The 60,948-nt window shown below is 36.7% G+C and overlaps 1 long non-coding RNA gene across 1 annotated transcript; it reads left to right on the top strand.

Moving 5' to 3' along the window:
• The first annotated feature begins 4,393 nt into the window (after positions 1 to 4,393).
• On the top strand, positions 4,394 to 50,782 carry LOC114475890 (uncharacterized). The gene is made up of 6 exons (XR_003675515.1): positions 4,394 to 4,551; positions 29,348 to 29,423; positions 33,436 to 33,524; positions 34,108 to 34,241; positions 50,315 to 50,378; positions 50,685 to 50,782. It is a non-coding gene; the product is annotated as an uncharacterized LOC114475890 (long non-coding RNA).
• The last annotated feature ends 10,166 nt before the right edge of the window (positions 50,783 to 60,948 follow it).

Below are 60,948 nucleotides of genomic sequence, written 5' to 3'. Positions count from 1 at the left end.
GGGTTGTGTGGCCGAGCCATGCTAAGTCAGAGCAACGCCCACAGACCCCACATGGTGTTGCTCAAACCAACACCCCACGCTGCACTTACTGCAACACACAGCGCTGCTTTCCCCAACCAGTTTCACAGAACACAGAACACAGAGATGCACATTAGGGGCAGATTCACTAAGATCTGAAATAAAGGGTGGTTAACCCTTTGATGGAGCTGTTTCCTCACCCACTTTGGGGAATTTACTAACATTGCAGCACTAATTGGTGCGCGTGTAGACGTGGTTGAGATTTAAATGACATTTTGCTCGTTCAACGTGGAGAGGTGAGTACACAGTAGCACAAAATTACATTTGAAGAAGGGAAAATGAAAGCAGGTGGACTTCTCTGTCTGCTGCACAAACATTCAATAATGTAGAAAACTAAATAAACAGATAAAAGTTCTGTTTAATAAACTTTAAAACCTAATGCATTTTAATGCTCTGTCAGTTCCTGTAACTTTGCTCTCATCAGTCCATGGAAAACATCATCCAGCAGGTCTGAGCTCCTGAGTAGAGCTGTGTCACCGCACGTGATGTGATGCAACTAATCAGCTGATTCTGGCCCGACACTCCTTGCCATCAACGCGACATGAGAGTTTCAAAACATGGAGTTGAAGGCAGGAGCTCACTGGAGCAGCGTGTCCAAAGCAACATCCATGTAGCTCCGCGCACAGTGATTCTCTGCACCGCAGCGGACACGCACACCGGCCTCCACATGCTCTGCCTGAGGGTTCAGCTATTTCTCTCCCTCACACACACTTTACTCTGCATTTTCTCATTCAGTTGATGTTAATATTGCCTATCGTTTTATTTGAATTATTGTCTTATACTAGAAAGGTTAACTGGAGCTTTTTTTCCATCTCTGTTGTGTTTTGTGTCAACATTCAGTGCTGCCAGGATCTCTGTGTGTGAGTTTGCACCTTCCTATGAGTCATACTTTTTTCAGCGCAAACAGTTCCAGATTGGATGAATTGCATTGCGCCCACTGCATTAATTTATTCGCATTTTCCCCTTCCATTTTTTGTGCCCCTTGTGAGATATGTCTACATATTCATCAGAGGGAAAAGCTCTAAATGGATTGAGGGCGCATTGTGACACACTGAACCCGTGCAGTCCTGATTCCCAATAGTTTGTACCCCTTATTAGCGCGTGGAGTGAAGTTAGTGAATCCGCCCCAAGTACCCAACTTAGACGCATGGTACACAGAGCTAGTACGTAAAGCCAGGGCTCGGGTCGCAGGCTGTCACAGCCTGCCAATATCGGGTGCTTTTCCAACTCTCCTCTCTTACTGTCGCCCATCTCTGGTTTAGTTCTTCAAAAATGTCCCTGATGTATGAAGTGTACTGGTACTGGTAGTTTTATGTGAAGATGGTATGATGATGCTGTTTGACGATGTGATGGCGTATTCTGTGAAGCAGGTACAACTTCCGTTACACACAATATAATCATCTGAGAGCCTGAAACAATGTCAGCGTGTTCTCTTGGGGGGCTATTGTGGTTGTACGTGTCAGGCCTACGTGTTTATTTTCTAAATTACTAGAGGATGTGGTGAGCCACAAGCACCATGAGCCGTGTTTCTGAGAGAGGCAATACACACAGAGATTCACAACACATGCTCACACTGCTATTACTAGTGCACAGAGAGGTGAATTAGATGTTATTTGTAATTTATTGCATGTTTAATAATATACAGTGAGAACTGTCCTCTGTTGTGTCTCTGTCTCTTTTTCTCTTAAAATGTAAATGACTTGGAAACAATGGAAAAGCAGAGAAGTGATGTCCAACCTTTTGCATCTTGAACTTAATTTATGTGTGACATCTTGTTTACCCCCTTATACTGTATCATAAGTGCATCACTTACTACCATAGATAAGTGATGCAATTAGTATAACTCCTAGGAGTCACTATAATTCCTTGGAGTCACTATAATTCCTTGGAGTCACTATAACCTCTCAGAGTCACTATAGTCACTTGGAGTCACTATAACCCCTAGAAGTCACTATAACCCCTCAAAATCACTATAACCCCTCGGAGTCACTATAACCCCTCAGAATTACTATAATCCCTCAGAGCTGGTTTAACCCTCAGTATAACCTCTCACAGTCAGTATAACCCCTTAGAGTCGCTATAATCCCATAGAGTCACTATAACCCCTCAGAATCACTATAATCCCTCAGAGTCACTATAACCCCTTAGAGTCACTATAACCCCTCAGAATCTCTATAATCCCTCAGAGTCGGTTTAACCCTCAGTATAACCTCTCACAGTCAGTATAACCCCTTAGAGTCACTATAATCCCATAGAGTCACTATAACCCCTCAGAATCACTATAATCCCTCAGAGTCACTATAACCCCTTAGAGTCACTATAACCCCTCAGAATCTCTATAATCCCTCAGAGTCGGTTTAACCCTCAGTATAACCTCTCACAGTCAGTATAACCCCTCAGAGTCACTATAACCCCACAGAATCACTATAATCCCTTAGAGTTGGTTTAACCCTCAGTATAACCCCTTAGAGTCACTATAACCCCTCAGAGTCACTATAACCCCTTAGAGTCACTATAACCCCACAGAATCACTATAATCCCTCAGAGTTGGTTTAACCCTCAGTATATAATCCCTTAGAGTCACTATAACCCCTTAGAGTCACTATAATCCCTTAGAGTCACTATAACCCTTAGAGTCACTATAACCCATCAGAATCACTATAATCCCTCAGAGTCGGTTAAACCCTCACTATAACCCCTTAGAGTCACTATAATCCCTTAGAGTCGCTATAAACCATCAGAATCACTATAATCCCTCAGAGTCGGTTTAACCCTCAGTATAACCCCTTAGAGTCACTATAACCCCTCAGAGTCACTATTTGGTAAATGGTAAATGGACTTGATTTTATATAGTGCTCTATCACCACACTGAAACAGTCTCAAAGCACTTTACATATCAGCTCATTCACCCAATCACTCTCACATTCACACACCAGTGGGACAGGACTGCCATGCAAGGCGCTAGTCAACCACTGGGAGCAATTTCGGGTTCAGTGTCTTGCCCAAGGACACTTCGACACAGTCAGGTACTGGGATCGAACCCCCAAACTCTTGATCAGAAGACGACCCACTACCACCTGAGCCACGGTCGCCCTCTATAACCCCTCAGAATCACTATAACCCCTTAGAGTTACTATAATCCCTCTGAGTCCTTATAACCCCTCAGAGTCACTATAACCCTTTGGAATCACTAAAACTGCTCGGAGTCAGTATAACCCCTACAAATGTCTGAGCAACAGAAAACTTTTAAAATCTTTGGAAATATCTGTTACTTTTCTGACTTTGTGATCATTGATCGGGATTCTTCTGCAAAAACCTGATAATAAACTAAAGTTAATCTCATGTTATAATTGTTCATGCACTCAAACCTAAATTTGTGATTGTTGTAGTCATATTGTGCCACTTACTGCCACCTACTGGCATGAAGGAGTTTTACTTTGGCTTATTCAAGGTCTTGAAGGCAAAATTCTCAGCAATCAGTTATATTTAGGACCATTTAGGTGAAACTGAACCTATTTAGAGTAGACCTATGAAATGTATCTGTATGAGTTCAGAAATGTATTGCATTTACTGAAGCAAAGAATTGAGAACTTTGAGTTATAAATTATGTTTCAGGAAAGAAAAACATTGCCTTAAAAAGAAAATCCTGTCATTTTTCTGTCGCTTATACAAACCAAATGACAAGTTTTTATTATTATTATTTTTACGTGCCTTGTGGCCCCAGATCCTACAGCTCTTGTTTTTTTTACAAGCTGTAGTAATGTGAGCCTCACTGTTGCTATGAATATATGGAGTTACCCTCAACAATCTCTGGCCCTGCACTTCCCAGCAAAATGACAGGGATTGTTTTGCTGGGTTTCCTTGGAAGTGAAATTCTGGTTACAGGCCCCCACCTTTTACTCCTCAGTCCCCCTTCCTTCTTCCCATAAATTACATTCTCTGCTCTCTTCCTGAAAACAACCTGCCTGAACTGCTCTGAGGAAAGGTGTAAACAGAGAGATAATGTGGTAGATCGAGCTGAGAAAGTGAAAGAGAGAGAGAGAGAAGGGTGTTTGTGTAAGAGGTTGGCTGCCTTTTAAAAAAGAAGAAGAATAGAGTGATAATGAACACTCCTTATTCCCTCTGGCTCTGTCCTTTAAACTCTTCTGCTTTGGTTTTCACTTGCCCTCATTCACCCTTTAACCAACCCTGTGTTTTCTACACTTCACTCCCATACCTCCCCTCCCTCTATTTCTGTGCCTCCCTTCTTCTTCTTCTTCCTCTTCTTCTTCACACCCTCCACCCCCTTGTTTTGCTCACACTGAGAGTGTGTGCATGTGCATGTGTCTGTGCCATGTGGTTGGCCGTCCCTCTCCCTGGCCTCTGCAGTATGTGCTGCTGCTGCTGTGTACATGGAGAAGATGCTGCTGTGGTGGTGGTGGTGGTGGTGGACATCCTTTCATCTGTGTGAGGTTCCTGCCTCACCTGGTACTGGTAAGTCCATGTCCATGTCCTGTGCATCTATTCCTGATCCTGACACTTTCACTGCACTTGTTGGTGCTTGTTTATCAGGGTTCTCCCTTATAAATAAGCACCAACTGAGTAATGCAGGGATGCAATTCCTAAGGCTTTTAGTGATGTGGTTGTCAGATGGTTAATTATTGGTGTATGTTTCTGGTGCATTTGCATGCCTCTGTGGTTCTGATGGTTGTGTTGCAGACTGTGATGGCTGCACTGTTTTGACAGTCAGTGCAGGAACAATCGCACTCAGTGACCCCTCTGACGAAGTGCACACGAGGATAAAAACAGTCTCCCTCCCTCCCTCACTCAAAGATCTCTCCTGTTACCCACTCCCCTCACTCCTTCTCTCCTTCCCTTCATCTCTGATGACTTTCATTTTGTCTATTTCATTTGGTTGCTCTTGCTGGTTCATGCTTTGCCCAGTGAAGGGAAACCAGTACCTGTGCAGGGCATGTCCTCTGATCAAAGCCACATACTTAGACATGTGTATTTGAGAGTGATTTTCAGTGGTGCATCTTCTTATTCTTTCTTTTTGGAGATATGTCGCCCCCTAGCGAGTGCAGCTGACACTGCAGGTGGTGGTGTCACTGGGTTCATGACAGAACCTGGTGCTCTTTGCTGGAGTTGCTGTTGTGCTTTTTTTTTTTTTTTGAAGGGTTTGACTTGTGTTTTCTTTTGAAGGCAGTGGTGGGCGGTCAGGGTCAGCAAGGGCCTTCTCTGCTGGCCTAAATACATTTAGAATAACTAAACTACAATTTTGAGCTAGATTTTAATATTTGTTTCATTAAACTGTTGATTCCCAATTATTTATTCCGCAGGGGCCATATTGGCCCTTCAGAGCATCCGATTCGGCCCCCAGGAGTGGAAATGACAGAGAAAACATGAATCATTGTGTAAATGAGCAAATAATTCATTCAGTTGTAAGTTGTTGTTGAAAGAACTCGAAAAATTTCCAAAATCCTGCAATTTTTTTCCAATTCTTCCACAAAATCTCCCCAAATTTAATAAAAATTGGTCAAAAAATAAATAAATCGAAGGACATTTAACTATCTGTCACTTATTGCTTAGATATTGTTGTTGGCTTCCATACTTTATGTCTAATTTATAACTGGAAGTCATATACAACGTGTAACATATACAATAATGCAAAAATGATTGGTAACATCATTGTTAATGTTGACTAAAAATGAAGAAATCAGGCCAGCGGCTGCTTTCTGTTTCATTTTTTCTGCAGTACTATACATGAACTGCTGGGTGCAGTGTCTCTTCACCATTTACATTGTGAAGAAGAATAAGCCTTTTCACACTCTGGAATTGCGCTTGTGCGGCCCTGGGGGGTCACAGGTTGCACTTTTAAAAACCGATGGGAGCAGCTCAGCAGCAGTATGGAAGCAAGGGCAGTCTCCTCGCTTCCACACAGGTGACCCCTGGTGCACAAAAACACTGACTACCTGGGTCTCCAGCGAGCGAAATTCGGACTCTAGCCGGGAATAATGCACATATCCCCTTCCACACTCTTTCTCCCAAGCTTTTAACTTATAATTGTTGTGTATTTTTTTGTCTTTACCTTTATTATTGTTAGTTGTTTTTTTTTTTTTTTTTACTTGTGTAGTTGTTTTAACTGTAAAGTGATGGAACAAGCAAGATTTCTGAGAGTGAAAAGGACTATGAGTTCTTACTTTACGAGGTCCACCATACACTAACCAGGTCCATGATTATTTTTTATTAAGCTATTATTTCAATTCAATTTACAAATTTGAAGGATGGACACTAAACAGATCACTAATTGAAACTGCACTGATCAGCTGATTGGTCACTGTTTAAAAAGCCAGGATTTCCCTGCATTTTCAGCTTGTGTGCAGCATTAGCTTTAGCAGCTAACTCGGCATTTCTACCTTGGAGACCGATACCACGTTTCCGCAAAAAATCTGTCACGGAATCAATGCTCTAACAGTAAAAATAATCTAATTCTCTGTCAGACTTGTCAGTCAAGGCGAGTTTATCCCTGTTGACCATTGAACTCGTGCGAGAACTGAACGAGAGCATTTCCGAGAGGGTGAAAAGGCTTATTGCGCAACAGAAGAAAAACCAACCTAAAGTCTCAAAGGTTTAGGACCATTTCACTTAACACTTATACAAGTTTGCATTTATTATTATTATTATTATTATTATTATTATTATTATCATTAAAAATATAAAGAAGCAATAGTGTTTGCGTGTGATCTTTATTTTATTGATGTAAATCTAAACAGCAAAAACAGTCGAAAAGGAAGTGACATCAATTTATTTAGCGCGTATGTTTGAAATGATCTACCGACCAGCGTATATTTCACCTAACAGACTACTGCAAGCCGAAAATATGGACTTGTACACAGCTAGTGAACATTACATCAAACTGTATGAAGACACTGCGCACATAAAAAGGCTTTGACGCCAGAGATGACCTAGTTCAGGCACAGCTCTGCCGTAAATAGGCTTATACTCACCCAACCGGTGGAAAAAAGGTACTACAGGTTGGCCGGACCGGCAATATTTAATAATGTATATAAAACTGTGTAATCTAAAAAAAAATGATATATGGCATGACAGCTAAGTACATGTTTCTTAACACTCAAATTTTGTTTTTAGGTATTTCAGACATATTTAAAAGTTGAAAATTCACAATAATTCTACATATGGCCCCTTTAAACGGTCTTTTTCTGTATTTTGTTTCCATGTCTGTCACCGCTAGACAGTAGTCTTACAGAAGCCAATCTGTAATTTGTGGCAATGCATGGAGGCTCCTGACTTTTTTTCACGTACCCCCTATGACAATTTGCGTACCCCACTTTGGGAAGTTAGGCACTACATACATCTGAATGTTAGGGTTATGTCCGATCAGGGCAGGTTTACCCTAGACTCTTATTAAAATTGGAACTGTTCCTTCAGCCAACCAGAGCTTACGTTTGCCTGCAATGACGTCACCATTTTCTAGTTCTCTGGTTTGATGGTCAATGCAAAACATTTTACGGGACAATCAGTATAGCGTAATATCACAATGATAAGTCCTGGTGCAAATTTTATTTGTGCCCCTACTCCTGATGTTGCTGTGGCAAGCTGCCGATAACCAGTGTTCATTTTGTCAACTAAAACTTTTTGTCACAGTTTTAGCCAATTACAGTTTTTTTTTAAGTGACAATAACACTAGACTATGACAATTTGAAAAAGAAAAAAAAAAACATGTTTACAAAAACTTTATTAAAATATATTTATATTTTTGGTCAACTAATAAAAACTTAACTATGATTGCGTCACATGGGACAAAATTCAATCAACTCGGGATTACATAAAATCTGTCTGTGTATTTACAAACATTATTACAATAGCAAATCCGGTTGATAAATAGCAATTGAATCTTTAAAATGTATAAACTCTTCTGCTTTATATTTTTTAATGTCATTTAGTTGATTAAATCTATAACTGAGTTCCGTAGACGAAATTTTGACTGAAACTAAGTTGCATTTTAGAATTTTTTTAAAAAAAAGTCCAAATTTGCTATCAAAGTTAACACTGCCGCTAACCACCAACGGGACGCTCGCTAGCTTTTACCTGTTTGATTAAAAAAATGTGTTTGTTTTCGTCATTTTAGCTTTTCCATGCTTTTTTGTTCGGGCTTGCTAAACCAGTGATACTCCTCGTCATTCGTCAACCAGTGTTGCCAACTCCGCAGCAAGGAAAGTAGCTATTGGCTGTCTCAAAAGCTATTCGCTAAATGACGTCATTGCCTAATTTGCATACCTAATTGACATAAACACGTTAGCTGAGAGGAGAATCGTCGTGGGAACGATATCAAGTGAGTTTGAAAAAAATAAAAACGGTAAAGATAATTAGAACTACAATTTAACTTCAATCTGTTGGGTATCGGTTTAGTTTCTTTAAATTTAATTACATTTTGTTCTGTTTTGTACGGAGCCCCAGACATGAAGAAAACAAATAGTCGCCACGAAATACTAATACGTGGCCACAAATTATTATTATAAATTTTAACATGTCATGTCTGGGCCTCCGTATTGTTATATGTCAAGTAGAGTATCAAATTTGTTCCTGAGACTGTTCTGTAGGTTTGCAACTATTATATTGATCTCACTGTCAAAGCAGAGAGATATGGTGCCACCTTGTGGAATGTTTACAATTAATTCAGACCAGCCATTAAAGTCTAGTAGTCCACACATGCCAAATGAAGTTATTATCAATATTTCAGAATAATTCAAACTTAGATATCCCACCAATAAAATATACACATATTGGGTGGGATATCTGAATTTGAATTATACTGATTTAAATATTACACTATCGTTCCTCCCAGTGATTCCCGTATACAATGAGTTACCCAGGTTGGCTTCATAAAAATAATCAAATATGAAAAATGATCTCCAAGATTTGACTCCTTTCAAAGAGGCATTAATCTCTAACATCCAACCCTTCTCTTTTACTTGGACTTGGGACTGACAAAGTGACTCAAAAGAGACTTTGTAGTTACTCATTTATTTATTTTTTATTAATTTTTTTTTAGTATTTAGTTTAATTATTTTTTTATTAATTACAATTTAATTTAATTGTTCATTTAATTTCAATTTATTTACATATATTGTAATTTATTTATTTCAAATAAAAACAATTTTATTTGAGTTATTTTTTTATTTTATGTGTTTCTTTATACATTTTAATGTTAAATTAATTAATTCTTTTTTTGGGGGGGGCGGGGGGTATTTTTAAAAAATTGGGGGAGATTTCTTTGTCATTTTCTTAAGTTTCTAACCTTAAGCCTATAATAAGTCATAGTGTAACATGAAATTGTTTTTTGATAACATTATGGTAACTTGCTCCAGTTGTTGCTGGTTTTTTTTTTTTTTTTCTTTTTTTTTTTTTCCAGATGCTCCTCCACAGTTGTCCGTGCTTGCTCACAGACAAAGTAGGTCATCCTCACCATGGTCAAGGCTTTCTGTGGCAGGTTCAGTAACTGAGGGAACTGCCTTATATTAGCAATCAGCTGATGTGCCAAAAAGCTGCAGCACATTATCAGCAGCTTGTGCTCATAGCTTCAGCTTTAGATCATATCAGACATACAGGATAGAGTTTAGTGTCAGCGAGGACATTGGATTTCTCAGCTTGCTTTTTAATGGTCTCTGGACTTCACCATTGGATTGTGGCAAGGACAACACAGACATAGCAGCCATGGCAAGTTCCTGAAATGTGTCGAGATCAGCTGCACTCCTGAGCTTCCAAACCTCACTCCTGAAGCAGAATGTTTTTGGTTTCACTCCACCTTCTAAGATGGATGACACGCCATTGGTCGACAATCTTGTTCTTCTCTGAAGTAGAGGAACCAAGGAGCTTGGCTATTTATTCCATTTCTTCCATGGCTCTTACTGTGTTATAGTGTTTCATCGACACTGAAACCCGACATACTGCAATGGCTCAATGTAGGGCTGGGTGATATGGACCAAAACTCAAATCTCAATATTTTTCCTCTAAATGGCAATATATAATATAAATCTTGATTTGTTTAACTCAATAAAGTCTTTCCAGAAAGACAGTTCTGTGTTGAATTAGCTGATGCAAAATGCCACACAGGCACATTTATTAACAAACAGCTGCACAATATGTGCCACTTTTGGTGTTTTCTTCTATAAGGGACAGCACGTGTGAGTGAGTTCTGTAGTGTGGCTTGTTTAGGGGAAGGTCTGGTTTTGGACACACTCAGAAATCCATCTAACTGTGCTTTTCATGCTGCTCTGAGAAGCAGTAAAAACAGCAACTCCTAAAATGAGTATTTGAAAACAAAATAAACTAAAATACAATATATTGCTAAAGGCAATATTGTAATTTTATTTATCGCCAAAATAGAAATCTCGATATATCTTGAATCTCAATTTATCTCTCAAGGTATGCTTCAACATTGTCTGCTTTATTGGTGCATTGGTTCCCATATGTAGACTGTAGTTATACACTTTTTTAATGATGTGACATTAATTTATTTTCTAAAATTATTTAATGGACCCCCAAACTACAGCTCTTGGACCCCAGTTTGAGAACCACTCTAGAGAATCTATATGTTTTTTTTTTTTTTGACGGTGGGAGAAACTGGAGCACCCAGAGAAAACCCAAGCAAGCACCTGGAGAACATGCAACCTGCATACAGGCTCAGTGTCCACCCCGAGGCTGGAACTCAAGACCATCTGAATGAATGAAAACAGAGGAAACAAGCTGCTCTGAACTTCTTAAACAAACAAACAAATAAATAAGTAAATAATCAAATGTGCTTGTTTTAATATAATTCAGTTCAATTAGTGTTCCTGTTGTGTCCATTCTGAGTCACACTGTGTTGAAATGGAGGTGCTTTGTTTAATTTATGAGCAATTGTGACATTTACCACTTGATTCCATTCACTCCATTTCAGGAGTGAATGGTTTTTCTTCCAGAATGATTGGCTCGGTGTGTCTGGGTTGCTGTCACGTTGTTCCTATTTTTCTGTGTGGGTATAATCAGACGTGGATGCTGAGATGGACTGAGGAGGAACCTCTGCACAGATACTGGGGGAGGTGTTGGTGATGGTGTTCTGATGCAGCTTCTCCAGCTCATTCTGAAGGTAAACTCCAGCTTTCCCTGGTCCGTGATGTCGGCTACTTTCAGTTCCTTCTAATCCTTGTGAAGGCCCTTCTTTTTCTTCTCCTGGCTCCTTGCTTTGCCTCCTTTTCCTTCTTTAGCAACACTTCTTTCAAGGATTATTTTATCGTACAAGCCCTTCTTTCGTTTGCTTATGCAAAAACTTTCCCATTCATTTCTTTTCAGACTTCAGTTTAACTTCGTTTTTGAACTTCAGCTGTTTCACCATTCTTTAACCAATTCAAATAATTTCACTTTAAAATGTTGACATAGTCAAGTTCTTTTTAGCCAATACCTTTAGGTTATTACTATCGTCAATTGTTCCTGACCTGTGTTCTTTCAAATACAGTGAGTTTTCAGTATTTCTCAGATTTGAGAAGCTTGGTTAAGCCATAATGGAGCAAGTTCAGTTTTCACCTTAAAACCTTTGCCAACAAGTCATCAGTACTCTCAAAATATTCAACGCAGAGTCACAATTTTCTCAAAAGTATTTGGTAACTTTGTCCAGTCGCTGACAATACCACTTTTTAGGCCAATGGTTATGGCCAACAAATGAGTGTGGGGCTTGAGACTGTGACCAAATTTTTTGCATATGCGAGTGTTTTTTCAGTGTTTGAGTGAAAATGTAATCTGGTTGCATCTTTGCGAGTGCGTAGGGTGACTTTATTTTGAAAATCCAAACGGGGCAGAGTGCGCTGAGGTGCAAAATTACTGACAAATACACAAAACAACAACAAAAAAATTAATAATACAAAATATCAAGAACAATAGCTAAAAAACTACTAAATGACTTCATAAACACACAAAACAACCACAATAATACACAAAATTACCCCCAAAATACATAAAACAACCACAAAAATGCATAAAACAATCATAAAAATATATAAAAGAACCAGAAAAATACACAAAATGACCCCAGAAACACACTAAACAACCACAAGAATACAGAAAATGACTCAAAAAGTACATAAAATAACCTAAAAAACACATATTTACTCCAAAAATACATAAAAGAAAGTACAAAAATTACTAAAAACACTCAAATCAACAATGAAAATGCACTAAATGGCTCCAAAAAAAACAAAACATTTACAGAAATACATAAAACAACCACAATAGTACATAGTACCACCACATAAATACACAAAATGACTAAAAACACGAAAGAAAATTGACTAGGATATATAAAGAAACACACAGAGCCTTTCTTCTTTCCTGCATTAATGCATGTATGCTGACATGAATGTTGATAATATGACCCTCGGATCTGACAATCTTATTTTTGTGGTCCCTGCTGTGACAATACGGTATTTGCTGTCGAAATGCATGAGGAGTCCATGGTAAGCATTTAGTTGGTTTAATGACAACGTGGCTGTATCTGTGGAATTACTTGCAAGGAATAATAAACAGACAGGCAGAGCATGTGCACTGATAACAAGTACGGCAACCGATAGGACACATATTAATCATTATGACAGAATGAGCTACATTCACTCCTTTTAGTTTGAGCCTTCCGTAATGAAAATAAACTTAGCAGTCAGCATAAAACAAAACAATATCAATTACACAGCTATCTTGATAAAATATTGTTCCTGCAGTAAACAACGCAAACTAGAAAGTGACGTTAACCCAGTATAAAATTTCCTAAATAGATGTATCATGTAATTTACCTTCTGAACATGACCAATATGCAATATACTGTAATATGTATATTAACTTTAGATACACTTTGAATATGGATGCAGCACTGAAAAATATACTTTGTCACATTTCCTTTTTTTTTTTTTTTCACATTAGTATATATATATATATATATATATATATATATATATATAAATTCAGTTCAGTGATAGTACATTGGATTTGGAAATCTGACCTGAGCGTGTCACATAAGGAGTAACAACTTGGGACTCATTGGTGGCAAAATGAGCTCTTGGCTCATTGGTGGATTGCTGAGCATTCGGAAGAGAAAAACAAGGCACCTGCCGGATCTGCGGGGAGAGAGAGACAGGGTCTGGTGTTACTTCGTCTGCAAGGTCGACGTGTTGAGGTGGTGGCAACATGAAGAATGTGGCTGCGATTTCTTCGGTAGACACCTCCATTCGATTCGATGATGTAGGAGCGAAACTCTTTACACAGCTGCTTCACCATGCCGATGCGGTTGTGTCCTCTTGTAGTTTGCAACCTGACAACTTGACCTTCTGCGAGTGGCATTTTTTTTTGGATGAGTGTTTTCTTTTGGAGTTGTGTTGTGTAATGCACTAAGCTCTTTGGTGCAGGGGCCAGCAGTTTGGTGTTGACTGGAAAGGTTGAACGTGTTTGACGTGACATAAGACGTTCTGCAGGTGAGCCCAGTGTAATGTCACAAGGAATGTTTGTCATGTTTAGCAGGTTGAAAAACACGTCAGATCCAATTTGGTGAGACTTTTCTATCAGCTGTTTGGCGCTGTGGACTGCACGTTCAGCCAGTCCGTTTGACTGTGGATATTCAGGACTACTGGTGACGTGAATAGTCCCACTGTTCCGCAAAGTCTTTGACATGTTGGCTTGTGTATTGTCTTGCGTTGTCAGAGATTAGGGTGTGAGGTGCTCGGTGCACAGAAAAATGTCTCTTTAGCTTTTTGATTACAGTGGCTGAAGTCGTATCACGGAGAAGGTCTATTTCAAACCAACCTGAATATGTAGCAATACTCCACTACGGAGTATTGCTGACCATGCCATTGAAATAGATTGGTTGCGACTGTGGACCATGGCAGGGTAGGACCTGGATGTGGTTGTAAAGGTTCCTTTTGTTGGTGTGGGCGAGTAGCATTACACACCGCCCAAGACTGAAGTTCCTTTGTAATGTCTATGTTCATGGTGGGTCAAAACACAGTGCTTCTGGCTATGCACTTTGTGGAGTCAAGGCTGGGGTGACCTCTGTGCATGATTTGGATGAATTCATGCTGCAGTGAGTCTGGAATAACTGGTCTGTGGCCTTTGATGACGATGCCTTTCTCCATCACCAACTAATTTCTGTAAGGAAAAAATGGTTGAACAGGGGGAGTTACCTGGCGTTCTTTGTTTGGCCATCCGTTCTGAATCACGGCCCTTAGAGTTTGGAGTAGTTGGTCTCTCACTGTGTGTGCTCTGAGTTCTACGAGTCTGAAAATGACTGACATAACTTCAAATGTGTTACTTGTACTCTGTTTGAGATACAGTCTTTGTTGGAGCTCTTGGCAGGGTATTGGTTAGATACATGCATTTACCCTTTTTGTAGACAAGAGTGATGTCAAAAGCTTGTAACTGAAAACATCCTCTGCAAACGAGCAGGACCTGTGTGGATTGGCTTCTTCAGGATGGTGACCAGGGGTTGGTGGTCTGTTTCAATGACTGTGTATTTTCCATTGATGTAGTCTTTAAACTTTGAGCAAGCAAAGACAACGCAAGCAGTTCTTTTTCTATCTGTGCATAGCAAGTTTTCGTGTCTGAGAGAGTACGAGATGCATATGCAACAGGCTTTTTATGCTGCAAACAAGCTGCACCTAGTCCATAACGTGATGCATCGCAGGTTAACGTCACTGGTTTGTTAACGTCATAGTACGACAAGGCTGGTGAGCTGGATAAGCATGACTTCAGATATTCAAATGGTTGTTGGTGTTGTGGAAGCCAAGACCAGGCAGTGTCTTTATGAGTTAGCTGCCTGAATGGTGCAGCGATACTTAAGTTGGCATTGTGTTCTGTAGCATCACGACCTCCCATGATTATATCATCGACTATGATAGCACATGGGTAACCAGGAAACAGTTGTTCCATTGAGCGCTGGAAAACTTCACTTTCTGAGGTTATACCAAATGGCATGTGGAGAAACCTGTAGCGTCTGAAAGGTGAAAATGGATGACTTTTGATCCAGTTTTATTTGACAAAATTAGCTTTTAGTTTTAAGCGCAGAAAACAGAGTTGCGCCTGGCAACTTCCTCCACACTACGCATTGGGTAGTGGGGCCTTTTAAGAGCAGTGTTCAAGTCTTTAGGATTAATGCACATCCTTATTTCTCCGTTGTCACTATCACGCAGCAATGCTTTTCTGATGCTGTCATTATTTATGCCACACACAATTCTATCGCAGATCAGTTCATCCATTAGCTCACCAAAGTGGCAACTTTTGGATTTAATTTTTAGCTCACTAATGAATGATTCAATATTCTCACCTTGTTTTTGATTTTGTGTGTGAAACTTGTGTCTTTCCATTGTTTTATTGTGTTGTGGATTTCACACTTCCCGGAATTTGTATTTGAGACACTCAGTGTTTTCTCTGGACTCAGCCAGGACGAGGACAGCCCCATTGTCACCTGGCGCCTTAACTTCTGCGGCATAGAGTAGATGAACGAACGTTCCCGTTCAATGGCTTTTGCTCCACCGAGATTGAGTAGGATATAAGCTTTGGTCTTTGCAGGTTTGTCTGAGTGTGCTGCCTCAATAAAGATGTCATATTCCCTTTTAAAAACATGGCAGTTCTTGGCGAGGTCTCCTTCAAAAACGAGCAGGTTGGGTCTGCAAAATCCCTCCGCCATTACGTTAGCTAGCTGTAACACTTTTTTTTTTAATCTTCTGGAATTGCACAAAATGGCTTAAAAACTCACCGGCGATAGGCTCAATACTTCTTCTGACACCATGTCAAAATAATTGAGGAGTTCATGGTAAGGATTTAGTTGGGATGCTTGTGATGACAAGTTTAACAACGTCGCTGTATCTGTGGAATTACTTGCAAGAAATAAAAACAGACTGGCGCAGCATGTGCATTGAAAACAAGTACAGCAACCGATAGGATACATATTAATCATTATGACAGAATGATCTACAGTTGCTCATCACTGCTCTATACTTCCAAAATAATGCAGTTTTGCCATTAGAGGGCGGTACAGCACCAGTAACCCTCCCAGTCATTCTGCTCCTGACATGAGCAACAGTCACTGGTCCTCGTCTCCTCTCTGTCTGCTTCCTGCTGGGAGTCAATGAGGCTTCTTTAACAGAGGAAGCTAAACCGCTTTTTAAATCAGGCGTAGCAAAATAAAAAGACACACACCAGGTGTGTTTTCATCACATTTCAGCAGGGCCTAGGAAGGAAAGGATGAATACACAGACTTTAGACAAAAGTGGTGCACCTGTGAAAGGATCTGTTATTATGACACCAGCATCAGTGACTGAGCAGCATTTGTTTAATCTTCCAACTTAGAGACGCTTCGAGATAAGAGTGACTCTGGGAAGATTGGCAATGTTGTAAATATTTGAAGTTAGTCACAGCATGAGTCATCCACCATTATATTACTGTCAGTAATCATAGGTAAATGGTTTACTTCATGCTTAAAAGATAAGCTTAGTTGAGCTTGTTTCTATTTACAGTTGCTCAGAGATAGGTAACTTTTATCAAAGCGATGGCCACAAAAATGTGTTTGTCACATTATCAATATTTTAGTATTTAGAATTATCCCCAATCTGAGCATTTATACAGCAAATAACAGTGTTTAGGTTTAGTTTTTTGTACATTTTTTATGCTTTGTGTATTTTTTGTGTCATTTTTGGTATTTTTGTGAGTTTTTAGTGTCATTTTGTAAATGTTTTTTTGTGCATTATAAGTAATTTTGAGTATTTTGTTGTATATTTTTCTTTTTTTTTTTAAATACACTTGTGGATGTTATGTGTATTTCTGGAGAAGTTTTTTATTCTATCTTTTATGTTTTTTGTTGTCCTTTTGTGTATTTCTCTGAAACTGTATGTTTTTATGGTTATTCTGTGTATTTTTGCTTTTGTTTTGTGTTTTTTTCTTTTGTTTTGTGTTTTTTTCTGTGTGTTTTGTATTCTTGGAGTCATTGTGTGTGGTAATTTTGGGGGCCACACAAAATTAAATGCAGCCCTTAGGTCACCAGTCACATTATCCACATTATTGCCAGGGCTGCTAATTCTTGAATATTAGACCAACTTCATCTCTGATAAAAATGAAAAATGCATGAAATACTATAATGTATTGTCGCACACACATAACTGAAAGCTTTTTCATAGCAACAGTTACATACTCGTTAAAAGTTACCTGTAAAATATAAATAAATGATGTTTTATGTTTGATAAACTATTTGCTACATTTTCGGAGGGCCTATGTTTATGCAGCACAAGTTTAAGGTTTAAGTTTATTTCTGACATGTTATTTCACAATATAATCCAAACATAGTTTATTAGTTAGAAAAATTGTTGTTAGAAATACACTGTGCAATGTTTTTAATGTCACAAAGTGATTAGAATAAAACATGTTGTATAAATTACACAAGTAGACAATGTTGGGGGGGGGTTGTCTTGTTTTTTGACAAATCTTCTTCCAATTTCAATATTTTGATATTCCAGGTTCATTGAAATGAGGTAAATATGCAAAAACAACAAAATTGTCCTTTATATGTGCTTAAAACATATCAATATTGAATAAAACTGTTAAATAATGTCTATTAATTTTACCATATGTTCAAACACCTGTGACAATTACACAAAGCAAATAATAAGAATGTTTCTCTGCTGCTGCTTTGTTTGATTTATGATTCACACTTGTTTCATCTAATTTGTGACCACGTCACTAATTTATATGAGCAAACGTCGATGATGGAGTTGTGACTAAACCAAATGTTAGGGAGAGTTTACTGTGACTCCTGTGTGTATAATGACAGCATATTACCTCTTTCTTAGAAGAACCTTACTCAGCTTTCTTCTGATCCAATGGAGATGTGAAACCTGCTACTCATGTTAACCTGAACATGGGTGACACATCAGGATCAGGTTCAGTGTTTCCGTATGCTGCTGACTCATTGTAGTAACAGATCTCTAAAGTTTACCTTCAACAATTCATCAGTTCATTTGGAAACCAAATATTTGTAACTGCGTCATCACCTTATTGTGTGGATTAGATCCTGAAAAAGCAGGATTACTTACAAGCCGAGGTGGACAAAGTACGCAACTTCATTTCTTCATTGAGTGAAAGTACTACAAGCTACTCCTTGTTAAAAATCACTCTATTACAAGTAAAAGTAGCTCAGTCCAAATATTACTTAAGGCCAAAATGAGCAACTTTTATCACAGCAGGGCTGCAAAATGGTGATTGGTTGATCCGAGGGCACTTTATTATGTCAGCATTTAGAATAATCACCAATCTAATCACCAATAATACAGAAAAGACAAAGGGTTCTGTCTATATTTATTTTTGTGTGTGTGTTTAGAGTTCATTTGTTCATTTTACTCACATTTTAAGTTTTTTTTTTATTTTTTATTAAGGATTCCCATTAGCTGGTGCCTTAGTAACCAGCAGAGGGGACAAGTACTGTACTTAAGTAGTTTTTTCTGGTATCTGTACTTTAGTGGAGTATTCATTTTTTGGCGACTTTTTACTTTTACTCCTTACTTTTTTAAACAAATACCTGTACTTTCTACTCTTTACATTTTAAAAATGTGCTTGTTACTTTAACGAGCTTCGAAGATGACGGTTTGGCAGGTCCCTTAGTTTTATGGCTAACATTCTCAACTTTTTAAAAGTGTTAAACTCAAAGCTGCTCTCGGTTTAATTGAGCATTTGCATTTTATTTCTTTTACCTTGAAACATTTTATGTACAAATTGTATCTTTAAGTGCTAAATTGTTCAGGTGTTCTTAAAGGGTAACATTTTTAATTTATTTCCATATACCAGTTTTCTACAAGTTCTTAAAAATGTTAAACTCAAAGTTGCTCTGGGTTTTATTGAGCATTTGCCCTTTTTTTATTGACAAATTTTATTTACAAATTGTTTTTATTGGGTGCCAAATTCTCCAGGTGTTCAAAGGTAACAGATTTAATTTGTTTCCATGTGCCAGTTTTCTATAAGGTTTTTGAAAAAAATAAAAGATATGGAATTTTCTGGTTTAAAAACCCTGTCTTATTATTGAAGGGACATTTGTTTTACTACTTTTTACTTTTTTACTTAAGTTGGACTAAAAGTACTAAAGTACATTTAGTAGCATGTACTTTAGTACTTTTACTCAAGTAAGGGAGCTGCTTCAATACTTTAACTTTTACCAAAGTCATTTTTTATTCAAGTATCTATACTTTTACTTGAGTACTGAAGAATAGTAGTTTTGCCACTAATGGTAAACCGCGAGTCAACCTGGGGTCCACAGAGTGAACAATAAAATACAAATATAGAACAGACAATCACATCAACTACAATATGTCAAATTATAAATACAACTAATGATATACCAGATGTAAAAATAAGAAATATTAAGACACACATTTAATAATCCTCATGAATAAAATAAAATAATAAATAAAAATCATTTTCTCAAAACAAAACAGAACCACTCAACCTGCATCCATTCTAAAATGAGATTGAAATTTCATTTTGGTAGTCCTATTGTGAATTTTCCTCTATTTTGTATGTTTCTTGGAGGCATTTTATGTATTTTTGTCATGAAATTATGTATTGTCCTGATATGTTTGTCATCTTTCTGTGTATTTTTGTTATTTTGTGTATCCTTCTGCAATTTTCTATGTTTTTGTAGTCATTTTGTGTCATATTTATGTACATTTTATATGTTATTGAAGTATTTTTTTTTATTATTGTTATCGTTTTGTATATTGTTTGGTTATTTTAGTTTTTTTGGGAAAAATTATGTGTATTATATATATATATACACAAAATAAGACCAAGGGCTGCATGTTGGGCCAGTTGTACATGTTTGACTTAGGGAAAGCATTTGAAAGTATTTGAATAAAAAAATAGTTAAGTATGAAAAATGTATAGATTCTATAGTCAAAAGTACAATATGTGTCTTTCGAATGTAGTGGAGTGAAAATAATAAGTATTCCACAAAAATGATACTCACGTAAAGTACAGATACTCAGAAAATATAGGACTTATTGTCTACCATTTTTTTTTTTTAAATGCAACCTAACTATTAGTAACTAAGAGTAGCAGCTGCTAAAGGGTTTCTTTGGAAAAGTTTAGTTTTATTTGATTTTACATGTTGTTTTTTTTGTTCTCTTTCATAATTTAAAGGTTAGCATAATACGAGAGCATTAGTGTCAACCCTAAGGCCAGGGGGCTTAAATCTGGCCGTTTAGAACATCTGATTCAGCCCACTGGATAAAGTTTAAATGACTTAATTGTGAATCATTGAGGAAATTACAAACTAATTCATTTGTACATATCTTAGTTCCTCATCACATCATTGCAGTTATTTGAATTTTTTGTTGAATGAACTCTCAATTTTCCCAAAATTCTGCAATTTCTCTTGAATAATTTCACAAACTTTTCAAAAATGAAATAAAAATGTGTACCTAAAGTGAAGATCCTACAGGGATTGATATCTATCACTTATTGCCAGAGGTGTAAAGCGTACTGATACAGTATCCTACTCAAGTAGAAGTACTGTTACTTGATTGAATTTGTACTCATGTACAAGTACAAGTAAGACATACATCGAATACTCAAGTACAAGTAAAAAGTAGCTGAATTAAATATTACATTAAATATTAGTAAAAGTTACGAGTTACCTTCACCCCCATTTTTGGCAATACATTTTGCCACAGTTTCCTTGCATAAAAATGCATTTTATACAATTTTAACTTCATTTATTTTCCACTAAGTCATCTGTGCAAAATAAAAGGTTTGTCAAAAAGTCCAATCTTTTTTAAAAATAAAATAATGCCAACAAATTAAATTCAAATGAAATAAAGATGATCAGCCTGTAAGTACAGTTACATATACAGTATGAACTCTAAAACAGTGCCATGCCAATTGTACCATGTGGCTAACAACATAATAGGTATAGAAACCACAACCTGAACCAAAGAAATTGTCTGGGCGTTGATATGAAATGGCACGACTAAGAGCATAATTATGGAAAATGTTCAACGAAACGGAAATAAAAAAATTATCACAAAAAAATAATAATTTACTCAGTAATGGTTGGGCATAGAAATGTAACTAATTACTTATTTTAAAACGTACTTAAGTACAAGTAAAATTACTGATTTAAAAAAATATATTAAAAAAAGTACAAGTACCTAATAAAAGCATCTCAATTACAGTAATGTGAGTACTTGTAAGCCGTTGTATTCACCTCTGCTTATTGCTTGGATATTATATATCCTTTTATGTGACAATATTGTTGAAATTCCTAGTTTTCCCACCCATAACCTGCGGCTCATTTGAGATCAAACTTCGTATTTGACCCCTGAACTAAAACAAGTTTAACAGCCCTGGATTAGAGAAAGGGATTTGCCTAAACGTCTTGTGACTTACTCATCTTTACTCCCTCACAGATGAATACCAGAGTGACTTGTAAATCAGAGCACACACACTACTTGTCTCTGTGTGTGCGTGAGTCAATCTCTGTCACATCTCAGCCATCCCAAGCATGTGTCAGTCGGTGTCTTGTCATCATTCTAATATAATAATCATTCACTCTGAAAGACACACGGAGCCACAGGAAGTGCATACCAGGCTAAAGCAGGATTAGTTGAGTAGCCGATCTGGAATTGACCCATGAGCAGACCCAGAGAAACCAGTCCAGACCAAACCCATGTGCTGCTGGCATTTCTGCACTAAAATATTCTGATACAAGTCACTCAGAAATTTTGCAGCCATTCCTGTGATTAACCTTCAATATTTTATTAGATATAAAGATTTTTATTTCAAAAGGATAAAACCCCATTAGTGAGTGATTTTGATCTCCTCAAACCTATGTATTTTTTAATTATTTTATTTATTTTATTTTTATTTTTAATCCAAATTATCAATCATTACATCAGGTGTACCCTAGAAAACTAAATAAATAACCAACTGTCTCTATGTTTACCTTATTTAAAAAGCTGCAAGCAGGGACACATAACAGGTATTTTACACCTACATTTTTTTTTTTAAATAATGAAATCCTTTATCAGAAACATTGCTTTAAGTCATGATTTATTTAAGCAGAAGATTCATTTATAAACTGTCAGATGTATAAAAGCTGTACAATCAATATTGAATTGTCACTTTGTTTTTACATTAGTGCAGTGCTCGGATTAAAATTAAGTTGCATTTTAGTAAAAAATTTATGACTAAAACCGAATCACACGCACGAGTTCCTTCTTGGTAGCCTCAAAAGTTGTTTCTTCCTGCCCTCCAGCATTCTCTCTCACTGTAAGAAGTAATAATAATAATTATTATTAGGTTACGTCTAATGAAAAAGGGTTCCGTAGTCTAATTTTCTGCAGGCGTCAACAAAACTGTGTAAAATGATAAAAACAAGAGACAACAAAACAACAGTAAAAGTAAACACAATTACTCTCAAAACCATTACATAAAAACACAAAAATAAAAACAGTATACAAAATAATGACCAAAATACAAAAAAAATCACTTCAAAAATGAAGAATTACTGAAACACACACACACAAAAATACACAAATTGACTGCAAAAATAGCTGAAAATACACAAAATGACAAAAAAATTAAATGAAAATTACAGAAAAATAAACAAAATTACTACCAAAGCAAAAAAATTGCAAAAAAGTATGCAAAATGATAACTGAAACACACAAAGATTACTCTAAAAACATGCAAGATTACATGAATATACACAAAATGCCTCAAAAAAACATACAGAAAAATATACAGAAAACGATATAAACCAACAAGAAAAATATTGAAAATGCCTCTACAAAACTCACTAAATCATAGAAAAATACACTAACCACTAACTTTAACAAAAAAAAAACACAAATATAGAACAACAACAAAAAAAATAAAATGAGGGGAAAATAAAGTTAAATCAAATGACAACACCACAGAAATTGAACTGAAATCCTTTATTGTCATTATACACAGTACAAAGAGGTTTAAAAAGCAGCTCCATAAAAGAATACAGAAACCTTAAAATAATAAAGAAATCTTCAAATACAGACAAAACCATTTGTTCTTTCCTGTATTAATGCTCAGACATTAATGTTGACAATGTGGCCCTTGGAGTAATAACCCTTGTATAAAATCCACAATGAATTTGGTTGAGTGGGACAATTATCATTGGTCAGTTCTTCCTGCATGTGTCACTATAAACTATGTCAAGTGTACATATCAGCTCTTTCAGAACATTTGATAAGACGGTGGCACTAATTCATGCTAATTAAATCCTCTACTGAGTGACTTCTATACAATGATGTCATTGCCGTCATCAAATACAGCCATAATTATTAATTATCTGACATATTTAGTGTAGTTTTTCTTAACACATACCCTTAAATCTTACGTAATTTAAACTCAGATTCAATGTGAACAGATTGGGACTGAAACTGATTTGACTACAGTTAATATTTGGATTGTATAATGTTGATTAAAAACCTACAGACCTAAATTTGACTTTTAGAAGATGTGGAGTGACTAACAAAAATAACAACATTAATATAGTGTACATGTTTTTGGAGTGTGGGAATATGCTGGACTATCTGAATTAAACCAACCATCACAGACTACATGGGAAACTATATTTCCAATGTTCACATATTGAGAATTAAATCAGTCTAAGTCACATGCATCATCTGACTAGTTCATAAATCTATCCTGCTCTGAGTAGTTTAGCGTTAGCTGACAGTTGTGTGCTTTTGAAATTTTTATACTTCTATTTTATGTAAACAAATTTCCTTTTATTCTGTCTCTTTATCTTTTGCTTTTAAGATTTGATTTAGCTTTTTGTTTTTGTAAGAAGACGTTATTCTTTATTATTCCACAGGTCACATCCCGTCACGTGTTTTGTAAATCTGTGACATGATGGAAATGTATTTCTTCACTTGTAGTTATTATAGGTTTTTATGCACATAAAGGAAGTCTTTACGCCGATATCCCACTTTAATTGTGTAGACTTGTGCGAACTATTGTACGCCTCAGTTACACACAAAGGGAAGTATTATGATGAGTGGCATATTTCATAACTACTATATGAGAGTGGACTGTGTGGACAGGAGGAAGTGGTGGACGGTCAGTGTGTGAGTTCGTGCGTGTGTCTTACCGAAGAACAATTCCTCCTCCTCGTTTGTGTCATGAATGAAGCCACTCACAAAATTAGACATTAGAGAGGAGTTTACTGGAATATTCAAACTGGATGTGGAGGAATTGATGAATTTATAGTGTTATTTAATACTCATTTGATAGCAGGAACATCTGAATCATTTTCTCTCTTTTTTTTCTAACAGCTCACTTTAAGAACCAATATTAAAACTAATAATGTGAAATACTTGCTTTAATCTTTCTATTACTGTACATTTTGCTACAGTAACTATATTTTACTGTACAGTAAATTATAGAATGATCAAACTGTGGGAATTGTACATGAAAAATAAACAGACAATAGTGAACTATTCTGTGCTGACTTCCATTATTAGTCATTTTTATTTTTCAGAGACTTTCTAAAAGCACACTGAGGTTTGTAATTGTTAAGTGATCAGTTGCTCAGTTTATGTTTCACGCTCATATAAAGAACCACTAACCATAGTCAGGGAGTCACAGCCCATAATACTGGTGAATTACTTAATATTTAATAAATATAATTCTTAATAACCACTGACATTAGTAATCAAAATTCCTTCCTTCCCATTTCCATGTTATTTATGGGTCTATTTATACATTTCCGTTCAAAGTTTTTTCCTAATCAGAAATCAGATGTCTTTACAGGCTATTAAACTATTAAAAATGGGAAATATGGTTAATGGAGTTCACTATTGTCATTCATTTTATTATTTAATGTTTATACACAGCAGAAATGTGAAGAAATCAAGCACTCAAAATCATATATCAGATTTTGTGCAAGACTTGACGTGTCCAGCTGTTTGCTGCACTTGCTAAAGCTAAACATTGGATCACCAGTTTTACAGTGAAAAATATCGTGGAAATCCATGATTTTTTTCTTTCTTTTTTTCTTTTTCTCCAGGAAGTAAATTCCCTTTTTTCATCACAGAAAATCATAAGCTCTAGATTCGTAATCTATATGGGGTAGAGTTTAGATTCTCATTTTCCCGCTCAGCTGCCGGGCCGGGCTCGGGCTTCATGTTTAACTTTTTTTAAAAATAATCTCTATTACATTAATTTTATTTTTTAATAAACACAAAACACTAATGTATTGTTGTGGTATCATTTCTAAAGTGATTTCTGCTAGTAGTGAGACGGGATATTGATGGCGTTGTGTTGAGTTTTGTTGTACAGCGTTCACATTCACTGAATATTATTTGCTGATTTTGCTCATTCCTCACTTGCTGCTGGAGTGCAGGGAACAACTATGACTACGTGCTTCAGTCAGGTCTCCTCTCCACGCGGTCTGGTCTGCTATGCTGTAACGGACTGGGTTCTACTGTATGTTCCCGTTATGTTCCACTAGTGTGTATTCAGTGATTAACTGATGCTGAGTTTTCCCATGGCCGAGAAGGCATCATGGTTACGTGCAGCTTTCTCTGCCAATGTGTGTCTTTGTTTACATGTGTTCTGAGTGTTGATTGGCTGGGAGGCTGGGGAAAGGGTGGGCATAAGCAGGGAAAAGACTAGTGAACATTTCTGTTCCCACGGTAGTGTGCCCCCGGTCCCGGGTTGGGTCTTGCTGGATTTTTTGGGCCCGATCGAAACTCAAATATGGGGGGGTAATAAAATCACAACGGAAAGGAAATTATGGTTATTTGTTTACTAAAGCATCACATACCCCTGCCTCAATGTAGAGGGTATGTTTATTTAAAAAAAAAAAAGATGATCTAAATTTTACAAAGGTGATTATTTAAAATTGTGATATGAGAACAAGTTTGAATATTTATCATGGTTTGATCTCCTTTCTTGCTTTGCCTAATCTGTGTTGGCTTCACTTAAGAATGCCAGCAGCTCTGCTTCCCATGCGGATCAGAGAGCAGTGTGTAGGCGGGAAGTAGAAGACCTGTTTCAATACTCACGTGAATCCTCACCATGTTGTTAATTACAGTAATCAATGTGGAATAAAGTGGATTATTTCATAAGAAAGGCTGGTTTGCCCTCATGAATCACCTGCTGCACCCACTGAAGCTAATGATGCCAGCTGTGTGCCCGCTTGTCAATGTGTGCCATCCACTTTGAATTGTGGGCGTGGCTACAGATTACTATTGAGTAACCTGGACGACATGAATGCACAGGACTTGAGTGTAAAATGAGATGCTGAGATCTGGCATTAGGCGGAGCGCGGGAGAACTGGTACACCAAGTCACGCCACTTTCCCTGTGTGTTTGGGAAGAGCTGGGAGGTGAGAACAAGAGGAAACTTGTGTTTTCTTCTTCTGTGTTCCAGATGCACCAACATTGTTGTTGATGAGTGGGTTTGTAAGCATAAATGGTGTAATAGGTTGTGAGATAACACTGCAGGGTCAGTTGGGAGGATTGGAGCCTCAGGAATGTCTGCACTGACTGGGTCAGCACTGGGAGGATCTTATCTTTGCTTTTCCAGTTGTCTTCTGGGTCAGGAACAGTCATGAGAGCATGAGATGTTTCCTTTAGGTGCTGTTTGTTCAATTTAATCACAGTATATTATCATCTTTGATCACAGTTAGTGCTTTAACACATATTCACCAAATTAATATTAAAAGCTTTTTAAATGGAGGTCCTGCCATTTTCCCACGTTCTCCACTCCTGTGGACATCTTGGACCAAATTGGGGCCCCAAGCGAGTTTAGATCCCGTGGCCCCCAAAATGATCATATAACAACATGTCTATAACTAGACAACCTTATTAGTATTAAATATTGTTCTGTCTGCAAGTATAGATACTGTATTTTGGCTCTAAGAAAAAAATAATCAACCGTTATATTAAATATTAAATAGAAATAACTTCAAACTAGCTTCTTCGTCTTCGTCTTTGTCTTCTTCGTCTTCGTCTTTGTCTTCTTCGTCTTCATTATTCATGAACAGATTGGTACGCATGGATGCTCGAAACCCGAGTTTTGATTTCGGGCCCAGGAGGGCCCCAAAAGAAAAAATAAATTTTTTTCCGAGTCAAATATTATAACGATTGGTGGTACCGAATCAGTGTCACGGGGGCACAAGGGGGGCCCCATTTTTCAAATGACTACTCTTCCGTTAGTCCTTGTTAGATCGGAATGCAGTTTGGTGTGAATACTTTATGAATTAATATGACGAGACGCTCGGAGCCCTTTTTTAAATGGGGCACGTGGGCCTACCCCCCCATTTCTGGTAATTTTCAAATTTATGGGAACATAGTCGTGTGATATATTGTTTCAAAGGTAATTTTTTTTTGGCAATTTCTATTAAAGCCGTTTTCTTATTTATTTGTGAGTCAAATATTGCAACAGTTGGTGGTACCGAATTCTTGACACATACCAACATATGAATGGGGCCCATTACTTCGTATGTGCCACGGGGATGCCAGGGGGCCCCATTTTTCAAATGACTACTCCTCCGTTAATGCTCGTTGAATCGGGTTGTAATTTGACATAGATATTCTACGAGTGGCTGTCAAGAGCCTTTTTGATTTATCTGAACATAGTCGTGTGATATATCGCTTCAAAGGCAATTCAACGTAGATTACGTTTTTACGTTGCACAATTTAATTTGTTTTACTTGGAGGAACCGAGTCATTTGACTCGATTCTCGGGAGCATGGTGCGTGCTATTTGGCGCAGAGACGTGGTCTGGCCGTAGTTCATCAGAACTTGTTGTTCCTATAGTTACCGGGTGCTTATTTTCCAGACACTAATAAGTTAGTACACACTTTTACATCACTAGTTCATTAGTGCTGCTGCAGATGGCTTTACTAGTAGATATCTTACTTTAACTAGTTCACAGGTATACATGTTGGGTCCACCTAGTTGTTTACTAGTGAGGGCAAAAATGCTGAGTATCTCAGCCTTCAAGTTACTCCCAATTTCTGCCACTTTTACGCCAATATTGACAAACCTTTTTACCACTTTTTCTGTGGTTTTTAAAATCCCATTTCACCACCTTTTCCCCTATTTTTGGTCACTTTTAACCCATTTTATTTTGGATTAAAACAATGTACTAATGCGTAAATAATAATAAAGTTCCTGGTGGATATAGATATTACAGTGGATATTATTCAGATAAATAAATAAATGTGGTTATCACAGATTCATAGAACAATGGACCATCATTTTGCTGACTTTATGCTTGTGTAGGGAGGCGCAGCCCTGCCTGTGGAGGTAGTAGTGTGAATACTTGTAGAATCTCTCATGATGAGTCAGCAGAACAAACACAAAAGTTCATAAAGGTTTTTATATTGGCAAAGTTTACTGTTCTAGACATCTGTTGTTCAAATCTTGAGTTTTACAAAACACAATTATTGAGATTTTCTTTCATAAAAGTGCAACAGCAGCAGCAATCCAATGATGCAGAATTTGATCACCATCAAGCTGCAATTTTATAATTTTTACTTTGTGTGTGCTTCTCAGTTTATCTTGTATTAATATTTTAACAATTGTTTTTAGTTGATCATTTTTAAAGTAATTGGAGTAAATTAACCACTATCCTTTAGTTTTCTTTACTGTTTCTTCATGTTTTGGATTCAATTTTTATTAATCTCACCCTGCAATGCAGCCCACGAGCCTCCCGCCACAACACTTCATGGTTAACCAAGGTTTTTCACTGCTTGCGTAATGTCCAACTGTCCTAGTGCGTCATGGGAGCTCCCTCTCCCACAAACCCATACTCATCATTGTAAATGCCTGTAAACACATGAATTGGGCTGACATTTTCTTGTTTGATCATCTTTCTAAACCCATTTGTGTGAACATTTAGCATGCAACGTGTCGTCGAGCACAGGGAGAGCAAAGAAGTGCTCAGATAAAAACAGAAGCTGCCTATTGGCTGGTAAAAAATCATATTGTTCTTTTCAGTGATGAAAACACTCAAGTTAAGCAAATATTGTGTTTTAAGATCTTCTGTACTACCGAAGATTGTGTAGACATGTTTTCTTTTCATGTAGTATTTAAATGCTGTTCCGTAGACAGTTTGCTGCTCTTTAGTACAGGAAACATTCGTTGTGCCTTCAGCATTAGACTCTAGTGAATCTTTGTTGACTTTTGCAAACAATTTATAAAGTTTCCCTTTTTTATTTTAGCAAAGGGCGGCAGAGCAAACACTCATTATTGGAACAGGTGTGGCTCGAGGAGTGGAACAAGTCATCTAATGAAGAGGTTAGTGGTTTGATTGTTTTCTTTCTTAGTTTTCTTTCAGAAATACGAGTGGAAAATGCATCTACTGCTACATAAAAACACCTTCAACGTGTCTTACACAATGCTGTTTTTATCTTTCAGGATATTGAGGCTAAGGGGAAGGAAGAAGTGACTCGAGCATCAGCATTTAAAAATTGTTATTTAAAAAAGAAACTCATTAACTCAGAGTTTACTCATTTCAGCGTAGGTTTACCCATTTTTGTTTTAACATCTTTCCCTATTTAGATAACTTTATTGGCAGTTAAACGTCACAAACTTTTGCCAAAAAATGCTAATTAGGCTTAATCGAGTCAACTACTGTTTCACTGCTATTTATTTATTTATTTATTTGTTTGTTTGCCTTTCAGCAGGATTTCGTCAAAAGCACTGAATGTATTTTGACAAAATTTTAACCTAAGATAAACATCACGCCATGGAAGATTCCATTAAAGTTCGGAGGGGATCCGGATCAATATAGTGAATTTGATAAGGTAGAAAAATAAAAAAAAATCCCTTTCTCTAATGGTGTGCGATCTGACCATATTAGGCTATGTTCACATTGCAAGTCTCAATGCTCAATACTCAATTCAAATTTTTTGCTCGGATCCAATTTTTTTGTTTGTCCATTCACATTACCCTTTAAAATGCGGCATGCACCATATTCTAGTGTGAATGGTTTGCAGCTCCAAACTAACCCGCATACGCGTTTGTCTCCAAGTTTTTGTGCAGTGGAGCCAGAGAATGAATGAGCTGGTGCAGAGGAGGACAAGGAGAAAGTAAAAGAGAGACAAATATTTAATTTTGGCTTTTTGTGGTGCCGATTTGCTTTTAAACACAGACCATTTATAATATGAACCTTCAAGCTTTGACCCAAACCCGACAGAGCAAAACCGAAACCGACAGGTCCGACAGACATTAGGTATTTATATCTTTGCCCGACCTGAAACCAACACTTAAAGGGGACATATCATGCTAAATCCACTTTTTTAGACCTTAAATGCATTTTGTTGTATATTTAGAGTGTTTAGAAGTACAGAAAAGTTCAAATTAGTCTCTTCAGGTGCTCCGTTGATATCTTTATATTCTGTTTCGGTCATGTTTTTCAATCTGTTTCGATTTTTCGATTATCTATTACGTTTTTTGAACAATAACATCACAGTATTTGCAGCGGAACTGCCAAATTAGGACATCGACTCCAAGCCCAACACTTCGAGCAATCCGCCATTTTTATTTCTCGCTTTTATTTTGTAGTCCAAGCTCAAGGATGCCGAAGTTACGAGAGGATAAGTCAAAATGTTTGGTTGTTGGATGTAGTAACCCACACGCTTCATTACACCATCTCCCAGCACCAGAACCTTTTCGAAGTGCCTGGTTCAGTTTTATTTTTTATGGAAATGTACCCACATCTGTGGGTAAGGTCATTTTTGTGTTCGCGAAGCACTTCAAGGATGACTGCTTCGCCAGTATAAAGAGGGATTTGCCGAAAGATTTTGTCTGATTGAGGGGTCAATTCCTTCTATCTTTGGAGGCGACGAACAGAGCACTTCGGTAAGCTGTAAATAACGCTAAAAAGTGTGATGATAAGACGTCCCTGTCATTGTTTTGTTAGCATTAGCAGTTGCACCGTCTTCATATGTTAGCGCTGTGTGCTCGTTTTAGATCCTTGATGATATGGCCTACGTGGTTTAATTTAAGTCTAAAGTTTTCATGTCAATTCATTTTGCCGTTTTTGTCTCCGAAAAGACTGTATTAAAATACATTTCATGACGTTAGCTTGGCGCTAGCGTTAGCTCGGTGCTTGTGTTAGCTCACTTGTTAGGGTTCTGCAGGTTCATCATCTTCATTTTCATCTTGCTCTGCCGGGTGCGACTCTGGCTCGAACATGTAAGGCTGGATGGACAAGTCTTCTGTTGTTGACATTTTGTAAATAACGTGTGAATAAAAAGTTTCTGCGCAGCTAGATAATCGTATCTCTTCTATCAAACTACAAAAATGGCCGAACAGGGTGGAGTTGAACCGAATGTCACCTCTGCAACCTGGAGAGGGGGCGGGGTATGAAGTGTCTCATTTGCATTTAAAGAGACCTCACCAAAACGAGTTGCTCTTAGAAGCACATCAGAAAAGGGGTAGAAAAGGGGCCTGTGGAGCTATAATAATGAGGAATTCAGACCCAAGCATTGCAGTTCCTCTTTATATAGACCACAACTATATGATTTATATCTAAAAAGGAAGGATTTAAAAGCATGATATGTCTCCTTTAAAACCTAATTTTTCCTCATACAAATGACATATTTATATTTGTTTGAGTGGTAAGCATTGCTTTTATTAATAAACAACATTTGAAGAAATCTGATTTGGGTCATTCAGAAATTTGACAAACAAAATTCGTGAGCCGAAAAAATCTGTGACCACGGGGGGGATAGTTCCATCTCTGCTGATTCATAGACGCCGAGAAGAAGAGCAAAAATCCAGACTTAAACCATTAAACCATACCTTCAACCATTTCTGACAAGAACACCAGTTCTTTGCAGCAGACAGATTCAACTTGGGTCGGCATTAATGAGCAGTCGATCCTGGTTGCCTGTATTTGCATGCATGGAGCTTTTCTTCTCTTCTTCATGGTGTCTAAGAAACAGCAGAGATGGAACTGTTGCCCCCTGTGGTCACAGATTTTTTCAGCTCACGGATTATATTTAATAAATTTCGGTAAGGAAAGAGGTTTACATCGACTTTTTTAACTTTTACTGATTTTTAGAGCAACCCAAAGCAGTTGGAAGCAAGTTGTCATTTTGACTGAAAAAGCTGCTAAATGATCCTGAATGCTTCACCTCCTAACTCAATGAACTAAAAAGGGCGATTTACATCATCAATGACGTCATTTCAACATGGCGGCGCACAGGCTATCAAACGGTAAAGTAGTCCTATTTTTAAAAGGTAATAAAAAAAATATGGTGCTGCGTTTTGTTAGGCATGGATCTTCTAATAAGGACATTTCAAAGGTTTTAGACCACATTTGTAAAAACAGTGGAGGTTCCTTTTAAGTCCTGCAGTGTGAATGTAGCCTTAGATTGTGAAGGATTAAAACATGACGACGATCTGCCAAGCCAAGGAAAATGTACAACTATCTGTAGTGTGTAACATACACAGCACATAAACAGGTTTTTTTCTCTGCCAACACCGTTTATTAGTCAGGCTCAAGTCAGCAGTACAGACACAAACCGAAGAATCAGAGCTCAATCAGCGCAGAAATGCGCTCCGCTAACACTCACTCCCTCCCAGTGCACGGAGTTCCTTTGTGCCTGTAGGGGGCTCAGTGCAGATGTCTGTCTGTTCTTTGTAAAACTCAATCAGTTCTGACTGTTGGAAGCACTGAGAGACGTTTGAGCAAACAGAGCATGTTTCTCTTTCGGAACATTTTAGCTGTTTAATTGTGATAAAATTGCGATCATGATTTTGCAAAGGAAAAATCGTGATTTTTTTTCTCATATCGCCCACCCCTACCAATCCCTCATCATTTGTGAAATTTCAAAAATTTTTATCATTATGTTCGTAACTGATTGATCTTTTTACAATATGGCACAGTTATGTCGAGGTGGTTCCCCAATTACAATTAGGTTTCATCAGGATCAGATCTGGATTGTTACTTTAATTGCAATCATCGTATCATGATCAGGATCGCTGATCCAGATAACTGACAATGATAACACATCATTGTGTTTCATCAAGATCGCATCCAAGTGATGCATTTCAAAGCAATTAAAAAATAAATTAATTGTATGCCCATATATTTGGACCTACTGTATTGTTAATAATGGGGATAGAAAAAATAAATAGATGAATTGGGATAGAAATTGCCTGTGAATGATCATGGTACCATGATCAGGATCACTGATTCAGATTACTGCCAATATCTGACGAGGAGATTTGGTGCTTGGTGGAGGTTTGACTTTCTGAGTGCTTTTCTTAATTTTATATTTATACCCTTGACTTACAGAAGCTGAAATCACTCAAGGTTACATCATGAGAAGTTTGACATGTCTTATGTTACACTGCCTTGACCCACAGCAGTGACGTGCAGTACTGGTGAGTTTCTCTTGAGTCGGATGTACAAATATATGAACTCAATGGAAGCTTAAATATGCAACGTTTCTTTTTTAAATGTCATTTTATTTATTTAAATGTGTAACCGAGTCAAATTCCTCGTGTGTACAACATACACTTGGCTAATAAAGATGATTCTGATTCTGATTCTGATTCTGATTCTAAATAGGGATTTCCTAGTTCTATTTTATCTTGCAACTGCAAGAAGATATTTTTGCATGTAGCGTGTGTTCTTGCACTGTTTTATGAGAAAAATACCATGGAAATGGATGATATGGTCCCAAAACACTGATTGTGAAACCTTTAAATACCGCAAACTGGTGAATTGCACAATTTTACATACTCGTTTGTTTGCTACACTTGCTAGACATTCAGTCACTTGTTTTCCGGCTAAAAATAGTGCGTAAAAGGGTGATGTCGTCTTTTTTCAAAAGTTTTCTGTCATTCTGTGATCACGGAAAATATGAGGCCCAAGATGACTATTTGATTTATGGACCTTCACTATTCTTCACTTATTTATATTCTTATTTCCTTTCGTCTGCTTTTCGTTCTCTCTTATGACCAGGAAACACATCCAGCGTCACTGACCTGTAGCAGTGGATTTCCCTGATTCTTCCATAGACTGAAGAGTAAAGCCCAGCAGGAAGCAGCATTCAGCTGTGTTCACGAGCACGTGGGCTGACAGCAGTAAGCATGAGGGTAAACACTCACTATATATACACACTCAATCACACACATGCACTGTAAAGTTGAATAGAATACAAAGATTTTTACATTTTTGACAAATAAATAGAAAAACCTCAGTGCTCTTAATGCTGGTTTCAGAGGGAGATGCTCATTGTATCCTTTTGCTCATTCATTTAATATTTTTTTCTCATAAATTATTGGCAGAAGATGTAAAAAACAGGTGTCATTCCAAACACTAGTTGATCTTTCTCTAATTGGGCTTTGGGGGACTCATTGGTGTCTGTAGGCAGACATGTTATAAAATAAATACAAGTACACATAACATGTTCATCTTTAGCAGAGATGTTCAACTTTTTTAGTACAATAGCCATAAAAATGGGATTGTTTAATTCAATGGCAACAATATAAACATTCAGCTCCAAACATTCAGCATTTAGAAATTAGAATATTAATCAGAATATTGATACAGGAAAGAACAAAAGGTTTGTGTGGTTCTTTTTTTTCTATCACTCTGTTGTCATTTTTTAGATTTTTCCATAATTTTGTGTGTTTTGGTCTTGATTGTGTTATTTTTATATATATATACATTTTTTTTTTCCTCTTTTTTATTTATTAGTCATTTTAGTCATTTTGTCAATTTCTCACTTTGTTTATTTTTGTTCTCATTCTGTGTGGTTTGGAGGTCATTTCGTGTATGCCTCTTTGTTCCAGTTTGGATATTTATTTTCTCATTTTGTGTATTTTTGTTTACTTTGGGGGCCACATAAAATGAGTTGCCCATGTCTGGGTTAGAGGGAGCAACATTAATCCAATACATTTAATTGTGATTTTGTATAATGGATGTAATAAAATAATTTTGTAGCAGTAACACATTAAGAAGTCTGAATGGAGTGAACTGCATTATGGGGGTTATCTTTCAGTTGCTTTTTTCCTTCTGTAAGTGACTCTTGGCATTGAAATTCTCTGAAAACAGATGGAAATGAATAGCTGTATTAATTGGAAATATAAGAGCTGAAGTAACTTGAAGTTCAATTACAGCCTGACCTGCTGTTCAGCTTAAAAACAAGAACATACTCTGTGCTCCCTCTGCACACATCTGCATCTTTGAGTGCTTTACTTTAAAAATTAGCTGTTTTCAGTGTGTTAGCAAGTCTGCTGAGACGAGGACAGCTTCACCGATCACTTAAACAGCGTTTCTGATTGATATAGTGCAGTGATTTCCAACCAGGGGCACGGGTACCCCTAGGGGTACAACAGCACATTGTAGGGAGTACTTGGAAACATTCGTCAATTAATTTAAAAAATATAGGAAAAAGTTCCTAGTTTCTTTTTAAGCTTTTTTTTGGACAAATTTAGCACAAGCTAACAATACTATTGCTCAATACAATATTGTCTTTTCCTGTAATTTATTTAAACAGGGTTCATTTGTGCTCTTGAGGCCATTTAGTCACACTTCTGACAATAGAAGACAATAATTAGTAAGCTATATTTTACAAAGGTGATCGTATTTACTTAATATTAAAGTAATCACATGAACGTTGCATTGGCAATATTATTTTTATTTTGTTTTTAAATACACTTATTATTTTGAGTCTGTGGCCTTAGGAAACCTATGTTTAAAACACAGTAAGAAGGAAAGTCCACTGATACTCAAATGAAACAGCATATGAAAGTATGGAGGTGGTACTTGAAGAGGGGGTACACATGATATGAGAAAAATGCAAAATGTTTACACAAGACAATAAAGGTTGGGAACCACTGATCACACAAAATGCCTCGAAAAACCCACACAAATTTACAGGGGTATACACAACAGGACAACACAAATAACATAAATATACACAATGACAACAGAGACACAAAAGCAAAGCAACAACAATAGCACAAAAAATATATAAAATAAAAGATAATATAAAATATAAATTCACAAAATTAACCAAAAGTTGCAGAAAATTACTAAAATACAGACAATTTTATAAAATGACAACAAAAATACACAAAATGACATGAAAGAACAACACGAATAAACTAAAGTAGCACAAAAATATATAAAATGACAACAGAAACCCTCAAAAATAACCAAAAGTTGCACAAAATGACTAAAATGTGCAAAAAATAACAGAAATATTTACACAATTACAACAAAAAGACAAAAAAATAGCAAAAATAAAAACACAAACCTGTAAGAGCACCTTAAATTAATGTATTCGTTGATCAGATATTTGCGTGGAAAACCCCAGCTGCTTAACATAAATTTCCCTTTCTAAAACTGTTCATTAAAACCTCTTTATTCAGTGTGAAAACAGAAGAGCATTTTCACTGGGTTTTCTGGCTATTAGTATAACAGGTTTTTAAACTTCACATTGTCACTGTTCTCATTTAAAGCTGGGACTCAGACAAAGAACAGCCATCTATACGAGGGTATCTGGTTACGCTTGGACCGGGGATCTGGTTTATCAGCTACTCACACATGTCTCAGGGTTACCGTAAAACCACGTTCACACAATCAGGCCATCATTAAAATACAAGCATGTAATGGTAACAGAGAAGTCACCCTTTATCATCAAACTACAGTTTGTTTTATTTCCACATTTCTCATCAGTTTGTAGAACCGCAGAGAGAAATGAGAACTTGGTCACTGTGATGGCCTTTATCTTTGCAATGTGCATAATACACATCCTCTATTTAATCTTTACTATCTCGATTTTAAGAGAATAATTTAGGCTTTCCACTAAATTATATTGATAGTAATGGACCTTCAAACTTCCTGTTGTTGTCTTTACTGTAATTTGATAATAATCTGCTCCCAAACTCACTTTTTACAAATATTTATTGCTAAATTTATTGGACAATCATTTGATTTTTTTTTTTAAAGTTACAATAACTGGACTATGACTAATTTAAAAAGATAGTCATATCTGGTGACAAACTGTGGTTTGATATACTTTTACAATAACTATATCAAAATGTATTAATATTTTCATTAACTAATAAAAACAAAACCTGTCACATGGGATAAAATCCAATCAGAAGTCATGTGATCATGTGTTCTCATGCATTGATCGCATCAAATCTGCCTGTGTGTGAAAATATGAACCCACAAAATTGACCAAAAGTTGCAAAAAAAAAAAACTCCCATTAAAATATAGAAAAGTTTTTAAAATGGCAACAATAATAACAAAAAGAAACACACAAAAGTGGCACAAGATGACTTAAATACACAAAAATGACTGAAATATGTGACATGAATGTTGATCACGTGGCCCTCGGATGAGACAATGACATTTTTCACGTTGATAAAGGTTTGACCATCTCTGACCGAATCAGTAATAACAGTTGCAGCCGCCAGATATTTGTTTTGACCTGGAAACCTGGTGTTTGGTTGGGCAGCAGCTATTCTGCGCAATGAAGAAGAGATGCTATGCGCTAGCAGCGAAAGGGCTAAGGAATCATTTATGAACATGTTTAAGAGTAGAAGGTGGCCAGAAAAAGAGTAGTAGAGGATTCCGCCCGCCGCCTTTACACTTCTGGACATCCCTGATAGCATAGCCAATAAATTGTTACAATTAAAAAAATATACCGGAATGTTTCACCATTTGTTTTTTTTATGATAAGTTTAATTATGAATGTTATTTGGTGTGCATGTGTAAGTATTTAGTATAAGTGGTTGATTGCTCCATATTGTATATTATATAATGGAGCTGATGAATGTGTTTGAGGGCGTGTTGGTGCCACGCAGTCATCAGCACCCCTGTAACCTCAGCCTGGCAGTACCCCCTGGAGCTGGGAGACACCTGTTCCTCCCACGCCTCCAACACCGCCTGCCAGCTTCCCACCTTCTGGATATTCTGCTTAGAAGAGCTTCCTTCTCCTTTCTCTTTGCCTTCCCTCTTTGTCATTTCCTTCTCCGTGTTTGGTGTTCATCACCAAAGTGTGCCACTTCAAACAGCACCACTGTGCAGGTGTGCGTGTCCCACTGTCCTTTGCACAAACACGGGCACGCCGTTTGAATAGAGCAGCTGCCAGGGAGCTTAAGACATGTCTTCTTTACCAGCAAAGAACTGGCACATTTGATCAAAGACAGAAGAGTGAACAAGAGGCAGGGCGTAGAGTTATGGAGCCTGCCAAGCTCAGGGTTTGGGCTGCCTTTTGAAATCATTGTTTGCTCATTGCCATGGTTTTTAACTACCCACTAATGATCTTCGTCACCATTCAGCAACACAGCTATTTATGACAACATAAACACAAAAAGACAACATAAATAGCACATAATTAAAAAAAAAAATGACAATATAAATCCACAAAATTAATCAAAAGTTGCAAAAAAAAAAAAATCCAACTAAAATACAGAAATATTTATAAAATGACAACAAAAATACACAAAATGACTCTAAAAACCCATCCAAATTTACAGAATACACAAAAGGACAACAAAAATATATAAAATGACAACAGACACTCACAAAATTAAGCAAGAGTTGCACAAGATGACTAAAATACACAAAGATAACAGTAATATTTACAAAATAACAACAAAAACCCACAAAAGAAAGACAAGAATAGCACAGAAATATATAAAATGAGATCAGAAACCAACAAAATTAACCAAAAGTTGCACAAGATGACAAATATACACAAAAATACCAGAAATATTTACACGACGACAAGAAAAACCCACAAAAGTTCAACAAAATAGCACAAAAATTTATAAAACAACACCAGAAACCCACCAAAAGTTGCACAAGAGGACTCAAATACATAAAATAACAGAAATATATATTTTTCATTCAATTTATTTGTGTTATTTTTTATTTTATTTTATTTTTAATAATTGTACATTTTGACAAGCCTTTTATTTTATATAGATGCCTTCATTGAAAAATAAATTGTGCAAGATTTAGTTTCTTCCTTTTTAAGTTTATAAATGAGATACCGTGGCAAGATTTATTACCAAAAACAAACATAACTGTTACTTTGAGTTCTATTTAACTGAGCTACTTTTTACATGTACTTGAGTATTTTATGTATGACTTACTTGCACTTGTACTTGAGTACAATTTCAGTCAAGTGACTGTTCTCCTTGAGTAGGATATATCAGTACTCTTTACACTTTTGCTGAAATTACACAATATTATTTGTTATTGTAACTCACCCTCGCTGTATCTCCCACGTCTCCAAGCATTAACGTAATGAGCTGTGAGCGACTCCAAGTTCACTGCATTACTCGGAGAATGTTTTCATTGTGTTCAATGAGTCTGTAAATCTCACTGCTCCTGCTTCCTTGTCATGTTTTGGCAGATGAACTTGGTGGACCAATCCAAAACTGTGGATTTATTTCACTCAAATCACTTCCGTTTGTTCTCGTTGAGCCTATAATCACTTTTTATGGCCACAGGCTCACGGTGGCTCACTCTTTAATTTTCATCATTCTTTTGTTAAACCAAATACAATCAGAGAAGACGAGAACCCCACCATTATTAGCTACATTTGGATGAATACACACTAATAGCTTCTACATAGGCTGGTGGTTTGAAAATGAAACTGTATTAATTTAATGCATTTATTTATGTTCATTAACCACACAATCTTAGACAGCAAACTGGCCATAAATAGCCTTAAAGGCTACCTGTACTTTAACTGCAAACTCAACCAAGAGATTGTGTATAATACTTGAGGTTTGGCAAGATAATGTTTGTCAGAAGTCAGACAGGGGCAACTGGTAGCCTGGGGTTCATAAAATAAATGCACAAAATGACTCCAATATACAAAATGACTTTATAAAAACATACAACATTACAGAAAAATACAAGAAATGACATATGAAAATAAACAAAAGTTAAATAAAATAAGTAAAACAAGAGCACTCAAGAGTGCAAACTTCCACCAAGTGCCAAATCTCCTCTTTTCTAGACATTGTCAGTTATCAAGATCAATGATCATTCAAACTTTAAAGGCTTGGAATAAATTTCTAATCCCATTAATAACCATACAGTAGGTCCAAATGTAATGCAATCTTCCATTGTATAAAGTCTATCTTTTATTTATTATTATTTATTATTGTTAATAAAATGAGTTAATTGATTTGTAATTTACTTTGTCAGGATGTCTGACAAAACCATTCACAGATCCATGGATTAGGGGACAAGGTGTGTGTGTGTGTGTGTGTGTGTGTGTGTGTGTGTGTGGGTGTGTGTCATAGTGTTACAATATTACTGCTGCAATCACAATCTTTCACAACTACATGACTCACACAAAGCAGCAATGACACACTTGAATAACACGTTCCCGCCATTTCCGGCCCTTCATTCAAAAATCTTGTGTAGAAAAAAACCAATCATGTATCAACAGCTCGTCTCTGTTGATGTTGAGAAACGGGGCGGGGCACAAACCAAGTATGGATCAAATGTGCTCAGACTTGGTGTATCTATATACCAGGGGTCACTAACCTTTATGAAACCTTTAATTACTTCCTAGGTACTGAGTAATCCAGAGGGCTGCCAGTTTCATATACATGTCTGAAATACTCAAATTTTACTGTTTCCCTTTAATTTAAGGATTCACATAATGAAGAATGAATAGCAGTAGTTTGAAATGGTAAAAATACAGTAGTTTCTACATGCACATTTATCTTAATTTCTGAATTGTTTAATTTTCAATCACCCACTTCTGAAACATGTCGTAGGAAATACTCAACGTTAGCCACAAACTTAAACCACAGTGCTTGCATGCTGGAGCTGGCAGTTCCTGATTAATGGTGCCTTGATGCTGGAGCTGGCAGTTCCTGGTTGATGGTTCATGGTTCAACTAGTCTGAGACACTCTGATGGTCTATACCTCCATCCTGTCCTTCTATTCACTAAACCCCAACCAGTCGAGGCAGATGACTGCCACCTCTGAACCTGGTTCTGCCAGAGATTTCTTCCTGTTATAAAAACAAAATAAGGGAATTTTTTTCTTCCCACTGTTGCTAAATGCCTGTTCATGTGGATCTTGTTGGGGTCTTTCTTTCTTAATATGAATTATATATTGTTAAGCGCTTTGAGATGACTTTGTTGTATTCTGCGCTATATAAATAAAGTTTAATTGAATGGTTTGAACTAGTTGCTTCTTTGACCGTGTTGCCTTTGCCTTGTAACTAATGTATGTATTTAATTTGAAAACTGCTTTTTTTTAATTGTTGTAATGTTATTGTACACTGCATCTCAACCCCTTTACTTTCTTATTACTTATGTCGCTTTAAAAGCTTCCTGTATAAAAGTGTTGCTAATTAGCACATGTGCTAAAACAATTCAACGATACATCGGGTTCATCCAATGTAATTCTGATGTTCACATTAAGTTAACAATAAATAAAAAGTTGTAAATTATGTAATATGTTTGTACATTTTAGCAATTTTTCAAGATTTCAAAAAAATCTGAAGTTCTTTTTTTTTAATATTGCTTATTACAATCCATACACCAAATCTGCAGGCAGCGTCTTTAACAGAATCCTGCTAATTCTGCGATACTTGAAATCATTTGTCACAATGTTTCAGTTTTTAAAGATTGTTAATTTGATACAAAAACATATGAAGTGCAGCAGTGTTTATTAACTCTACTAATGCACTGACTCTATCTGTCATCTGCATTTATCTTTGTGAATTTGAAGTCTGCCATGTAAATCAGATTATAGATGGAGCTCATTGGTGACTAGTGCTCTTGTTTGTTCTTGTTGGAATGGGCCTGAGGGCAGCATGTGGACCAAGTAGACCATTCGGGTGCCTTGGTGCCCACGGGCACTGCATTGGTGACTCCTGATATCAACTATTTCTGTCCCTTACAGTTAAGGTGCTTTCACAGCAGTTTAGTCTTGGACTCGGTCCAAACGAGTGGAGAACTGGTGATCATTTGATCTCCTTGGTTTGACTCGGTTTGCGTTCAGATTACAACTTTTGATCCATTCCAAACAGATTCTTGTGCAGTTAAGAGAGCTAACCACTTGAGGGCATTGTTACTGGAGTATAGACTTCTTTTTGCGAAAAAACAGAAACCTGAAGAAGAGGCTCTCACCTATGGGTCAGAGCCAACACTTAAGAGTGCTCAGAAACTTTGCTTTCACATTCAACAATGGATCAGTAACAAGTTGTCGTACTTTTGGTGGTTTTAAAGCTTTGTTTTGTGCCATCGTCAGTGTCGTGTGCTCTACATCAAATACTTCCTGTGTTTGCTCCACTCCAGACTTCGATTGGAAATGCTCAGAGACACACAAAAACAATCACTCTAGAATTTTCCTGTTTGATCCGCTCCAGACTTCGTTAGCGTGTGCGTAACGAGGCAGACTATTTGGAGCAAACATCGGTGTGAATTCACCCTTAAATTCTTTATCCTGCTATCCAGATCTCAATCCAATGAAGCATCTGTAGGATGCGCAAGTGAGAGTCCAATCCATGGAGGCTCCACCGCTTAGTTGACTTTCAAAGATCTAGTTCATGAAGTCTCACATGTGTAAAAATGCAGCTCTGACATCACTGACTAATAACACCTCACTGATAATAGATGTGCAGCTCTGAGAGAACGGGAGTGTGTCTAAATCAGCTTCTTGTGTTTTTTCTTTTTACAAATGAGTGTTGGCTCTTCGTTTTTCTTTATTTTTAAATGTACCGATTGGAAACAACACTACATACTCTTCTTTTAACACAAAATCTGACTCACTCCTTTTGTCTTGTCTTATTTTCACCTGACGTGTCATTGCGTGATTGGAAGGCATCTTTTCTCTCCTATCAGGGATTTTCTGTTTGCATGTTTTAGGATTTCCCTTTTTGGCTGAATGAGATCTCACACATATTTGAACTCTGCTCCGTATACGCTTGTTGGGGCAGCTGTGATGGTCTTACCTCAAAGATTTTATTGACTGCTTAAAGTCTAATGTAGAAACAGAAAATCAGAATAATTCTTTAGTGGAGGTTTCCTTGTTCGGAAGTACTAAAAAAAACAAATCATTTAATTGGATCTGACCTTCCTTGAACTTTGCACAGGACTCATTTAGCCTCTCCTCTTGCCTTCCACCCAGACACACTTACAGCAGAATTTAATTCCATGTTGACTTTGTCCTCTCAGCCCTTGTCATAGAAGGATACAAGTGCCAGCAGTTTGACTTAAGCCCTACTGGAATTTCTCCATGTGCCAACTTCCTGCCACTAATGCACGTGATGCTCGGCAGCTAAGAACTCAGGATTCTTTCCTTATTATTTCAGCATAGCTATTCAAGAAAAATGAAGTCATGCTTTTACTAATACTGCCAGACAGTGATGTCATCAACATCAGCCGTTTATTTTCCCCTCTCTTGAATCTTTGGCTCTGTAGGAGAGCACTGTGTGTACCGGATAGGAATCCTTAAGATCAAAACAGAGATGGGCTGAAAATATCACGCAGAGATAATGTGAGTGACAGTCGGTAACCTGTTTACAAAGTTGTTTCCTGACTCCTGGCGTGGAAAGAGTTAACATGCTGTGAATTCTCAATTGCCAACTCCCAGGATCATATCTCCTGTAACACAAATCAGGGCCATCTGCACAGGGCGTATGTCTGCCGTCCCCCTTGGCCTACTGCACTCAAAGACTCCCTGTGCTGTGGTTTGCCCAGCCCACGTCACGTGACTTCTCTGAAAGTGCCTTCTCCCTCCTCCTCCTTCTTTATTTCCAGTAAACTGTTTGAAAAGAGGGGGGTGACTCAGAGTAAAACCAGCTTCCCTTTAACCACAGCTTGTTAAAGAATTTGTCAACGTGGACTCAGGGGTGCAGTTCTATGAGTGTGCGCTCACATGTTCCTGCTTCTGGACACATTTGAATGTGTGCCTCTTTACGTTTCTTGTTTCTTGAACGGAGACTGTAGCTTCGATTGCATCACGAGTCCTTAATCACGGCACATCCTGCTCTGCACAGAGCAGGCGCGGGCTTGTTGGTAGTTAATGGGAACAACTTCAGCCGTCTTCGTGTCGGGGGGCTCCGGACCGCTCGGGAGATTTGTGTCTTCTGTGTGAAAGTGTTTCATTGAGAAAAAAGAAAAAGAAAACACAGAGGGAGAGGCAGAGGGGGAAAAAAACGTGTGTGGGTGTTGACTCGTGTGTAGGCTATGCTTAGATTTTTCCTTGTCTGACACTTTAATTTTCCACACGGGGTGCAGTGCTTTGTCCAAGCCAGTCGTGACTGAAATTATTGTAAGCAGGTCTATCAAAGATCATCTAAAACCAAAACTCATAGCTGTGCCAACTTTTCTCAAGAAACAGTATCATCAGCGGGAGAAGACTTAAGCAGGGTACACACAAAGGGATTTTGTAAATCTGAAGAGATATTGTATCTGAACAGACCCACATTAAGATAAAAAATCAGACATGGAACAGTTTGGATCACACTGCGTATGCGCTGTGTTGAGTTTATCGGAGCTCACACGCACAGGACCATTCTGTCCAACCACCAACTTCTCCGAGCCAGAAATCTTGCATGATCAGAAGAGATCTAACATTGTGATCTAATGCTGCATTCCAAGCAACTCAGAATTCAAATCAGAATTCTGGATTTTCCGACCTCCTACTTGAAAAAGTGACTTGAAACACCACCTGAAGTTGGAGCTCCTACTCTGTAAAGTCAGGGAAACAATCTAATACTATAGTGGTCAGTCATTTTTTAGATATTCAGACGTGCTGCCATGGAACTCGATTGAACACGGAGATCCAAATTTTGAACTCGGAAAGTAAGGCTGAACAAATAATCGCATTTGCGATATTATCGCAATATCATAAAACGCAATTTTCTAAATGCAAAGGTTACGATTATTATTATTATTGTTTGCTACATCCTTTTTGGCCCTGTTGCCGGTATTTTTAAGGTTGCGTTAATTCTCAAGCCTCAGACAAGCATTGATACTTCCCTGCTGCCTGCCAGTCCTCCTTAAGAACCTGCATGTGGAGCTGACTGATGGGAGGGGCTACTGTAGACAGTGCTCGCCTCTTCACCTCGCTTCATGAGTAGGCGTGTCTGTAGATGCTCTCTACACATTTATTATTGTTTTCAGCCAAAAAACTGCACACTACAGTAAAACACATGGCTATTTAAGCGGCTATTGTGATTTTAAGTCAGAAAAGTGTGTGTCACTGCAGCCTAATCGAATTGTGAAAGGCATAATCGTAATCGTGAAAAAGGGCTCCGAGCATCTCATCATATTCATACCAAACTGCATTCCGATCTAACGAGAACTAATGGAGGAGTAGTCATTTGAAAAATGGGCCCCTGGCACCCTGTGACACATACGGGGTAATGGGCCCCATTTATATATTGGTATGTGCCAATGATTTGGTCGTACCAACCACCGTAATATTTGACTCGCAAATAGATGAGAAATCGACTGTCGTTTTTTTTTTCTTTTCTCCTGGGCCTCAAATCAAAAATCTGACTCTGAGCGTCAATGTGTACACATCCATAGATTATACCTACCAAAATGCAGTCCGATCCGTTCACGAATAACAGAGGAGTAGCTATTTTAACTAGTGTATACAACAAGAAGAACAACAAGAACAAAGTAAGTGGCATTTTGAGTCTGGTAAAAACTGTCATTTCAATCGAGTTTTTAATGAGATCACAGCCCTGTTTTACCTCATGTATTACATCATTTTATCACTAATGTAACTTTCAGTCTTAAATTATTGCAGATGTGGCGGACTTCTTGTATTAGAGTTGGCCCAGATGTGTCACACAGATGTCACCTGGTTAAAATCGATATGATGCAAAGTTTGTCAAATGTTATTAAAAGCCAAGTTAGGAACGTGTAGACCAAAGCAATAGATCGAAGGGTAAGAACAAATAAACCTGTTACACATCAAATACACACCAGGATAAAACCACGCCGACTCCAGGGGGTGGGGGTGGGGGGGCTGACTGGTAACAAGACTGCTGAGTAAAGACTTTGTGCCGATTTTATGACGCTGCACCCTCGATTGGCTCTCACCAAATGTAATTACTGCTCAGTCAAGCCCTACAGGCGGACAGTTAGGAGGTAGAGTGTGGTGTGTGTGTGTGTGTGTGGGTGGGTGAAGAGAGGAGGGGTATCCGGTAGGCAGTCCTTGGCACACTGCCTGGTAGAATCGGTGATTTTCCATAAACTACCATATACAGAGCCTATCTCAGATAGATGCTTTCCTGATCCAGCAAAGTCGCAGCTCCTCCAGGGAGGGAATCACAAGTTAACACACACACACACACACACACACCGTTCACCATTGGACATCAGCAGAGGCAGAAATTCAAACAGAGAACCAATCAGTTTGCTTGTCTCTTTGCCCCCCTCCCTCTCCCCCTCCTACACTGTGCTGTTCGACCTCCCATGTCTCTCATATTTCCTGTGCGCGGGGTTGCACCCCATAAAGAATGTCATCCACACTGGATTTGTTGACCATATTTGGTATGATCTTGAAATGAGACCCCCCACCCCCCGTTACTTCTAAACCCGCCTTATTGCGGCCTTACAGGATTGAAATAAACCTTATTAGTCATGATTTTCTAAAATGATTAAAAGAAAAACTTTTTGTTCTGTCATTTTGTTGTTTGTAAGCATTAACGAACATTTCTGATTATGAAGATGGTTTTCATTACATTTGAACTGAAAATATCAAATACAGATCACTAGTAGTCTAATAATTTTAGGATTTTGTTGAATGAAAACCATCAGTAAATGTACAACTCTAAAGGCAATTTCTGCATTTTAAAATTACATTAAATCAGCCTCAGTAAAGAAATAGTCTAAAGAAAATGTCACTTACATTTTAAAATGTTAAACTTTTAACTGAAAAAAAACATCAATAGACTTGCGTTTCATTGTAAATATCACCCAATTTACTTCTCACGTGTTTAAATGTTATAATTGGATAATGTGCATTTAGTAGTAATAATGCATTTTCTGTGTAGATCATCTTGTACTTTATTACCAGCATAATATGCAGCATTTGCTGTTAACAGAAGCAGCTTAGTCTGTCTTTTTCTTCAAGGATAAATAGACTAAGTCCTAATTTAAAATGGTGTCTTTGTGTTAAAATATAAATGAAAGCTACTTTTTGTGTTGCATTGGACCAAATGAAAGAAGAAAAACACCTTGCCATAAATTACTTGAATTATATTGATCGAAAGGTTTTGTTTAAATAATTGAAGCACACAAAAAAACAAACCCTAACATAATTTATTTCCTTCTTCATGATTTTAAAAATCAAAAACTTCTGGAAAGGTTTGGAAATGAAATATAATGTAGGTTTCATTTAAACTTAATATAATGGCATCTTATAAACAAACAATTTTATTAAGTTTTGATGAAGTTAATATTTCTTTTGTGTCCAGAAATCCAGTATGAACATTTCCAGGCCTGATAATAAGGAAAGTATTTCACCTTAATGAACAGAAAATACATATTTTAAAAGTTTTCTCTCTTGGTTCTCATTCACTAAAATAATATTAATAGAAATCAGTGGAAAAACATGTTTTTTTTATTTCACACACTGCTAAATTCATTGCTTTATAAGTGATATGTTTAATCAATTCTCCCTAATTTCCCAGAATTAGTTGAGTAAAATCCAAACAGATTAAAGCGTCTCTTCCCAGAAAAGGGGAATTGAGGAAAAATCTGTGTCATAGCTGTGAAAAGAGGCTTTTGTGAAGCTGTCAGGATGGATTGTGCGAGAGCAGCAGATTCTGTGAGTCACAGGAATGACCGTGTGTTGTCCTGCTCTCTCGTTACCGGTGACAAAAGAGTTCTGAAATGACAGGTCCAATACAGACGAGCTCGGGCTAAACACAAAGTGTTTTCTGATGCAGCTTCAATGCCTTTAACATCATCTTATAGGGGAAAATTATTTTACATAAAGTGTAAAATTAATCAAATTTAAAGTCTCAGTTTGAATGTTTTTTCATTCCTAAAAGTTGAATATTAAGAGAAAGTATAGGATTTCTTTTTGTGAAAGGCACACACTCAATAGCACGCACCTTTTCCTCTCATTTTTTTTAAAAATACTGAGATCAATTATTTATTTATTTTTGTTATTAAAAGCTTAATTTTAACAATTTCGCTAATTTTTTTATTGAAATCTTATCATTCTAACCTCTACAATGAGTTTGTGGGTGTTTAAAAGGTTTCAATCTCTTTAAGAGTTTCAAATAAGGACTTCTAATATTAAGTTTCTTAGCCTCTTTTTCCAAAATCTGAAAATATTTTGTAACTTTTCATTAAATGAAAATTACACACTGCAGTTCCTCTAGTTTATAAACTTTTAAATATAATATTTGTCAGCTGCCAGTCTGTCCAAATAATTGATGAAAGCTGAGTTGCAGTGAAAGAGTTTACTATAGAGAACATCTGCATGCTCTTTTAAGAAAATTAATTTACTATAAAAGTAACATTTTTAAAAGGCCATTCTCTCATTTTTTCGTTGCATCACAAACAGAAGAGAGTTTTCAGACATGAAAAAAACATTTTTTCTGTCATTTAACAGACGTGTGAGGAGAGACAAAATTCAGAGGTATAGGTTTTAAAGCAGATTTCTGGCTGATGTGGAGAAGTGTGTGAGAGAATTTGCTGCTGTTTTAAAATTTTTTATTTAAGAAATCTGTTTGTAAAAATAACTTGGTAGTTTGCTGTACTTATTTGTTTCCAGTCAGTGCTTTCAAATGATCTGCTTCCAGAAAACACACCATCTAAAAAGTTTTCTGTTTTTCTCTGAGCTCCAGAAGAAATAATTCAGATGAAACATGTAGAGCAGAGGGGTAAGTTTTATCACAACAGGGGCAAAAAAATGGATTTTCTGATCCGAGGGCAACATTATCTACATTCATATCAACATTTAGATTAGCTTTAATGTAAGAATGAACAAAGGGTTTTGTTATTACTGCCGTTTTTGAATCATTTTGTATATTTTTCTTTTATTTTCATTGAGCTTGGTCGTTTGTGTATTTAATGTCAATTTGTATATTGTTTGAGGCAGCTTGTGTATTTTTTTTGTTTTGCATATATTTCTAATATTCTAGTAGTTGTTTAGTGTATTTTCATTATTCATTTTTTTTAATGTAATTTTGTATGTTTTTTGTTGTCATTGTGTATTTTATTATCATTATATGTACATTTGTATGTTTTTTGTTGTTATTTTGAGTATTTTTATGTTATTTTATCTGTTTTTGTAGGTTTTTTTGTATTTCTGTTGTCGATTGGCACATTTCTCTGATATTTTTCTGTCCTTTTGTTAATTTTGTTATCTTTTTGTGTTCTATGTGTTTTTTGGTTTCATTTAGTGTATTTTTATGTAATTTTCACAATTATTTTAGTAATTTGTTTTTGTTTTTTGGTTATTACTTTTATATTTGTTATTTTACTTTTGTGTGTTATGTAGTCATTTTTATTCATTTCTGATGTAGATCTTGATCTTACCTGAAAAGTATTTTGATAAAACCCTTAATGTACTGGTACATTATTATTATCTTTAAATATGGTGCTCCTTTGAGGAGAACTGTGTTAGGTTTCAACTTCACTGAGGCTTTTTCTTGTGATTAGGGAGTTTAAGAAATGGGGGAATAAAAATGGAAATGGGGGAGTAATCATTATAATGTATCCCTTAAATGCTAGGATTATTAAAATTCTGGCTCCAGTATAAGTCAATCAAAAATCTAATATTATTTTTATTCTTTTATTGGTTCTTTTTCTGCTCAAAAATATCTGTGGCTTCTGCTTAAATCTTATAATATATTTATTGGCTTAGATAGAAAATGCACTGCACACACACAATTTGTGATCAATTGATTGACAGCACTTAGTCATTAATTCAGTTCCTGGTTGAGTTTATTCCTTATTAAAGGTGTTTTTATGTTGTTTTAGTTACTTTGACTATCATTACTTATTCCATAATATGGAATATATTATCATGGGTAGAATGGGACATCTAACAATTAATGCCATACTCACATCCTCCTTCCTCCGCTAGTGAAAAGGTAATATCAGCAAAACCTTTAGTAAACAAACATGTAATCAGCCAGATAGGTACTCATTAAAAACATGTTTTTTTTTTTTTTTCTCTTCTTTGCAGTCCAGTCAGAGGTTGCTGTGCAGAAACTGGTCTGGGAGTTGAATTCTTTGAGACTTGAGCCTCTGTGAGTCACATCCTTATCCTCACATACCTTTTTCTTTACCGTCACTGTGGATTTTTCCACACAGACTGCTTTGTTACAGCCATATTCATTACACCCACAGCTAAATAATCCATGGGAAATATAAAACCTATATTTGACACATGGAATATTATCATTAAACACTCTTAATTTTAATATAAACATTTGTTTAAGGTGAAAGAAAAATGATTCACACTGACTTGATCACTTCTATATAAGCTCCATCTTTTCCTCTTTTCCTGCGTTATAAACACAGTGAATCTGATGAGCAACATGCTCTGTCCCTAGATCCCAAAGCTTCTCTGTGAAAACAATATGAACACTTTCTGGTTTTTGGCTTTTTTTGAGTGACAATCATTGGAAAAGCATCCATCCAGACGAACAGGTAAGATACAATTATTTTTATACAGCTGTTTGTTTCTCAAAAATCAAAGCAAAGTCCAACTAAAAATTGGATAAAAGTATAGGGAAAGTTCAAGCTGTTATAAAGGAATACATGATAAAATCCCAATGGACAAAATCCCAAGCTTTGAATGGAAAAATGGATGAAATTCCAATTTTCATTGTCTCTTTTGAACCCTAATTGTAATTACGTTTATATCATTAAAATCATACCTGTCAAGTATCCCGTTTTAGCCGGGAAACTCCTGTATTTTACCCCTCTTTCCCGCCATCTTCCCGTATTATTATTTTCCCGTAAATATCCCGTATTTTAATATAATAAAAATTAAAAGATGCCTCACTAAACTAAATGCCGTCACTAGCTTCGCGAGAACTACCACCTGAAATGGCCTGAGTGACGGTTCTCGTGAGATTAGTGCTGACAGCGGCAACAAACCCGGAAACAACTCAGAACAGAGATGATGAATGAAGACGTTCCAGCGAAGAAAAACAAAGAACTGGTGTAAATACGTTGTGAAACGTGACAGAGAGTTAATCTTTATAAAGAGCAGCAGGATGGGACACAGTTACATGCTCTATAAGATTAATAGCTGAGATTTTAGCGTCTCCCACAGCAGAAGGAACAACGTAAGTCACCATGAAAAATCAGCCAATCACAAGCTCCATAAATATAAACTGCTTTAAAAAAGTGTTAAATGATGTAAAGTCTGTAATAAATGTGTATAATATAAATGTGTGAAATTATAAGAAAATATGTAATGAAATAAAATGTTAATGTCTAACTTAAAGACAAGCAACGTGAAATTAACAGTAAATATGCAACGTGTTGACTTGTATATAAACTGTAAGTATATTAAATAAACACATGTGCTTCATATACACATTTATGTTTTTATTTAGGCTGTTTTATAATTTAAGAATTAGGGCTGGTCGATATATCAAGATTCAAGATGTATTGAGTTTTCTATTTTGGATATAGAAAACTATAATATTTCATATATCAATATATATCTATGTGCATAATAAGCTATATATTATAGCTTATTATGTATCAAAATATTAGTTTTAGGATTCGCTGCTTTTACTTCTCTGAACAGCATGTAAAGCTCAGTTAGATGATTAATGAGTGCACATATTGATCAGCTGTTTGTTAATAAATCAGCCTGTGTGGCATTTTGCATCAGCAAATTTAACCCAGAATTGTCTTTCTGGTCAGACTTTATTTAATAAAATTATGTAGATTTATATCATATATCACCATTTTGAGAAAATATATTGAGATATGAGTTTTGGTCCATATTGCCCTAGTAGGAATGTTCACAGCATTTTAATGGTAAATGGACTTGATTTTATATAGCGCTTTATCACCACACTGAAGCAGTCTCAAAGCGCTTTACACATCAGCTCATTCACCCAATCACTTTCACATTCACACACCAGTGGGACAGGACTGCCATGCAAGGTGCTAGTCGACCACTGGGAGCAACTTAGGGTTCAGTGTCTTGCCCAAGGACACTTCGACACATAGTCAGGTACCGGGATCGAACCCCCAACCTCTCGATCAGAAGTCGACCCACTACCACCTGAGCCACGGTCGCCCTGTAAATGGTAATGTTAATAAAGGTCGACCTACCAGATTCTAATCACATAATTGTATTTGGTAAGTGGTTGATAAGTGGGTATTTTAGATTTCTTCTACACCTATATTAAAATATAAGTGATACTGGAGCTTGGTTGGGCAGGTTTGACGGCTGCTAGTGGGCGCCAGAAAATTTACCTTATTTTCAAATCCAAGACTTGACAGGTATGCATTAAATATGTCATTGTTTTATATTTCTATGTAAAACTAAGATTGTGTTTGTTGGGGTTTTTGGGAGTTTATTACTGTCACCAATTAAAATACAGGTAATTTCCAGTGTTTTAAAAAGAATTCTCTCTTTTACATTTCCTGCTCTATAAGGAGTTTGAAACGCATTGATTTTTACCAACATGAAAATGAATATATGTGTAGTGTTGCTGTGGGGGCAAGCAGCTCCTCAGCTGCTCCTCAGCTGCTTCTGTGGAGGCCATTTTGTTGAGCCCGAGTGAGGGTGGTCAACCATTTTGTGAAAGCAGCAGCAGGAGCCCCAGAGCCTGGTGCAGTGGCCTGCATGGTCAGACTGCAGCACATGGAGAATTTTACAGGAAAAGTAACAACTACATCTGAGACCTTGAATGAGACGCTTCAGTTCAGAGACTTGGCATGGAAAAACGTCTCTTCTAATCCTGGAAAATGCTCGGTTTGCATCCAGGAATTTGCAGTATGTCTGTGATTACCGTCAGGGGCTGCACTTTTTTTTTTTTTTTTTCTGTTTGTGTCTGTGGCTCAGAGGGGGGTGAACAGTGCTCTACCTCTTTTCTGATGATATGTAGAAAGCAATAACCTGCAGTGAAATGATGCTGGGACCTTTCAGGCTGCTCTTAGAGTAGATAAACAGTGTGTGTGGTGGAACAACAGAGAGGCACAGATGGGGGAGGCCCGTGACAGAGATGCTTCCCTTCAGACATCTCTCCACTGTGTCCGAGGGGCCCCTCAATCTCCCCCAGCGCTGCTGAGCTGATTTCTCTTCAAGCGTGAGGCGTGCTTGTGATGCAAATATTGAGAAAACAGGAGAGTTTGAGGAGAGAGAGCAGGTGACATTCAGCCTCGTGGGCCCGAGGGGAACAAAGGGCCATTTGGAGCCCGTGTTTTGTGTTGTGTGTGTGTGGGCGTCAACGCAAAAGCTGCCTTTGATTTGGGTTTGTACCTGAGGTCAGGTGTTGTCTCTGAGGACAGCCTCTATTATTGGGCCGTGTTTCATGCTCAGCGGTAGCAGGTTTTTGGGATCATGCATGATGTCACTGTGAGGATGGAAACTTTCCTTCAGCAGCTTTTTTTCACTGTTGCACATGTTGATAGTTTTCCTGCTGACCTCATTGTTAAAATTTGTTGTTTGATCAACACCTGTATATTTCATTTATTTCGAACTAGGCAATCAAACAAACACAAAGAAGGTTGTACAAAAAAGGAAATACATTCTATGCAATCAAGTCTGTATCTGGCTCTTAAAACAAGATACAAAAAATATAACATAAATGTCCCAACTGAAGTAGGATGAAGTAAAACTCATTTTAACCAACCCCAGTGTAAAAAAAAAAGCATTTATTTCTTAATGGCTTATAAATAATACAACTTTCTTGTGTGTCTACATACCTCTAATTATTAAAGACAAAAAAAATCTATGTAAGGTAAATTAGTGGGACAAAGTGAAGTCTGTAAAAAAAAAAAACATCAACATTTTAACCCTAACTTAAATTCAGCTGCTCTTTGATTCCTGTTTGATTTCATGACTTAAGTCAGTGATGTGTAGCTTTAATCAAAATGCAATTGTCTGATTGGAGGGCCACAATTGATCAATATTCATGTCAGCATTTAGAATAAATGTCTTTTTCTCATTTTTGTATATTTTTCTGACATTTGTTTTTGTTTTAATATATAAATTTTTCTCTTTTTGCGTTTTGTGTTTCACAAGGTTGTCTTTATTTTGTGTAATAATAATAATAATGCATTGGATTTTATATAGTGCTTTATCATAGACACTCAAAGCAGTTTACATTGATGGGCATCATTCTTGTAAGCTACTATTGTAGCCACAGCTGCCCTGGGGCAGACTGACAGAAGCGAGGCTGCCACCAACACTCACTCACACACCTAATTCATACTAGGCAATGTGGGTAAAGTGCCTTGCCCAAGGATACAACAACAATGGCTTGGTTAGAGTGGGATTTGAACCCCCAACCCTTCTTGTGTTTAATGTTGTTTTTTGGGGGAAAGAAGTGTCATTAAATTGTGTTTGTTGTTTTGCGTGCTTTGCGATTCATTTTGTGTTTTTTTTGTTGTCATTTTTTGATTTTGAAATCATTTTTGTTGTCATTTTGTGCTTTTTTTGTTGTAATGTATGTTTTTGGACACATTTTGTATATTTCTTTAGTCATTTTTTACATTTACTTTGTGGAAAGCACAAAATAAGACTGACGGCCACCAGTTGCCCATGTCTCATTTAAGTGTCATTGCTTTAAGGATTTGCAGTTATGGAACAAATTTGCTGAAATTCTTCCATCAAATGAAATTAACTCTGGAAACAGAAATGGAAAGCTGAAAAAATAAGAAATTCTCAAATAATGGGAACAAAATGGATGAGATTGCAGAAAAAAGTAAAAACTTGATGAAAGGGAGTTGTTGAAACCGTGTGGCCTGTAAGATTTCTTATTGAAAGGTTTCATTTGTCTCAATGAAAATCGAGCAGCAAAAGCAAAGGAAATTTATTTGAGGATGTCAACAATGAAATAATAGAGCAGTACATACAATCTTGATGTTCCTCTAACTAAACATTTATTCATGCCATTGTTTTAGGTATTCAGTTGAATCAGATTTAAAAGAAGTCCATGTGCCAATAAGTGACCGATTATGACTGATTTATATCTAAACTTAAGCTTGTGTCCACACACAGTGGGTTTGTTCTTTCTTTAATGAAAGGCTGGGGACACGTGTCCTTGTGTGTCTATTTATCCAAATGACTGTCTTGTATTTTTTCTTCTATTAGTCACTTTCTTCAAATGTTGGGACTTTTTTGTAAATCAGGGCTTTGGTGGAATGACAGGGCAGAGATCCTGGTGTGCATGTTCTCCCTGAGCATGTGTTCACTCCTGGTAAACTAAGTATTATGTCAGGCTTATCAGAGCTTCTAAATAGTCTGTTTCTCTGTGTGTGTGTGTGTGTGTGTGTGTGTGTGTGTGTGTGTGCGTGTGCGTGTGCGTGCAGTGCCGTTATCAGCATTATCAGTAACTGAGATCAGTGAGTCTTCATGGTGTCACTGTTTCCGAGCAGACACATTTAAGGCATCTTTACTCAGCTTTCCTGGGTCTGCCATTTTTGCTCTGCCTTCCTCTCTTTGTGAAATGTCACATTGTTCGTTAAGAGCAGCAGGCGTCCACAAACATGTAGATTAGAGGTGGTTAGCTTTTGTCTGTGAGGCCCCCCCCCAAGTTACATAACGTCCAATGTAAGCGTTCCCACCAACATGTTAAAAGAAATGGGTTTTGTTTTTTAGTCTTGAAAGTCTTGCTTTTATTGAGATTAACCCATATTGACAGTGTGGGGCTCAACATCCAGACCAATGAAAAGACAGGCTGATGACAGTACATGCATGACCTGGATCACATGTTACATAACCTGACAGTAACGAAGCACTGATCAAAGAGACGTGTCACAGAGAATTAGAATTATTAGATTGGTGAGTGATGGCTGGTGTAACTGTGACATTATGCCTCTTTTAATGACATTCATGTCATATTTTTTTCATCTACAGTACATTTTATCTCACACTCTTAATTAATACTGTACATATCCTTGACATTGAGAGGGAAAAAAAGCTGTTTTTGAGAATAAAGTCTAAATATAAAGCAGTCGAGGGCATCTCTCCTTGTACTGTCTGTAAATATGTAAATCTCTTTTTGCCCCCGCCTGTAACTATGCATTTACAGTAACTGTATTCTTTATACTTTTTACATTATTTTTTCTATTTCTATTTATATATATATATATATATTCTATTATTGTATTGTTTAGTTTATCTTCTTTTCACTATTTTTTGGATGTTTTCTGGGTTTTCCGTGTGTAGTCTTGTGTTGTCTTTTTATTGCATTTTGAGTCTGTCATGACAGTAAATTTCCCCACTGTGGGATCAATAAACATGCTCTACTACTATATTAGAAAAAAACTTCTAATGTTTCAGAATTATTTACACAATATTTCCAGAATTTGCATTTTCTTGTATTTTTACAACTTAACTGTCATACTTTTACAGTACAACAATTACAATATCTAACTGTCATGATATTACAAGTTCTTTTCTTTATTATATTACAACTTTATTATTGTTTATTCTCAAAATATTACTAATTTATCCTCATATTTTTTTTGTAATTTATTCTAGAATTCTAAAAATAAAACAAATCATTTTAATGTGTCACTAAAATGCTGCCTTGTCGTATCATTTAATAGGTACTGTGCATTAAAATTGTTACTCAACATTAAATAAAGATTCAGTTTCATTATCAATTAATTTCATTTATTTTGGCAAATTCGCCACGACCCTGAAAAACAGGACAAGCGGGTCAGAAAATTGATGGATGCATGGATGGATAGATATATTGACACATTTATAGAAATGTACAATATACCCACGTATCTCCACTTGATTAACAACTTGTAAAGGCTTAAATTTTGCTTGTCCTTTGTTCATCGTTCCAGTATTATACACATCAAACAAATAATCTTTTCAATTATTCTTATATTACTGTACTGAGAAGAAAAAACTGAACACTGTCAGGAAGATACTGTAGCTTAAAGCATAGATTGCATTGTTTTATTGGTGGTCAATGTCTCGTCATCTATACCTGCTTATCCTGTTCAGGGTCACAGGGGATGATGGAGCCTATTCCAGCAAAGAAGGCAGCATAATATTTGAGGTCTTTTCCTCATTTTTTATACTTTAGAGACAATTTTTTTCATGTCAAACTGTGTACAAGTTTTGTCACGTTAGTCAGAAACAGAAATACTCTAGTAATCCCAGGGGAAATCACTTTTGTTACAGTGGCTCAAATTAGAAATTATCACCAAAATGAAAAGAAAAACAAACAAAGGATACATACATGATTAAAAAGTAATAATAAAAATAGAGACTAAGACGTTATTTAAACACAAATATTAAATAAATATCAAAAATGAATAATCAGGATTATACAAATATGTATAAGAATGTGTCATCTGCAAATCCAACAAATTTCCTTGGGGTTGTGATTTTGCAAACATTGTAAGTATTAATACATTTATTAATAAGTTAGCGACCAGTTACTGATCCTTGTGGAACTCCACAGCTGGTTCACTTTGAGTCCTGACGTAGGTTCAATATTTTGTATTTTGAACATAGTTATATATATTTTTTTTTAAACTTGTCGAATGTCGTAGCCTATGCTGACAAGAAGCAAAATAGTTTTTTTCTTCACATTTTCCTTCTGTTTCTTTGCTTTTCCTAACCTGCATGGAAGAAAATGTGATGAGTTTAATCAAGGAATTGACAACAATGGTGGGGCAGTAAGAAACCTTGTAATGTGTGGGCATCAGTTGCCGTAATCCTTCCACCTCCTACAGAATGATTCAAAGATGAGACGAGGCAGACATTGTCGTTACTTTCCCAGTGACTAAGCAGAAATCAGAGCCAGATCTCTTTTTAAACAGTAATCCACTCCTATGTCTATCCATCCCTAAAAGCCACTCAAATGACATTCCCTGTGATGTGCTGCCCATGTGGCGTGTCATCCAGCCTTGGCCTTTTTAACTCTCCAGCGCTGTATTACAAAACATGTCGCCCTTTACTGTCTTGTTTGAAAAACCAAACCAAAGCTCTTTGCTATTTCAGATTTGTCATAATGGGTTGCGTGTGTTTAAAGGGGGGTTGAATTATACTGTAACTGGTCAAGCACTGACCTCCTTTTCCAATAACTGCCTTGCTCTTTCTTTGTATGCTTCTTAGTCAAACAGAAATGAGCATATCATGGGGAAACAGATGCTTTCCCTGGTTTTTTTTAGTAATGATTTTCCCGCATTCACGCTGTCCTTTAAAAACACCTACTGTAAGTCCTTTGTTGCAGCATTTCATTCATGTGGACCCCAATAATGATAAAAACTCTAGCATCACTGCTACACCAAGATTATAGGTACATATTGGGGTAATGTACATGCACAATGAGCACATACAACGATGACTTTAAGCTACAAGAATCAAAAGTAGCCAAAAATGATTTCTTGGAATTTTATTGTTTCAACAGAAAAACAAACTAATCTAGGGTGCGCAACCCCACGTCAAGTACCAAATCTACTCTTTGCCAGTTATTGGCAATGGATCAATGAGCCTGATCATGGTACCATGATCATTCACACTTTAAAGGCTTGGAAGGAATTTCTATCCCATTAATAGCCATACAGTAGGTTCAAATGTATGTGGACCTCCCCATTTTTTAGAAAATTCTTGATTAAGTTAGCAATCCAGATTCGATCCTGGTGAAACTTGGTAGAATAATTGAGGAACCAACCTGACATAAGTGAGTACAATTTCATAATAATCTATTAAGAACCGAGATATACATTTTTAAAATTTTGCAAATTACGTTTTGAGTATGAAAAAACTAATCCATGTACCCTTAGTTCTTTGGTTGTTCCATTTGAAAAGCAAATCAAAATAACAAATAAACGGAGTGGTTATTTTGTTTTACTGACTTCAAAGCAAAACAAAAATACAGAAAAATCAAAAACCAGATAAGTAGCATTTTTCTGATTAAAAAAAATCTTGTTCGGTTTGTGTGATATTTGGATATTTACGGGTAAATTAGAGCGGAAACAGAAGTCCGCTGTACCTGGTTTCCCTCCTTTGGTCCTGGACCAGGCACAATAGGACTGTTTGGGATTCATCTGTTTTCTGGTCCTGCTCATGTTTTCATGCAGTCTGTGGATGTTTTAGCTCGTAAAAAGCTGCTCACACTGTAGTTTTGTTTTGTGGTGTAGGCGATCTTAACAGTGTTACGGTCCAACTTGTACCTAAATAAACAGGTAACTGACCATTGACTGTGAGGCTGGTCTGAGGAACAATAGATGTTACAACTTCTACGATTTGACACTGCAAAAACAATTACACAGCTTTTTTGAGGGCAGTAAAAATGTTTATTTTGCACGTTATAACGAGGAGCACCAGTAGATTCATTACACCACCTCTGGTTTCTTTAATCACATATCATGTGCATGCTTTTTGTAAGATACATTTTTTGTTTTGATTTATTAATGTATTAATAACGTTCCAATTCACCAGTTCATCGGTAATGTGACTTATTGCTTCTTTTTCCATTCCGGTGTAAAAGTCAGTCTGTATGTCCTCTCTGTGTGGTGAGATGAAAATATGAAGCTCTCGTCATCGTTTCCTGTAAATATCCAAATATCACACAAACAGAACAAGATTTAATTTTAAAACAAAAAAATGCTACTTATCTGGTTTTTTGATTTTTCTATATTTCTGATTTGGTTTTAAGTCAGTGAAACATAATAACCACACCGTTTATTTGTTATTTTGATTTGGTTTTAAAACAAAATAACCAAAGGGTACACAGATTTAAACTGATCCAGAATTAGTATATTGATCCAGGTCCCTTCCAAAGTTTAATAGAATCTTCCATAGCCTAAGATCTATTTTTGGTTAAAAGTTTCATCAAAATCCGTTGAGTACTTTTGGCGTAATCCTGCTAACAGATGAATAAACAAATAAATAAACGGCAGTAAAGATATTACCTCCTTGTCGAGGATAAAAAATTAAATTATAACTCTGTCCCTTCTATGATTCTAAATGACAACAAATTCTCACACATTGCTTAACATGAGAGATGTCTGTTCTTCATCTCATTGCTTTCATTATTTTCTCTTTGAACATCAAAGTGTTACATCTAGAGTGAGAAGAGATATGAGAGCGTTTTGGCAGTTCTTGGCTCTGTGTTAGAACTGGTAAAATTAGAAACCTTCCAGAAACAACTTTGTGTTGTGGGAGAATGTGTCTTGGGTGTCTATGTGTGCTGGGATGTGAAAATGTGTGTGTGTTGGTGTGTGTTTTTACACCACAATTGCGAGAGCCGAACATGGAAATTCCAGGGATGTCATGTAATCTTTTGTATTCATTTCTCTTCATAATCTCAATGACCCTACTGCTTGGTCTAGTCCTTGAAAAACATCGTTTGGGTGACATTTTGTCCTCTGAATAAATTCACAGAAGCTTCATCTCTCCACTGTTCATTGGTGACCTACCTGATCTGAAATCCAAAGAGCTGGTTCTGACTGTAAAGATATGATTGCAATAGTCTCGTTAAAGTCCCATTTGAGATTTAAATAGGTAAGAATGTATTGAACAGTGTGTTTCAGGGGCTTCAAACTCATTTTAGTTCAGGGTCCAAATACCAGCTTGCTCTCAAGTGGGCCATATATTTAAGGTGGGGAGGAAATTAGTTATTTTACTATTATTGTGTCCTACTTGGC

Source organism: Gouania willdenowi, chromosome 14, assembly GCF_900634775.1.
Source record: "Gouania willdenowi chromosome 14, fGouWil2.1, whole genome shotgun sequence".
Lineage (NCBI taxonomy): Eukaryota > Metazoa > Chordata > Actinopteri > Blenniiformes > Gobiesocidae > Gouania > Gouania willdenowi.
Note: the sequence above shows the minus strand (reverse complement) of the source record. Positions and strands in the feature narration are given on the sequence as shown.